This window comes from Mobula birostris, chromosome 8 (assembly GCF_030028105.1).
Source record: "Mobula birostris isolate sMobBir1 chromosome 8, sMobBir1.hap1, whole genome shotgun sequence".
NCBI classification, from domain to species: Eukaryota; Metazoa; Chordata; class Chondrichthyes; order Myliobatiformes; family Myliobatidae; genus Mobula; species Mobula birostris.
In genome coordinates, this window is record NC_092377.1 from 94,465,261 (window position 1) to 94,537,349 (window position 72,089).

Below are 72,089 nucleotides of genomic sequence, written 5' to 3' on the forward strand. Positions count from 1 at the left end.
AGCATAGGAGGAATAGATTTCCTAGGATCTGAAATATAAAGTAACAGGTCATCTGCATACAACGAAACCTTGTGTATTTTGTCTCCTCTCTTAATACCCTGAACAATATTGGAATCCCTAAGAGCAATAGCAAGGGGTTCTAAAGCCAAGTTAAATAATAAAGGGTTAAGAGAACATCCCTGCTGAGTACCTCTGTATAATCTAAAGTAAGGAGATGTTTGATTATTAGTTATAACCGCAGCCATAGGTGCGTGATAGATCAATTTGATCCAGGAAATAAATCCCGGACCAAAATTAAATCTCTCCAAAACCTCAAATAAGTAAAACCACTCTACCCTATCAAAAGCTTTCTCTGCATCAAGAGAAACAACACATTCAGATTTTTTAGATGGAGAAGATTGAATAATGTTTAATAATCTTCAAATATTAAAATGTGAATACCTATTTTTAATAAATCCAGTTTGATCACTGGAAATAACACTAGGTAGGATATTCTCAAGTCTATTAGCCAAAATCTTAGAAAGAATTTTGAAATCCACATTCAGTAAAGAGATTGGTCTATAGGAAGCGCATTCAGATAAATCTTTTTTAGGAATTAGTGAAATTGATGCTTCATAAAAAGTTTTTGAGAGATTCCCAGAGGATATAGAATCAGTAAAAATTTGACATAAATAAGGTGTAAGTATTTCAGTGAAAGTCTTATAAAATTCCACTGTATATCCAACTGGTCCTGGAGCCTTGCCTGATTGGGAAGAGGATATAGCCCTTGCTATTTCCTCTTGTTTAATAGGTGCATCTAATGTGTTCATATCTTGGGTAGAAATTTTAGGTATATTCAATTTTTGAAAAAATCTATTCATAAAAGTAATATTGTCTGAAAATTCAGATTTATAAAGGTTAGAGTAGAAATCCATAAATATCTTATTAATTTCCTAAGGATCTACCGTTTCGGTTCTATCAGGTCTTCGAATTTTCAGGATCTGTCTTCTAGCCATAGTTGCTTTTAATTGACCAGCCAATAATTTGCCTGACCTGTCCCCATGTATATAAAATTGGCTTTTAAATTTAAGAAGTTGCTACTCAATGGGAAAAGTCAAAAGCAGATCATGCTGTGTCTCCCCTTGGCAGCTTATGGAGTAAGGCGCGTTTGTCGCAGCTCCATCTTTTACAACTTTCTTTCCACTGTTAGATTTGTTTAAAGTTTGAAAACTTATTACTTTTGCTGAAGAATTTATGATTTAATTGCGATGGGTGATACTTGATCTGGAATTGAATTAAGAGGTGGCAGAACTCTTCCCGAAGCTGAACAAAGAAATCAGAGGAATTCTCTACTTTAGAAAGAATGATCTTTTTAATAGAAACTATAAATGCTAAGATCAGTTTGGTAGACACCAAAATTGATAAGCTGACGAACACTAATGCAAAGCTTGAAAAAACTATTTGTGCTGTTCAGGAATCTTTGAAGAATTTGGAAGATCAGTATCAGATGCTTAAACAGAGCACTCATAGAATTGAAAGACAGCAGGAGTCAACGAGTCAAACTCTTAAAGAACAAGAATTGAAATTATCTTCTATGGAAAAGAAAATTAATGAGGTTATTTCAGAGTTATCAAGAATTAATAAGAAAACAATCGATCTGGAAAGCGGAAGTTGCGGGATAAATTTACGCATACTGGGTTTGCCTGAAAATACGGAAACCGGTGAGCCATTAAAGTTCTTTTCGAACATGTTATATTCACTTTTTAGTGAGATTCTTGAAGCCTGTCTGCTACTGGACAGAGCTGACCGAATTTGACGTCGCAAGCCTTCAGCTGAAAAGAAACCTCGTCCTATTATAGTATGTCTGCATTATTTTACAACCAAAGAAACTATTTTTCGAGATGCAAGGAAAAGGGATAAGCTAATTTATGATGGAGGAAAAATTCCTACAGTTGAAGATTTTGCCCCAGAGAATTATGCTGAAAGAATTAAGCATCGGGAAATCATGGCTGAACTTTATAAGATTAACTGCTGTCCCTCTCTGTGTTATCTGACTCGTCTGATAATTACTCCACCTAACTCTCACTCAAAACTGATTGACTACCCGGAAGACGGTTGGAAATTTATAAAGGAGTTTAAGTCCATTTCGTAAGCAATTTGAATAGTTAATCCTTAGCTGGGAGCTGTTTGTAGCGGCTTTGATGAAAGTCCGTTCCACGTTTTATGAGTGCCCAGATATGGACTTGGTTGATTTACTCAGATCCGTTATTGCTTACTTTAATAGTTAATATGATTTTGGACTATTATAATTATTTACTTTTTCTTTGATTTGTAAGTCTTTTAACATTAGTTGTAGTTTATTAGTTGGTTGGATTTATCTTTTTTGAATACATGGTTACGTATTTTAAATGAATCTAAGATGGCCTTCGTTAGTTCGGTGTTAACTATCGCTAACATAATATGAAAATATTTGGAATTTGTTATTTATGTATCTTTTGTTATGTCTTTCTGCTGGTGGCAACGTATTACATTGTAAGCAACAGCTGCTAACTGGAGACAGGGGTCAAGGGTCATTAGGACAGCATGCCGTCTGTCTATTGGACAGTTTCCGGGTTTTTGGGAGAGGAGGTTGGGTATATTAGACTAGTTTTTTTTGACTGGGCAATCCTGTGAGGCTTTTTCTGTCAATTATCTTGTTTTTCTTTCTGATTGAGTCATGCTTTGTCCTTTTTTCGGATTTAGTTTGCACCTGTGCATTAGCTTACTTCATGAAAATTTTAAATTAAGTTTTAAATATGAATTTTAATAAAATGAATATAATATCTTGGAATTTGAATGGTATGAACCAACCTATTAAGCGCAGAAAGATCTTTAAGAAATTAAAAACACTTCATGCAGATATTATTTTTGCGCAGGAGACTCATATCCGTAGGCAGGATGAAAATCGTTTCTTTAAATTTTGGAAGGGACCCTTATTTCATTCTTTATCAGTAAATAAAATAAGAGGGGTATCTATTTTTATTGATTCTAAAATCCCTTTTGTACATTTCAACCTGGTTACTGATTTAATTGGAAGATATTTAATTGTTACTGGTCTGTTATGTGGTCAAAGGTGGCTTTGGTGTGTGTCTATGCACCTAATATAGATAGCCCTGAATTTTTTAAGAAGCTATTTTCTGTGTTGCCGAAAATGGTAAATTCAAAACAGATCTTAAAGTGGTAAATTCGAAAGTCCAAGTGATTTACACAGTCAATTAAGAGAGACTTCTCTGGAAATGGATTTCTTCAGAGACGTGACGTTACTGCTGATTCTGTCCAAAGGATTAACGACGAAGGAAATAAAATGGCTTAAAGGAATTGACCTTTTTCTGGCGAGTGAACACTGCACAAACTTCCCTGATCTTGCAGGAGTGATCTCAGATGCAGGTCACTATTTCTGAAAGATTCTATAAGGTTGATCCTGTATTAAACCACCAAACGACACCAACTTTACTCGATCCTTCGGGTTCCCGTACTTTAGTAAGGTCTTCACTCTCCATACTAGACCTACAATAGAATGTAAAACTCTACTTTAAAACAAAACTGCATCATGAGACGAATACGCTGCATAACTGAGTAACTGATGAACTAACGAAAACTAACTGCGTCACAACAGGGGTTTCCCATTATATACCTGTTGAGAACATGTCATCACGTGACCTCACACTGGCGGGGAAAATTATATCACCCCACCATCACAAGACCATTACATCAGGCTCACAAGATACTCAATTACATCATGGTCATAAGACAGTCACAAGATACCCGCGACGTATGTAACACCTTCGATTGATAGATCATCCACCAATCAGTCGCTTCCTAATAAAGCTGCGACTTGTATTAATTCTTTTTTATTAGAATACGGTCTGGTCGACATTTGGAGATTTATGTACCCTAAAGATAAGGATTTTTCTTTTTTTCACATGTATATCATAAATACTCAAGAATTGATTATTTTTTGTTGGACATGCGTTTGGTGCCCTCCGTTGCAGATTGTGCGTATGATGTCATTGCGTTGTCGGATCATGCACCTATGAAATTAACTTTGAAGTTTTCTGATAATATACTGAAGGTACCTCAGTGGAGATTTAATGTTACTTTGCTACAAGATTCAACCTTGTAAGTTTTATGAAAGAGCAAATTTCTCTATTTTTTGAATTAAATACGACTGAGGGAATGTCCAATTTAGTTATTTGGGACAGGATGAAATCTTTTCTTAGGGGACAGATAATTTCATACTCAGTTGGTTTAAGAAGGAAAACCAAGGTGGAATCTTTAGTGATTACTAATAGGATTAAAGAAATAGATAAAGTTTATTCAGTAATGCCTAGTGAAGATCTCTATAAGGAAACACAGTCCATTGTCAATCAGCCTGAACCCTTGTCCCACAGCCTCGGTGAACTGTCTCACAGTTTTTGGGCTACAGTACTGGGAATGGTCTTCTTCAGGGTGTGATTAGGCTGATCAGTCTGTGACCTTGTTCCAATCTCTGTCCATGATGTTCTGCAGAGGCGTTCGATTGGATTCCCAATCACCATTAGAATCCCCTTCTATGTCAGCAGGTTAAGCTCTCATTTGGCAGCTACTTGATTGTGAAGAGTCACTGTTCTCTTCCTCCTCCTTCACCTTCAAGTTGGAACATAAGAACATAACATAAGAAAGAGGAGCAGGAGTAGGCCATCTGGCCCGTCGAGCCTGCTGCACCATTCAATAAGATCATGGCTGGTCTGGCCATGGACTCATCTCCACCCACCTGCCTTTTCCCCATAACCCTTAATTCCCCCGCTATGCAAAAATTTATCCAGCCTTGTCTTAAATATATTTACTGAGGTAGCATCCACTGCTTCATTGGGCAGAGGATTCTACAGATTCACCACTCTCTGAGAAAAGAGGTTCCTTCTCATTTCCATTCTAAATCTACTCCCTAGACTCTATGTCCCCTAGTAGTAGTCACCTTCCAGTGGAAACAACTTCCCTGCCTCTGCCCTTTCATAATTTTATATGTTTCTATAAGATCTTCTCTCATTCTTCTGAATTCCAGCAAGTACAGTCCCATGCGACTCGATCTCTCCTCATAGTCTAACCCACTCATCTCTGGAATCGACCTGGTGAATCTTCTCTGCACTGCCTCCAAAGACAGTTTATCCTTCCTCAAGTAAGGAGACCAGAACATTTGCAGTACTCCAGGTGTGGCCTCACTAGTACCCTGTACAGTTGCAGCATAACCTCCCTGCTCTTAAATTCAATCCCTCTAGCAATGAAGGCCAACATTCCATTTGCCTTCTTGATAGCCTGCTGCATCTGCAAACCAACCTTTTGTGATTCATGCACAAGCACTCCCGTCCCTCTGCACAGCAGCATGTTGCAATTTTTTGCCATTTAAATAATAATCCGCTCTTTCATTTTTTCCTCCAAAGTGGATGAACTGGCATTTACCAATGTTGTACTGCATCTGCCAGACCCTTGCCCACTCACTTAACCTATCTATATCTCTCTGCAGAGTCTCTATATCTTCTGTACAATTTGTTTTTCCACTCAATTTAGTATCATCAGCAAACTTCGATAAACTACACTCTTCCAGACCGTTAATGTATATCGTGAACCATTGCAGGCCCAGCACCGACCCCTGCAGCACACCACTCACCACTGATTGCCAACCAAAGTAATGCCCATGTATCTCAACTCTCTGCTTTCTATTAGTTAACCAATCCTCTATCCATGCTAATACATCACTCCCAACTCTATGCATCCTTGTCATCTGGATAAATCTTTTATGCAGCACTTTATTGAATGCCTTCTGGAAATCCAAGTAAATAACATCCATCTGTTCCCCTCTATATCCTCAAAGAGTTCCAGTAAGTTTGTCAAACAGGACCTGCCTTTGCTGAATCCATGCTGTGTCTGTCTGATGGATCCATTTCTTGCCAGATGCCTCGCTATTTCTTCTTTAATGATAGCTTCAAGCATTTTCCAAACTACAGATGTTAAACTAACTGGCCTGTAGTTACCTGCCTTTTGCCTACATCCTTTTCTGAACAGTGACTTGACGTTCACCATCTTCCAATCTGCTGCGACCTGCCCAGAGTCCAGAGAATTTTGGTAAATTATTACCAAAGCCTCTTCTATAATTTCTGCCATTTCTTTCAGTACCTTGGTATGTATTCCATCAGGACCAGGGGACTTGTCTATCTTCAGGAGTGAACAAAGTTCACTCATGAATCTGCTTTGTAGTCAGCCTACATGATTACCATCACTGGAGAGTGGTGGCATTGATCACTAACTCTCCCCTGCCAGGACAGTCACTCAGGACTTCCTGAGCACTGTCACAAGTTCTGAATCAAGTCTATTATCACTGACAAAAGTTGTGAAATTTGTTGTTTTCTAGCAGCTGTACAATGCAATACAAAATTAAGTATGTCCATAAAAATAAGTAGTGCAAAAAGAGAGCCGAAGGTGAGGTAGTGTTCACGGGTTCTTGGTCTGTTCAGAACTGTGAAGGCAGAGGGGAAGAAGCTGTTGAGTGTCTGTCTTCAGGCTCCTGTGCCTCCTCCCTGGAGTTGAAGTGACCTGCAAGATAGCCATTACTGATAAAGTACAGATTCCAGCATCTGCAATCTCTTGTATCTCCAGATTACTGTGAACCTTTGGCGCAAATGTGGAGTGACAGGAAAACTTCCAGCTGCAGAGTACATTGTTCTCAGTCTGTGTGAAATTTCAAAATCTGATATATCTTTCCTTTTGTTTGTTTAGAAGAAGAGAACATAAATATCCTGATTAATAATGCCGGTGTCATGAGATGTCCTCACTGGCAAACAGAAGATGGATTTGAAATGCAGTTTGGTGTAAATCACCTTGGTAAGTCTGCACTGTTTTCCTTTTCGGCTTTGTATTGATGAACGTGTTTGGAGATTCCTTGTGAGCATGGAATCTGCATCTGTAAGATAGAATCAAATAGACATTTGTACCCTCGTGTTTAAGTTTTCCATTAGCTTTAGGATAAAATTGCTCATTTTTGAATTATTTTTTTCTTCCCTTTCTTCTTTGGGTGCATCTGCAGTGATCCCTGGCCAAGAGATCAGCTCTGCGGCTTCTCTGTGAAACGCCATCAGAAAATTAAGTTGCTTTTTAATATTTCCCCTGTCCTGGCTAAAGCCCAACAAATGCTGGAATCACACTAGTTTCCTATGGCTGGCAAGCATTCCATTTCTTTAATTGTGGAACTAAGAGGTTATGCACCTGAAAAGGTTTGTCGATTGGTCAAAATATACAAAAGTGCTTGGTCTTGAACTAACACTGTTTCCTGACTATGTTGAAATTAATTGTGAACTCAGTACAGTGGTCTGGATTCTGTGATCATTAATGAAATGAGGGCCTCATCACTGACTTCCATAAGTCATGGCTGATCCTTTTTTAATCTCCTCCTCAGCCCCATTTCCCGGCCTTCTCCCTGTAACCATGTCCAATCAAGAACCTATCAATCTCTGCATTAAATACACCCAATGACCTGGCCTCCACAGCTGCATGTGGCAACAAATTCCACAAATTCCCCACCCTCTGGCTAATGAAATTTCTCCACATCTCTGGCCACAACTTTGCCACAAAGCCATCAATTCCAGAATCCAAATTATTGACAGACAGTGTGAAAAGCAGCAGTCCCAATACCAGACATCCCACCCTGCAAAAACTCATTTCAGGGAGATATCACCACCATTTCAAGGAGGTTAGCACCCCCTCCCCGCAACACCATATCCTCCCCACCCCACCTGTCGACCTCCAAGGGTGTATGTAATACTTTGTTTAGTGATTTTGTCTAATCTGTAAACCAAGTTGGGTATATGCAGCAAATGTGACATTAAAATATGTGCTTATATTATCATGTTTATTCTATTACAACTTTAAGCAAGTCTACAGGGAGTTTAGCCTCATCACTTAGGACATGAATAGCGTAGCTCCTTAGCAGCTAGCCAGCTAGTTTAAATAACGTTAGCTATGCTGTAATGACACCTGTTAAACTCACCTCAACATGCCTTTTACATTTTAACCCACCATGGACAATAGAAAAGTCACTGTTGCAAACAGTGCAGCGAGCAACACTGTTATTATTTTTCAGGTCGACTGTAAAGCCCGCCTACAGAGAAAACTGATAGGTCTACTTAGCAGGGGTCCCCAACATTTTTTGCACCGCAGACCGGTTTAATATTGACAATACTTTTGCGGACCGGCCAACCGGTGGGGGGTGTTAATCACGACCGGAATATAGGTGGTAAGTCAATAGCATCATAACATTTTAAGTAACGTTTGGATATTAAACACACAGTGCATATTTTCCCCATATGAACATATAAAATCATTGTAATACACCAATATCGCTGAATCAGTGGGAGCCCTGGGCTTGTTTCCCTGCAGCAAGACGGTCCTATCGAGGGGTGAGGGGAGACATCGATACTTGAAGGGGGTTCCTTATGTGCAGTCTATCCCGCAATTTAGTTTTCGTTGCATTCATGCAGAAAACTCCACTTTGCAGCGATATGATGTTGGAAATGGAAGCAACGTTTTCAGTGCTTTCGTGGCTATCTCAGGATATTTAGCCTTGACTTTGATCCAGAATGCCGGCAGAGATGTTATGCCAAACAAACTTTTCAGCCCGCCGTCATTTACAAGCTCGAGGAGTTGATCTTTTTCCCGCGCTGACATGGATGACGCGTGTGTAATGATCTTGCGTGCGTGACAGGGAATGAGGAAAGGTGCAAATGACTTGTATTGTTTCATATCGCCAAATCATATTGTTTCCTCATGGCGTGGTGGTTGGGGTCCACTCTTGGCACGAAGAGAGACCAATCAGGATGCTATCTATTTCCGGGATATTGTATATAATTTCCGGGCATCAGGGAGCCACTATCGATATGCGGGAGACTCCCGGATCTTCCGGGAGAGGTGGGATGTCTACAATACTGACCCTGAGGAACACCACTGGTCATGGTAGCCAACCAGAAAAGGCCCCTTTTATTCCCATTTGCTGCCTCCTGCCTGTCAGCCATTCTGCTCTCCATGACATTATCTTTTCTGCAATGCCATAAGATTTTATCTTGTTAAGCAGCCTTATGTGTGTCACCTTATCAAATGCCTTCTTAAAATCTAAGTAAATGACAGCCACTGCCTCTCCTTTGTCTACCCTGCTTGTTACTTACTGGAAAAATTCTAACAAATGACCTGACTTGGTCCAACCAAGCAGAGTTCACTGCCAAGAAGGCCCACCAGCGCCTTTACTTCCTAAGAAAACTAAAGAAGTTTGGCCTGTCCCCTAAAACTCCCACTAATTTTTATAGATGCACTGTAGAAAGCATTCTTCTAGGGTGCATCACAACCTGGTATGGAAGTTGTCCTGTCCAAGACCGAAAGAAGCTGCAGAAGATCATGAACACGGCGCAGCACATCACACAAACCAATCTTCTGTCTGTGGACTCACTTTACACCGCACGCTATCGGAGCAATGCTGCCAGGATAATCAAGGACACAACCCACCCAGCCAACAGACTTTTTGTCCCTCTTCCCTCTGGGAGAAGGCTCAGGAGCTTGAAGACTTGTACGGCCAGATTTGGGAACAGCTTCTTTCCAACTGTGATAAGACTGCTGAACGGATCCTGACCCAGATCTGGGCCGTACCCTCCAAATATCTGGACCTGCATCTCGGTTTTTTTGCACTACCTTACTTCCCATTTTTCTATTTTCTATTTATGATTTATAATTTAAATTTTTAATATTTACTAATTTGAACTATCTTTAATATTTTTAATATTTAATATTTGTAATCCAGGGAGTGTGAAGCACAGAATCAGATATCGCTGTGATGATTGTACGTTCTAGTACCAATTGTTTGGCAACAATAAAGTATAACAGATTTGTCAGGCAGGATGTCCCTTTACGGAAACCAAGCTGACTTTGACTTATTTTATCATTAGTCTCCAAGTACCCCGCAACATTTGCTCTCATGTTTCATCTTCTTATAGCTTTTTAGTTGCCTGGTGTTGGATCTTAAAAACCTCCCGCTCACTGTTGCTACCTTATAATCCCTTTGCTTGGCTTTTATGCAGTCCTTAACTTCCCTTGACAGCCATGGCTGCCTGCCCCTGCCATTTGAGAACTACTTCTTCTGTGGGACATATCAAACCTGCACCTTGTGAACTATTCCCAGAGCTATCTCTGCTTTGCCATCACCCTTGCCAGTATCCTCCTCCAATCCACCTGGGCAAGCTCCTCTCTTGTGCCTTTGTAATACTCTTTATTCCATTAAGATACTGATACATGTGACAAACAGCTGTCTACAAAGGTATGGTCCAAGACTATGCTGTGGCAAATGTCATCCACTCTTTAAGAAGGAAGGAAGGAAGTCAAAAAAAAAAGGAAATTATGAGCCAGTTAGCCCAACCTCAGTGGTTGGGAAAGTGTGTTGGAGTCCATTATTAAGGATGAGGTTTTGGGGTACTTGGAGACTAATGATAAATTAAGTCTAAGTCAGCATGGTTTCTGTGAAAGGGAAATCTTGCCTGATAAATCTGCTGGAGTTCTTCAAGGGAGTAGCAAGCAGGAAGGACAAAGGAGAAGCAGAGGATGTAATTTATTTGGGTTTTCAGAAAGCATTTGATAAGGTGTCACACATGAGGCTGCTTAACAAGATAAAATCCTATGAATACTGGCATGGATAGAGGAATGGCTGACAGGCAGGTGGTACTGAGTGGGAATAAAGGGGATCTTCTCTGGCTGGCGGCCAGTGACTAGTGGTGTTCCTCAGGAGTCAGTATTGAGACGGCTACTTTTCACATTGTTTGTCAATGGTTTGAATAATGGAATTGATGGCTTTGTGGCAAAGTTTGCAGATGATACAAAGATAGGTGGGGGGTAGATAGTGCTAAGGAAGCAATGCGATTGCAGCAGGACTTAAGTCATATTAAAAGAATTGTCAAAAAAGTGGCAGATGGAACACAGTGTTGGCAAATGTATGATGATGGAATGGCAGAGCAGACTTGATGGGCTGAATGGCCCAATTCTGCTCCTGTGTCTCAAACAAGAGAAAATCTGCAGATGCTGGAAATCCAAGCAACGTATACAAAATGCTGGAGGAACTCAGGTTTTTGGCCCGAAACGTTGACTGCACTTTTTTCCATAGATGCTGCCTGGCCCATTGAGTTCCTCCAGCATTTTGTGTGTGCTGCTCTCATGTCTTATAGTCTTATGGCCTGGAACCAAGCTGTCCTTGTGAAACTGAAGTAGGTGCCAGTTGAAGATGACACTCTGTATCACTTTTAAGATGCTTGGGTGAATCGATTGGGTTATCCATCAGAATCAGATTTGTTATAATTGTAATTATTATTATCATTGATATATGACATGACATTTGTTTTGTGGCAGCTGTACAGTACAAAGAAATGAAATTCTACAAATTACAAAAGTAAGTAAATAACACAAATAAGCATTTGCGAGGTAGTGTTCACGGGCCATTCTGAAATCTGTTGGTAGAGGAGAAGCTGTTATGAAAACGTTGAGTGTGGGTGCTTCAGGTCCCTGTACCTCCCGTGTCAGAATGGAACTGCTCAGCTAGTGCTGTAGATGGTTTTGGAACATCCCAACTCTTCAGCTGTGATGTTACTTGGTCCCATGTTCGTACTGTCAGCTGCTCCGTGATATCAGCTGGAGAGATCCAGATCGGCTGAAGACTGACGTCAGTGGTGGGGGACTGGGTATCTCAGGAGGAAACAAAGTTGGCCCAACCTCTCAGCATTTCCAGCTGAATGTGAACAGGAATGTTGCAGCCTTGACTCCAGCATTCATATGCTAGGCTTTGCCATTCTTGATATTTGGGATGTTCTTAGCATCTTCTCTTCCCATTAACTTGCTAATTGCACCCTCCCCCCCATGATTCATAACAAAGTGTGCCAAGCTTTCATATTATCTGACTGATCAGGGATCGCTTAGTTCTGTTCATTCCATAGTATTTTGGTCATTTAGTGGGTTTTCACTATGTTGGTGCCTCATTAGGTCTGCCTGGTGCTGTTTCTGGCATCATTTCTGCTGCTTATTGAACCAGGTTTGATTCCCTTGGATTGACAATAGAGTGAGGAGCATGCTGGTCCATAAGGCTACACATTGGGGTATCACACTCTCCTGTCAAGGGAAGCTTAACAGGTTTGCTCTGTATTCTTTGGAGTTTAGAAGGGGGTGACCTTTATGAGACATACAAGGTGCTAAGCAAGCCTAACAGGTTAGATGTTGTGATGTTCTCACTAGTGGGAGCATCATGAATGAGGGGACATAGCTTCAAGCAAAGGGGCCAGTCACTTAAAGCCTTCCTGCAGTGAGCAGTGAATCTATGTAGTTCTCTACCTCAGAGAATTGTGGAGGATAATCCATTCAAAGTAGTTAAAGTAGAGGTAAATAAATGTTTGAAAAATAGGGGGATTGAGGGCTATGGGAACTAGCACAGAGAATGAATTGAGGCCTAGTGATCACACTGAATGGCAGATCAGGCTTGAGGGACCAAATGGTCTTGTGTGCTGTCCTTGTGCATTAACACTGCTGCTTACCACATGCAGTTTTGATCTGTCAGATCTCTTCCAAGTTAACCTCATTTCGAACTATTCCCATGCCTTGTAACTTGACCTAATGTCCTCAAGTATCTCCACATAAAATGCATGGTGATCAGTTCCACCAGTTCTGTCATCCATAGATTGATGAGGATGACCTCAAGTCTGTTTTTCCTTCATGATGGTTCACTTGTGACATGTCAAGACTCAGTTTGGCAGCTATGCCCTTTGGGACTTGGCCAGCTCAATTTGAGTTTGGTTTGCTCTTTGCTTGCAGTTACGTTTTAGTTTTAGCTTTTGACTGATTTAATATATGCATGGTTTCTGAGGAAGAGCCCTCCTTTGTTCTTTAAAGAACCCTGAAGGTAGTAAACTGGCCTAGCATTCTTAACTTCACCTGAAGCCTAGGTGTAATTTGAATTGATTGGCATGCCTTCTGTAAATATTCCTTACCTCCTTCTTCCAGGCACCTATTCATGAGATTGAATGTGTTGTTCTGCTGCCATTGTTTTTGTTTGAGCTTCAGCGTGTATAAACCAGATGAACATCACGTGGAAGCAGCTGAACCCAGTCCTCCCATTACCTTAACAACCTGTAACAAGGTGCTTTACAAAATGGTCATGATTACAAATGCAGTAGGTGTGCTTATCAATCTTTTCCAGTCCAGCTATCCTACTTCACAATTTGGACTAGTCGTTCAATTCTAGCTTGGATTAGATATTATAAATCAGGGACTGAACTTGGAACTTCCTGGTTCATATAACTTATGATATACCATATGGTGTGTTTAATTGCAAAATCATCAGGGAGTTTCCTTAGCACCAGCCTCTGTCCCAATATCTCATTTGCAAGCTGTGTGGAGTTCTGATGCACTCTTGCTAGCTGTGAGATGGTTGTCAACTTTCTTCGGCTGTCCATCGATTTTCGATGTTGACTGAGGCCTGGGCAAGGTTGAATGGAAGACCGGCAGTTGCCCATACTGCAAGTCTCCCCTCTCCCTCCTGTGGAGAGGTTGTCAACTCGCACACATGTGAATCCTAAAACTGAACTGGAAAAATTGCAAAGAATATTTTGTTTCTCAAAGTCATGCCCCTAGACCTGTTCTGAGGTTTTTGGTGTAATGTTTTCTAATTCATTAAGTTCTTGCACTTTGCTTCTTCTCTTAGTGCAAAAGGAGCATCTTTAACTTCAAGATGTCCCCTTACCCTAGCCAATTGAGTTTTTTTAGTTGTTCATATTTTTCCCAAAACAATTAGCTGTGAGGGTGTTGAGAAGGTACCAGCAGTTAATACGTGCTATTAGCACCAAAATCAAATGAACCATTATGGTTTTGATCATTTAAAGATCAGAATTCTTTATATAGTAAGATAACAGTGTACACAAACTGCAAAATATCCCAGATATCAGCGTTATGGGAAAGAGATTTTTCATAAAAGGCAAAGAAATGTCTCAGGAGCCAATATATCAGCTCATCTTTCAAGGGGATGAACCCTGGCAAAGTGTCGGACTCTGACGGTGTACCTGGTGGGGCATGGAAAACCTGTGCCAACCAAATGGCGTGAGTGTTCAAGGACACCTGCAATTGGAGATTCCCACCTGCTTCAAAAGGGCGACAAGTCATACCAGTGCCCAAAAGGAGCGGGGTGAGCTGCCTCAACGACAGTGGCACTCATATCTACCATGATGAAATGCTTTGAGAGGTTGGCCATAGCTAGAATCAACTCCTGCCTAAGCAAGTTCCTGGACCTACTGCAATTTGCCTAACACCACAGAGTCAGTTCAGAATCAGAATCAGAATCAGGTTTATTATCACCAGCATGTGATGTGAAATTTGTCAACTTAGCAGAGCAATACAATGCAATACATAATATAGAAGAAGGAAAAAAACAAAATAAAATAATAATAATAAATAAAGAACTAAATCAATTACAGTATACGTAGATTAAGTAGATTAAGAATTGTGCAAAAGACAGAAATACCAAATATTTAAAAAGTGAGGTAGTGTCCAAGGGTTCAATGTTCATTTAGGAATCAGATGGCAGAGGGGAAGTAGCTGTTCCTGAATTGCTGAGTGTGTGCCTTCGCTGGAGGTCCTTAATAATGGATGCTGCCTTTCTGAGACACTGCTCCCTGAAGATGTCCTTGGTACTTTGTAGGCTCGTACCCAAGATGGAGCTGACTAAATTTACAATCCTCTGCAGCTTCTTTCAGTCCTATGCAGTAGCACTCTGCCCCCCCCCCCCACCATACCAGACAGTGATGCAGCCTGTCAGAATGCTCTCCATGGTACATCTATAAAAGTTTTTGAGTTTGTATGTTGACATACCAAATCTCATCAAACTCCTAATAAAGTATAGCCGTTGTCTTGCCTTCTTTATTACTGCATCGATATGTTGGGATCAGGTTAGATCCTCAGAGATCTTGACACCCAGGAACTTGAAGTTGCTCACTCTCCACGCTTCTGATCCCTCTGTGAGGATTGGTATGTGTTCCTTCGTCTCACCCTTCTGGAAGTCCACAATCAGCTGTTTCGTTTTACTGATGTTGAGTGCCAGGTTGTTGCTGCGACACCACTCCACTAGTTGGCATATCTCACTCCTGTACACCCTCTCGTCACCACCTGAGATTCTACCAACAACGATTGCATTGTTGGCAAATTGATAGATGGTATTTGAGCTACGCCTAGCCACACAGTCATGAGTATAGAGAGAGTAGAGCAGTGGGCTAAGCACACACCCCTGAGGTGCACCAGTGTTGATTGTCAGCGAGGAGGAGATGTTATCACCAATCCACACAGATTGTGGTCTTCCGGTTAGGAAGTTGAGGATCCAATTGCAGAGGGAGGTACAGAGGCCTAGGTTCTGCAACTTCTCAATCAGGATTGTAGGAATGATGGAACTAAATGCTGATCTATAGTCGATGAACAGCATCCTGACATAGCTGTTTGTGTTGTTCAGGTGGTCTAAAGCTGTGTGGAGAGCTATTGAGATTGCATCTGCCATTGACCTATTGTGACGATAGGCAAATTGCAATGGGTCCAGGTCCTTGCTGATGCAGGAGTTCAGTCTAGTCACAACCAACCTCTCAAAGCATTTCATCACTGTCGATGTGAGTGCTACCGGGCGATAGTCATTAAGGCAGCTCACACTACTCTTCATTAGGCACTGGTATAATTATTGCCTTTTTGAAACAAGTGTGAAATTCTGCCCCTTAGCAGTGAGAGGTTGAAAATGTTGAATACTCCTGCCAGTTGGTTGGCACAGGTTTTCAGAGCCTTACCAGGTACTCCATCGGGACCTTCTGCCTTGCGAGGGTTCACTCTCCTGACAGCCTAACATCGGCCTCTGAGACAGAGATCACAGGGTCACTGGATGCAGCAGGGATCTTCACAGCTGTCGTTGTGTTCTCCCTTTCAAAGCAGGCATAGAAGGCCTTGAGTTCATCTGGTAGTGAAAATATCGCTGCCATTCATGTTATTGGGTTTCGCTTTATAGGAAGTAATGTCTTGCAAACCCTGCCTCATTCAAAATTGTCTCTTCGCCCTTGAAGTAGCCCTCTGCAAATCATACCTGGCCTTCTGGTACAGGCCTGTGTTGCCAGACTTGAATGCTACAGATCTAGCCTTCAGCAGACGACGTACCTCTTGGTTCATCCACGGCTTTTGGTTTGGGAATGTAGGGTAAGTCTTTGTGGGCACACACTCATCCACACAGGTTTTTCATGAAGTCGATAACAACAGCAGCATACTCATCCAGGTTTGAAGATGAAACCGTGAATACAGTCCAGTCCACTGATTCAAAGCAGTCCTGTAGGTGCTCCTGTGCTTCCCTTGTCCATACCTTCTTGGTCCTCACTATTGGTGCTGCAGTCTTCAGTCTCTGCCTGTACTCAGGGAGTAGAAGTACAGCCAGGTGATCTGACTTCCCAAAGTGAGGCAGCAGCCGATACAATCTCACTGGCTCTCCATTCAGCTTTGAGTCACCTGGACAAAGCAATGCCTACATCAGGCTGCTGTTATGATTATAGCTCACGATCATATCCTCAGTTCTAATCAACAAGCTCAAAAGCCTAGGCCTCTGTACCTCCCTCTGCAACTGGGTCTTTGACTTTCTCATCTGGAGAACATAGTCAGTGCAGATTGAAAATAACATCTCCTCCTCGCTGACAGTCAACCCTGGTGCATCTCAAATATGCATGCTTAGCCCACTGCTGCACCCTCCCTACACCTGGGGTTCCCAACCTTTTTTTATGTCATGGGCCAGTACCATTAATCAAGGGGTCCTTAGATCATAGATTGGAATCTCCTGCTCTATACCCACAACTGTGTGGCTAGGCACAGCTCAGAAGCCATCTATAAATCTGCCAATGCCACAAATATTGTTGGCAGAATTTCAGATGGTGACAAGGAGGGAGATAATCAGCAGGTTAATGTATTAGTGAACCACCCCAGGGTCACATGAGTGCCAACAGTCCTATTGGTTTTAAGGAATGGAATTGACATTCTGTAACACATTGACTGTGAATGTAACAATGAAAAGGTATTGCCTGGTTTATTCTTGTAATTTATACTGTGAATAAAGTTTATTTTGATAAAAAGATTCTACTTTTCCCTGTGGATCACATTGTGACCCAGGATTTCTTCTCCGTAACACACAACACATCAGAAAGAAAACCAGCGGAAGTTCAGCCTGTGGCTGATCACGCCCCGCTCCCTTATTTACATACCACAATGCTTTGCGCAATTGAAAAAAATATATATAATTCCTTTCGTGGTTCGCATTAAGGCTTTGTAAATCAACTTTCTGCTGCTTGGAGAAGTTTTGTTAAATCGTTGTTTCTCTTCCAGTGTGATTTTGGTTACAATTGTAGCTGGTCGTATTTACTTTAGAAGGGTAGGGGATGTGTGAGGAGAGAATGGAGAGGGTTGAATATCAGTATACTCTGGTTTCTCTTCAGATCGTATAAATCTTTCGCCTTTTACTAAAGATTTCCGTGGAGAGGAACACTCAGAGTCTCAGACAATTTTTTGTTGCCTTGCTTTGGTAGGGCTGCTCTAACGTGAAAAATAGATTTTGTCTGTTGTTCTGCTTTCTTCATTGAGTGTTTCAGGAAGAGGCTGGACTTTTCCTTCAACCCTGCCTGAGCTGTTGCTTTTCTCCAACTCTGGCTGCTGGGCATGAGTCTCAACATCCTCCATGAATCCCTTCCATCCTCCTCCACACCTTCTCTGCAAACTCACAGTGAGCAAAGAGCTGAGTCACTGACTCTGCCTCGCTGCAGTCCTCCCGTGGGTAGTGGGGTGTGGAGACGACGTTCCGGGCATACAGGAGGGATCTGACTGGAAGGGCCTCTCTCACCGCCAGCCAGGTGAGGTCTTGGTGCCTGTTGGTGAGTTCTGGTGATGAGGTAATTTGCCAGATGAACTGGACGGTCTGCTCAGGGAACCACCCCACTGTGTCCATCACACCCTTCTCCTGCAGGCCATGACGTGCTGACCACTGCCTGATGGCCCTGTGATCGAAGGCGTTGACCTGGAAGAACTTTTCTACGAAGGACATGTATGGCGGCAACGACCAGCTGATGGGAGTGTTGTGCAGGAGTGGGGCCAGACCCATCCTTTGCAGTCAGGGTGACAGGTAGAACCAGGGCACATAGTGGTACTTGGTGCCCACGTATCTGGGATCCACGCACAGCCTGATGCAGCCACACACGAAGCTGGCCATCAGGGTGAGGTTCTTGCCCCCATTGTCCAGGGACTTGTGCATGACAAGGAGTGAGATAGATCAGCAGGTCGAATGGTGTTGCAAGAACAAACCTGCACTCAACAACAGTAAGATTGGGAAGGTGATTGTGGACTTCAGGAAGAGGAAGTAGAGGGAACACACCAGTCCTCATCGAGGAATCAGCAGTGGAGAGTGTGAGCAGTTTCAAGTTCCTGGATGTCAACATCTCTGAAGAGCTGTCCTGGGCTCAACATTTTAATGTAATTACGAAGAAGGTACAGCAACAGCTATTTTTCATTTGGAGTCTGAGGAGGTTTGGTAGGTCATCAAAGACTAGCAAATTTCTACAGATGTACTGTGGAGAGTATTCTAACTGTTTGTATCTTGTGTAGAACACCCTGAAGGTTAACTTGCAGGTTGAGTCGGTGGTGAGAAAGGCAAATGCAATGTTAGCATTCATTTCAAGGGGGCTTGAATACAAGTGCGGAGATATGAGGCTGAGGCTTTGTAAGGCATTGATGAGGCCTCACCTTGAGTATTGTGAACAGTTTTGGGCTCCTCATCTAAGAAAAGAGTCCAGAGACAGTTCACAAGGTTGATTCCGGGAATGAAAGGGTTATCATAGGAGGAATGTTTGATGGCTCTGGGTCTATACTCGCTGGAATTTAGAAGGATGACGGGGCATCTCATTGAAATCTTTTGAATGTTGAAAGGCCTAGACAAAGTAGATGTGAAAGGCATGTTTCCCATGGTGGGGGAGTCTAGGACATGAGGGCATAGCCTCAGGATAGAAGGGCGTCCATTTAAAACAGAGATGCAGAGAAATTTCTTTAGTCAGAGGGTGGTGAATTTGTGGAATTTGTTACCACAGGCTGTGGAGGCCAGGTCATTGGGTGTATTTAGGCAGAGATTGATAGGTTCTTGACTGGATGCGGCATCAAAGGTTACGGTGAGAAGGCTGGGAAATAGGGTTGAGGAGGGGAAGAAAGGATAGGCCATGATTGAATGGTGGAGCAGACTCGATGGGCCAAATGGCCCAATTCTGCTCCAATGTCTATGGTCCTGTCACTGTCTGGTATGGAGGAGCCACTGCACAGGATCGGAAAAAGCTGGAAAAACTCAGCCAGCTCCACCGTGAGCACTAACCTCCCCAGAATCCAGGACATCTTCAAAATCCAATGCCTCAAAAAGAACCTCCATCACTCAGGACAGGCCATCTCCATCAAGGAGGAGGTACGGGAGTCTGACAGCACACACTCAACGTTTCAGGAACGGATTCTTTCCTTCCACCATCAGATTTCTGAATGGACAATGAACCTGTGAGCACCATCTCACTTTTTTTTTGCTCTCTCTTTGCAGTACTTACTTATGTAATTTAATTTTTAAATATATCCTCTTATTTTCATTTATAGGTTTTGTTTTTTATTAATATGTATTGGAAAGTACTGCTGCTGCAAAGTAACAAATTTCACAACATATGCCAGTGATATGAAACCTGATTCTGATTCTGAAATGTGTAGTGAAGTCTGTAAGTAGACTAATTATCTTCATTTATTAAATCATTGTTCATAACATTTAATCATGATGGATTTCCTTTATTACACAGGTCATTTTCTCTTGACAAACCTACTGCTTGACGAGTTGAAGAAATCTGGAAAGAGTCGCATTATAAATGTGTCTTCACTGGCTCATGTTGCAGGGGAAATTGATTTCGAAGATCTCAACTGGGAGAAGAGAAAGTATAACACAAAGGCAGCATACTGTCAAAGTAAACTTGCAAATGTTCTGTTTACAAATGAGTTGGCTAAGCGCCTTGATGGTAAGTTGGGTCTAACTGCTATTTGTTAACCCCTGAAATATGTGAGGTCCCACCATGTAATACAAATATAATGGCTTATCCAATCAGTTCTTTCTAAGCAACAGATCTTACCGAAGCAAGCGTTATTATAGATAGATGAATTGGCAGTATAAATACATTTTTCCATACTCCATGAATACTACTTCTTTGGCTGTCCATCGATTTCAATGTTGACTGTATCCACGCCTTGCACAGTAATAAGACAGACGGTGTTATGCCCCCACCATACAGTCTCTCTGGGCTTCCAAATCTGAGGCTGAGTGGTACACAGGAGTGTAACAGACTTAGCGGATAAGGAAGCTGCCCCGCAGTGACAACTAACTAGCCCAGTGATGCCGTCCGTTGAACAGCACTCTGGTTACCCCGCATGTCACCAAGCTGGCTGTACCATTGACCCTTTTGGGTTCATCTACCACAGACACCATCAGACGCCCTGCTGCCGGCGTCCTTGTTGGGTGTAGCCTTTGCCTGGAGAGGCATGACCTACGAAGTGGCAAAGGCATGCTTATCTCCTGGACTTAGCTAGCCATGATCCTACTACTAGATCAAGTCTAGTAGTGTACCGATGGAACATCACCTTCACAGCTAGGTTAGGCCTGCCAGAGAACGAATCTCCGCTGTACTTTGCTGATGTTCAGCCGGTGTCACTCCTACGCCAGGGTGAAGCGCCAAGGTAGGATTTTGTGGGAGCCCATGAATATGTAAAAGTAGTAAACGTGCAAATGTATGTGTCTATGAGAGAAAGAGCTAAGTTCAAACTGAGAGCACTGGTCAGTAAATTGTCAAGTTTTCACCTGTTGGCAGAGAGATTTTAAATATGTATTGAGAATGTGACCATCACTACTGTTCTATAAGAGGTTAAATTAGATCATTCTTTACCTATCGGGGAAGGCTGCTGTGTCTCCTTCCTGTTGGTGGTAATGTGAAGGGGTCACATCCTGGACGGTGAAAACCCTTGACGCTGGATGCCACCTCTTGAGGTGCCATTCCTTGAGGATGTTCTCGATGGCAGGGAGGATTGTGTCTGTGATGGAGCTGCCTCTGTCGCCTCTGGCAATCCTGTGCATTGAAGCCTTCACACCGGGTGTGCTACAACCAGTCAAATGCCCTCCACCATACATCTGTAGAAATCTGCAAAACTCCTCAGACTCCGAACAAAGTTGTGCCACTGGCATGCCTTTTCCATGATTGCATCAATGTGTTGGGCCCCGGAACTTGAAGTTGCTCGTGCTTTCCACTGCTGACCCCTCAGTGAGGACAGGTGTGTGTCCTTCCAGCTTCCCCTTCTTGAAGTCCACAACCAATTCTTTGGTTTTGCTGATGGTGAGTGGAAAATTATTGTCATGACAGCACTCAACCAGCCACTGTATCTCATCCTACATGCTTCTTTGTTGCCATCTGAGATTCTGCCAACCTGTGATAGATTCTGTTTTAGTTCAAAAACATCATCCCTATTCAACTGAATAATGAAGATATACACTGAGTAGCCACTGTGTTAAGTACACCTGTACACCTGCTCGTTGATACATATGATGGACACTGTAATACCATCAAGGACGGTTTGCTGCTTCCCTAACAACAAACCAGAGGTCACCAGTGATCTAAAGTCTCTTCTCAACCACAAAAAGAGATCAGGAGATGGAGGAATTGAAACATGCAGAGAGGGAGCCAAAGAAGAAGATGAACGTGGCTAAGGAGGAATACAGTGGAAATCTGGAGAACAAGCTTGGGCAGAGTTGCACACAGGAGGTGTGGAGAGGCATGAAGAACATCACTGGCTTCAATCAGCCTAGCTGTAGAGCCTTGGAATGCAGCCATGAATGGGTGAATGAGTTAAACCAATTCAATAGGTTTGACAACTACCCTCCTGTTCACACATCCCTCAGCACACCAGTCCAGGTGTCAAGGTACCCAATGCTCCCTCAGCACCAACGACTCCCCTCCTACCCCCTCCAGTTCAACACCTTGGCTGAACAGACGAGCACTTTCAGTAATCGACTAAGACAACTGTGTGGCTCCAAAGAGTGCTAGATGAGATCATTCTTACCCTTGGCCATTAGGCTCTATAATGAGTCAACCTTCAGCCGGGGAAGTGATCTTGTAATCTTTGACTTGTAAATCTTGTACATCTTATTTTTAAGGTACTGTAATTTATTTTTATTCTTTCTACTTCTCTTCTAATATTTGTCTATCTGTGCACTTGTAATGCTACTGTGACACAGTACTTTCCTTTGGGATCAATAAAGTGTCTATCTAATCAGCCAGTCATGTGGCAGCGGCTCAGTGCAGACATGGTCAAGGTTCAAACCAAACATCAGAATAGGGAAGAAATGTGATCGAAGTGACTTTGATTATGGAATGATTGTTGGTGCCAGATGGGGTGGCTTGAGTATCTCAGAAACTGCTGATCGCCTGAGAATGGTGCAAAAAAACAAAAAACAAGAAACATACAGTGATCCGTTCTGTGGACAGAAATGCCTTGTGGTGATGAGAGAAGTCAGGGGAGAAAGGCTTGACTGGTTCAAGCAGACGGGAAGGTAAATAACCATGAAATACAACAGTGGTGTGCATAAGAACATCTCTGAATGCACAACATATCAAACCTTGAAGTGGATGGGCTACAGCAGTAGACGACCCTGAACATACACTCAGTAACTACTGAGTGTACACAGAGCCATGCGCTGTGTTTTTGTTTTGAATGTATATGTGTTTTTATGAATACTGTTTATGGAATTAAAAAGAAAAATTATTTATCAACCTCCCTTCCAGAGGAAATCCTCTCTTTACTTATGCTCCCAAAGCCAATGATATCAAAATCATGATTGCTGCTCAGGACAAGTCATTGATTCATATCCACTTTATTGATTTGCTTCTAAATTCATATTCAGGGTGTAATGAAACTCCTTGCTGGCATGAAGCTCACAGAGTGAACAGTATTCATGGTAATAATTACATAGCGAGCACGGTGAGCACAAACAATGGAATCGTGCAGATGAGGTACAGAGCAAAAGAAATCTACTTTATGCTGCAAATACTCTCCATCCCCACCTCCGCCTTTCGTCTGTCATCCTGAATATAGGACTTCTGGAAACTCATTATGAAAGTATCTTGGGTCACTGAACCACTCTTCACTATGTCAAATTAATGTTGAAATTACTGTGTCATAGAGCACTACAGCACAGAAACAGGCCCTTCAGCCCATTTAGTCTGTGCCATACTGTTATGCTGCCTAGTCCCATTGACCCACTCCTGGACCATACTCCATACCCCTCCCATCCATATACTTATCCACACTTAAATGTTGAAATCAAACCAGCATCCGCCACTTCCTCTGGCATCGTCTTCAATATTCATACCAGCCCCTGAGTGAAGAACTTCCCCCTTCAGATTCTTCTTAGTTATTTTACCTTTCACCCTTAACCCTTAATCTATGAGCTCCAGTTCTAGTTTCACACAACCTGAGGGAAAAAAAGCCTGCTTGCATTTACCCCATCTATACCCCTCATAATTATGTATACCTCTATCGAATCTCCCCTCATTCTCCTATATTTCAAGGAATAGAGTCCAAACCTATCCAACATTTCCTTATTATTCAGGTCTTTAAAGTTCCAGCAATATCCTTGTCAATTATCTCCATACTATTTCAATCTTATTGATACCTTTCCAGTAGGTAGATGACCAGAACTGCACATAATATTCCAGATTTGATCTCGTCAGTGTCTTATACAACTGCAACATAATACCACTATTCCTATACACAATACTTTGATTTATAAAGGCCAATATGCCAAAAGCTCTCTTTATGATTTATCTGTGACACCACTTTCAAGGGTTTCTGGATCTGTACTCCTAGATATCCCTGTTCTACTGCACTCCTCAGTGCCCTACCATTCACTTTGTAAGTCCTACCATGGGTTGCCCTCCCAAAATACAACACCTCACACTTGTCTACATTAAATCCAGTCTGCTATTTTTGCAGTCCATTTTTCCAATTGGTCCAGATCCCACTGCAAGCTTTAAAAGCCTTCCTCGCTGGCCACTATACCCCCAATCTTGGTGTCATCCACAGATTTGCTGATCCAGTTTACCATATTTTCATCGAGATCATTGATATAGATAAAAAGCAACAGCAGACCTTCACGGATCCCTGCGGTACACCACTAGTCACAAGTCTCCAGTTGGAGGGGTAACCATGACCACTCTCTGGCTTCTCCTGCAAAGCCGAAGTTCAGTCTAGTTTACTGTCTCATCCCGAATGCCAAGTGACTGAACCTTCTTGTCCAGCCTCCCCTCTGGGACTTTGTCAAAGGCCTTGCTGAAGTCCATGTGCACAACATCTGCTGCTTTTCATTCATCAACTTTCATGGTAACCTCCTCGAAAAATACTGTAAGATTGAATAGACATGAACTACCATGCACAAAGCCATGCTGACTATCCCTAATAGCTCAGTGTTGATCCAAATACTTATATGTTCAGTCCCTTAGAATTGCTTCCAGTAACACCCACTACTGACATCAGGCTCACTGGCTATAATTTGCTGACTTACCCTTAGATCCTTTCTTAAACAGTGAAGCAACATTGGCTTTCCTTCAGTGCTGTGGCTAAGGACATTTTAAATACCTCTGCCAGGGGCCCTGCAGTTTCTGAACTAGCCTCTCACAAGGTTCAAGGGGGCACTTTGTCAGGCCCTGGAGCCTTATCCACCCTAATTTGCCTCAAGACAGCAAGCACCTCCCCTTTTATAATCAGTATATGATCTGTGACCTCACCACTATTTTGCCTCAGTTTTATAGCATCTGTGTCTGTCTGCCGAGTCACTACAGTTACAAAGACTCCATTTGAGATATTCCCCATTTCTTTCGGCTCCACACTGATGACCACCTTGACCCTCAAGCAGACCAATGTTTTCCCCATTCTATTCTTTTGCTCTTAATATATCTGTAGAAGGCAACCTCATGCCCCTTTTAGCTCTCCTGATTTCCCTCAAGTGTTCTTTTGCATTTCTTGTACTACTCAAGTACCTCAAGAATCTCAGGTGGTGGCAAGCAGGTGTACGGGTGTGAGATATGCCAACTAGTAGAATGGTGCTGCAGCAACAACCTGGCACTCAATGTCAGTAAGATGAAAGAGCTGATTGTGGACTTCAGGAAGGGTAAGATGAAGGAGCACATACCAATCCTCATAGAGGGATCAGAAGTGGAGAGAGTGAGCAGCTTCAAGTTCCTGGGCTTCAAGATCTCTGAGGATCTAACCTGGTCCCAACATATTGATGTAGTCATAAAGAAGGCTATACTTTATTAGGAGTTTCAAGAGATTTGGCATGTTAACAAATACACTCAAAAACTTCTATAGATGTACCATGGAGAGCATTCTGACAGGCTGCATCACTGTCTGGTATGGAGGGGCTACTGCACAGTATCTAAAGAAGCTGCAGAAGGTTGTAAATCTAGTCAGCTCCATCTTGGGCACTAGCCTACAAAATACCCAGGACACCTTTAGGGAGCGGTGTCTCAGAAGGGCAGCATCTATTATTAAGGACCTCCAGCACCCAGGGCATGCCCTTTTCTCACTGTTACCATCAGGTAGGAAATACAGAAGCCTGAAGACACACACTCAGCGATTCAGGAACAGCTTCTTCCCCTCTGCCATCTGATTCCTAAGTAGACATTGAAGCTTTAGACACTACCTCACTTTTTTTAATATACAGTATTTCTGTTTTGCATATTTTAAAAAATCTATTCAATATATGTAATTGATTTACTTGTTTATTTATTGTTTTATTTATTATTTTTTCTCTCTGCTAGATTATGTATTGCATAAAGCTGCTGCTGCTAAGTTAACAAATTTCGTGTCACATGCTGGTGATAAAAAATCTGATTCTGATATGCCAATCCACACTTGCCAGATCCTTTCTGATGCCATCAAGATTGTCCTTTTAGCAATTTAATATCTCAACCTGTGGACCAGTCCTATCCTTCTCAATAATAATCTTGAAATTGGTGGAACTATGATTACAAGACCCACACTCCTCATTTCAGGAATGTCTTACCCTCTGCCATCAGATTCTAGATGGCCCATGATCCAATGGACACTACCTCACTAATTTGCACTCATGCAGTGCTTATTTTTTTAAATATAATTTTTATTGTAATTATAGTATTTTCATATGCGTTGCATTGTACTGCTGCTGCAAAACAACATTATTTCCTAACGTGTGTCAGTGATGATAAACCTGATCCTGATTCTAATTCTGAAGATAGCCACCTGCCCATCCTATCAGGCACCTCCTACCTCATTCAACAGATCTCTACATTGGTCTAATCAGCCACAAAGTTAGTAGAAGCAAGTCATCCTGTGGTACTGCCTAAGAAGCACGTGTGACTCATATGAGCCTTAACACAACCATAATGTCTTCTGAACAGCTCACCATGAAGATTTCCCAGCTATTCGCTGAATTATTTCAAGAGCCTTTGAAGATGATGTCTTTTTTGATGCTCTAATTTCATGGAAAATCTCTTCTTCTTTACTTCAAGGAACTGGGGTAACTGCCAATGCGGTGCACCCAGGTGTAACTGATACAGAGCTCGGCAGACACACAGGAATGCACAAATCCAGCTTTTCTAGCACGGCACTCGGTAAGTGGAGTCAACAGCTCTTCTCTCACCTTGTAAACAGCAAGCGTCTCTCCTAATAAACAGGGTTGTTTTTGAACAATGCTTGGCTTACCACAACATTACTTTCGTAAGTGAGATATTCCACTGCCTCAAATGAATATTTTCTCATTAGTTTTATTGGTGCAGTAACCACAAAAGAGCTCGGGGTTGGGGGGGGTGGGGGAAGAACCACAGTGTAGGGTTCTTCCGCTACAGGACAGGGAGGGCCTGGGTTGGGTGTGAAAGCTCCTCAACTACTGTAGTAGTATACCACCTCAGAGGGCCACACGAGCGACAGCAGTTCTATCGATGTGTAGGCGTGTAATAGAGCAGTACTGAAAGAATTGACGATGAGTGAAAAGGCATCGTCGCGTAGTAGTGGCAGGCAGGGGAGAGACCGCATCAAGAGGATACACAGCTGGCAGGAGACACTCAACCACATGAGCAGAGAACAGTGCAGTGCAAGAATGGGCCATTTGGACACCGTGTTTGTGCTCATCATGATGATAAATGAAACTAATCCCAGCTGCCTGCTCATGTTCTGCATCCCTCCATTTCTTTCATTTTTATGTGTCTGACTGAATGCCTCTTCAGCATCACTATGTTTTATTAAAAGAACTTGCTCTATACATCTCGCTTAAATTTTCCCCTGTCACCTTAAGACTATGCCCTCAGTATTTAAGACATCCAGCCTGGGAAAGAGACTCCGACTGTCTGCCCTATCTTTGCCTCTCATAATTTTATAAATGTCTTATCAGGTCTCCCTTCAGCATCCAACACTCCAGAGAAAAGAGTCCAAGATAATCCAACCTCTCCTTACAGCTAATAGTCTCAAATCCTGTCGAATCTCCTCTGCACCCTCTACAAAGCCTCCACATCCTTCGGGCATGGTGTGTAGAACGCCATGTAACTGCATGTAAAGAGAACTGAAGCCTGTAGAACTGAGGCAGTTTTGCAAATACATTTAACTCAGTTAATCTGAGAAAATATAAACTACTTGGAACTCATCTTTCTCCCTTGTGTCAATGCGGTTGAATTGAAAAGAAGGGAGGTGCTGAATCTCCAACAGGTCACATTGGTCAGATTTTCCCAATTGAACTGCTGATAGATTGGAGGAAGTTGCCACTCTGTTGCTGTTATAGTCTTGGATCATAATTTGGAAGTCATCAGTGCTGCAGTCAGAGGAGATTTGGGGCTTCTACATTTGTTTCCTGACAAGTGGTGAGAGAAATGGTGGCAGTTCCATGTGGAGCTACTAACATTTCTCCAGAAGGTCTAGCATTTTGTTTCTTTCTGCTTCTATAAGCTCAGTGAATGTTTTCTTTTATCTGCTGCCAGTATATTATACAGGGGAATGTTTGACCACTCACACTGGGGCTGAAATTGTGAAGCTTTACCTGTAGGTGTAGACAAACAATATTTTTGTTGCACTTTATCCTGACCATCTGTGTGACTGAGAACTCTGTGATCTATGGGCTGTTCCCAGGGACATGCATGGAGACAAACATCAAGTGATGCAGACAGACCATCAACTTGGTGAAAGGTAATCTTTAATCTGGCTGAGACTTGTTGGTCTGCCAGCATGTCGCGATATCTCTGTGGGAACGCTGCCGACTGGCACATTCCAGGCTGCAGGAATTCGTGCTGAGAGACGCATTGGAGCTCGGTGCAGCCACTGCGAGGGCTCGGTGAGGAAGGACCACAGTGTAGGGTTCCTCTGCTCCTGGACAGGGAGGATCCAGGTTGTGTGAGGAAACCCCTCAATTACTGCAATCATGAACTACCCCAGGGTTCACATGAGTGGCAGCAGAGCTATTGATGTGAAGGAATACAGTATAATAGAACTGAACTGCAAGTATTGACTATTAATATAAAGACTATTAATATGAAGGCAATATGTGGTTAATTCCTGTAAATATTTTATTCTGAATAAAGTTTGATTTTTAAAAATGTTATCTTTCAGGGCCTTTATTTTCCCTTCTTGTGAAATCCCCCAAGCTGGGAGCACAAGCTTCTGTGTATCTAAGTGTGGCAGAAGAATTGGAAGGAATATCTGGAAAATACTTTGATGTCATGAGGCAGAAGGATCCTTCCCCACAGGCACTGGATGCGGAGACAGCCCGACGACTGTGGGAAACCAGTGCTAGATTAGTGGGGCTAGAAGACAATAAAGACACAACAGCTCAGTAATTCCAACCTGAATATGAATACCGCAGAGCACTCAACAACCCTCGATAGCTACGCAAAAGATGAGTATGTGATCACGTACTGAAAGGCAATATACACTCCCTAGCCACTTTACTAGGAACAGTAGTGCACCTCATAAAGTGGCCACAAGAGTGGAACCTGGTGTAGTCTTCTGCCATCTCCAATGGGATCCCACCACCAAGCACATCTCTCCTCCCACCCCCCCCCACTTTCCACTTTCCGCAGGGATCGCTCCCCACTGATCTCTCTCCTAGCACTTACTCTTGCAAGTGGAACAAGTGCTACACCTGCCCCTACACCTCCTCCCTCACTACCATTCGGGGCCCCAAACAGTCCCTCCAGGTGAAGCGACACTTCATCTGTGAGTCTGTTGGGGTCATATACTGTATCCAGTGCTCCCGGTGTTTCCTTCTGTATATTGGAGAGACCCAACGTAAATTGGGAGGCCGCTTTGCTGAGCACCTGTGCACCACATGCTGGAAAAAGCGATGAGGCCACACTCAGGTTGGAGGAGCAACACCTTGTATTCTATCGGGTAGCCTCCAACCTGATGGCATGAACGTTGATTTCTCAAACTTCTGGTAACATGCCCCACCCCATTCCCATTCCCTCTGTTACTGTACCTCCTTACCTGCCTGTCACCTCCCTCTGGTGCTCCTCCCTTTTCTCTTCCTTCCATGGCCTTCTACCCTCTCCTATCAGATTCTCCCTTCTGCAGCCCTTTATCTTTCACTAATTGACTTCCCCGCTCTTTACTTCACCCCTCCCCCCTCCCAGTTTCACCTCTCACCTACTACCTTGTACTTCTCCCTCCCCTCCCCCCCCCACCTTCTTACTCTGACTTTTCATCTCCTTTTCCCAGTCCTGATGAAGGGTCTCAGCCTGAAACGTCGACTGTTTACTCTTTTCCACGGATGTTCTCTGACCTGCTCTTTCTTCTCCAGTATTTTGTGTGTGTTATCTTGATTTCCAGTATCTGCAGATTTTCTGTTGTTTGTGGTCTTTGCTGCTGTAGCTCATCCACTTCAAGGTTCAATGTGTTGTGTTATACACACCACTGTTGTAAGGCATGTTTATTTCAGTTATTGTCCTCTTCCTGTCATCTTGAACCAGTTTGGCCATTCTCCCCTGACCTCTCTGGATGTTTTTTTTTGTTTTTTGCACCATTCTCTATAATCTAGAGACAGTTGTACATGAAAATCCCAGGAGATCAGCAGTTTCTGAGATACTCTACCCACCCTGTCTGACACCAACAATCACTCCATGATCAAAGTTACTTAGATCACATTTCCTCTCCATTCTGATGTTTGGCCTGACAGCAAGTGAATCTCTTGACCATGTCTGGATGCTTTAATACATTGAATTGCTGCACATGATCATCTGATTAGGTATTTACATTAACAAGGAGGTGTACTGGTGTACCTAATAAAGTGGCCACTGAGTGTATGCCACACATCATATGCTAGTGAATTTTTAATTATGATTGTGATTACAATTCATTCCTGTATAAATTTCACAATGTTTCACTGTGGATCACTTAGTTCACCTTGTCTCCATTTCCCATCCATCCGTTCATTTATCCAACCGTGCACTGCAATTTTCCACTGAGTTATACAATTCCTTTTAAGGATTACAGCACAGAAATCAGTCCTTTTGCCCAACTCATGCATGCACACTAAGATATCCACCTAGGCTATCCCATTGGCCTGCATGTATCCCTTTAAGTTAGAATGAAATAGTAATGAAACATTATTCCAAAGCATTCTTCTGAACAACCAAACCTATCAGTGTAGCTATAACCACAGTTCCTTCAACTTCCTTATGGAAAGGATGTAACTGTAGGAAAGGTCATTCCTCGTTGCCTTAGTAGCTTTCAGTAGAAGACTGAGGGCAAGTCAAATGCCCTCCATCTTTCACAGAAGATTATATCTGAAGAAGGTTAGTAGAAATGAGATGTTCTGCAAACTGGTTGTAAGTTACTGAACTTTTTTCCAACCATTGAAATGAGCTGCTGTCATTTTAAGCACTAGAACTTGCATAGTTAATAATTTTACCAACAGGTGTTTCTCTGTTTCATCTTTGTATGTTTTTATATTAAAAGTTAAAGTGCCCACGTATTATGTTTGTGAAACTAAGAATGAATGATCTTATGTATTCTGGGATGAGATTAATTAAACCGTTACAAATGAACCATAAAGTAATTGTCATACTGCAAAAGAATACTTTCTTACTGGTGCTACATGTCTGTTAGAGAGGTTTAAATTCTTCAGGCACAGTATAAAAACAAGTTCTTCAAGCTATTAAGAGACAATTTTGCAAAAAAAAAACTGTTCCAGCTATCAATTTACATTTTGTTTCCACTCAACATTATGTAAGATATCTGACAATTTCATTTTGAACCTGGTAGGCAGCCGTCGATCCCAGGGGATCATGGGTTTGTGCCTCTGGTGGACTGTGTCCTCTCCAGGGCGCAAGCGTGGGTGGGAAGGTTTGAAGAACTGGATGTTGCCCGTGTAGTGGGTTCCCCCTCTCCACGTCACTGATGTAGTCCAAGGGAATGCAAGCGCCAATACAGCTTGGTACCAGTGTCGTCGCAGAGGCTGTCAGAGTGAAGTTGTAAACAATATCAAACTGCTCCGGATTTCTTCCTCGGGGTTTACTCTCAAAGCCTTTCCCATGGGTGGGTATGGCCACAAGGCAGCGGAGATCTAAAATCAGAGTTTTCCTTCTCTGTTGAACCATTGACTGCAAAATCAGCCAAGAATAATCTTTTGATGACCATAAGACATAGAGCAGAATTGGGGCTTTCAGCCCATCAAGTCTGCTCTGCCATTTTGTCATGGCTGATTTATTTCCATCTGAAAACTGTTCTCCTGCCTTCTCCCCGTAAACTTTCAATCCCTGACTAATCAAGAACCTATCCTGGATTCCACAGATTCACCACTCTCTGGCTGAAGAGGGGTGCCCTTTACTCCGAAGCTGTGCCCTCTGGTCCTAGACTTCCTCACCAAAGGAAACATCCTCTCCATATCCACTCTGTTGAGGCCTTTCAACATTCGATAGGTTTCAATAAGATCCCTCATCATTCTTCTAAATTCCAGTGAGAAAACACCCAGAGCCATCAATCTCCCCTCATGTAATAAGCCTTTCAATCCTGGAATCATTTTTGTAAACCTGCTTTGAACCCTCTCAAATGTCAGCATAATCTTTGTTAGATAAGGGGCCTCAAAACTACGCACGATACTCCAAGTGAGGCCTCTCCAGTGCTTTATAAAGCCTCAAAATTAAGATTTAAGATTTATTTCTTACATCCATCTCACAACATGAGGGAGTAAAAATCTTTATGTTGCGTCTCTGTCGCAATGTACAAGCAATAAGAAGGGAAATGTGGGAGGATATTAGCCAAACTAAAATTGTATATATAATTGTTTTGTGTACATGTACAGTCATATACACAATCAGATCAAGGTACAGTCAGATACAATGTAGTCAGATATGCGATCAAATTAATGTTATTGATGAATCTGATGGCCTGGTGAAAGAAGCTGTCCCAGAGCCTGTTGGTCCTGGCTTTAATGCTGCGGCACTGTTTGCCAGGCGGAGACAGCCGAAACAGTTTATGGTTAGGGTGACTGGAGTCCCAGATGATCCTCCGGGCCCCTTTTACACACCTGCTGCTGTAAATGTAAATCTTCTAGTCCTTTTGAAATGAATATCAATATTGCCTTTGCTTTCCGCACCACCAGCTCAACCTGCAAATTAACCTTTAGAGAATCCTGTACAAAGACTATCAAGCAGCTTGGATTTTTAAATTTTCACCCCTTTAGAAATCCTTGTACCAAACTGCATGACCATATACTTCCCAACACTGTCTTCCATTTGCCACTCCTCTGTCCAACCTTCTAACATGTCCAAGTCCCTTCTGCAGCTGCCCTGCTTCTTCAACACTATTTGCCCCTCCACCTGTCCTTGTATCAACTGCAGACTTAGCCAGAAAGCCATCAATTCCTTCATTCAAATCATTGCCACACTACGTAAAAAGAAGTGGTCCCAACACCGACCCCTGTGGAACACCATTAGTCACCAGCAGCTGGTCAGAAAAGGCTCCCTTTATTCCCAGTCTTTGCCTCCTGCCAATCAGCCAATGCTCTATCCATGCTAGTATCTTTCCTGTAATACCACAGGCTCTTATTATTGTTAAGCTGCCCCAAACTGTACAGCACTTTGTCCCCTATTACCATGAGCTGAACAGTTGTAATGATTCCATTTCCACAGACAACTGTATCCTTCAAGTGCACATTCAGGGGACTACTCCCATCCACATGGACTTGCTGTTACACCACAGAGGCATTGTGTCTTGAACCATATTGACACATGGCACGATTCAAAAGCAAAATACGGCAGATCTGAAAGAAAAACAGGAAGTCTGGCATTTTTTTCCAATGTAGATGCAAACTGAGTCTCCCTGTTAAAGATTCCACTGAACAATTTTACAAGCAGCAAAGAATTTAAACTTCTGTGTGAGATTATGGTCGTTGCGACCAACTTCTGTGCCTAAGTGCATGACTGGCATTGAGCTGCAATTCTGCAACTGTCCAACAGATGGGGTGAGATACTTTATTGTCGCCAAACAATTGATACTAGAGCGTACAATCATCACAGTGATATTTGATTCGACGCTTCCCGCTCCCTGGATTACAAATCGATAGTAAATATTAAAAATTTAAATTATAAATCATAAATAGAAAATAGAAAAACGGAAAGTAAGGTAATGCAAAGAAGACCGAGAGGCAGGTCCAGATATTTGGAAGGTACGGCCCAGATCCGGGTCAGGATCCGTTCAGCAGTCTTATCACGGTTGGAAAGAAGCTGTTCCCAAATCTGGCTGTACGAGTCTTCAAGCTCCTGAGCCTTCTCCCAGAGGGAAGAAGGACGAAAAGTGTGTTGGCTGGGTGGGTCGTGTCCTTGGTTATCCTGGCAGCACCACTCCAACAGCGTGCGGTGTAAAGTGAGTCCAAGGACAGAAGATTGGTTTGTGTGGTGTGCTGGGCTGTGTTCACGTTCTTCTGCAGCTTCTTTTGGTGTTGGACAGGACAACTTCCATACCAGGTTGTGATGCACCCTAGAAGAACACTTTCTACAGTGCATCTATAAAAATTAGTGAGGGTTTTAGGGGACAGGCCAAATTTCTTTAGTTTTCTCAGGAAGTAAAGGCACTGGTGGGTCTTCTTGGCAGTGGACTCTGTTTGGTTGGACCAAGTCAGGTCATTTGTGATATTGACCCCGAGGAACTTAAAGCTTTTGACCTGTTCCACTTGCGCACCACTGATGTAAATTGGGTCATGTGGTCCGCTACTCCTTCTGAAGTCAACGACCGATTACTGTTACCACCAAATCAGGTCATGGCTAAAGTTCAAGGTAAATTTAGTATCAAAATACATATACATTGTTACGTACCCCGTAACTGGGTTGCCAAACCAGCAGAAATGGACCACTTAGTTGGAGTCTGGATTACTGGAACTAAGAAAGTTTTATTAAAGAAATAAGTAACACAGTACTCTAATCATAAGGATATGAATGCAACAGATTAGCAATGATAAAACACAAATGTACACAGAACTAGGGTAATAGGAATCAAACAAGCTCTATCGCAGTCTAGGGGTAAAATGATCAGTCTCAAGTGACGCAGAGTTCAGTTCAGTTTAGGACAGTTCACAGTAATTGCTGTTGTGCCATTGGAGAGAGAGAGAGGGATTATGTAAATTCTGATTCAAACAGACCTTTGTTCTTCGCAGTTACCTTTCGGGCGAACCCTTTTAATGTCTTCTGTGGTCACCGACTGTGATCCCTCCGTTCCGGATACGACCATTCTTCCGCAGTGAACCCGGCACCCAGGCAAGGGCGGACACACACACCAGGTTCCCGCCGATCATACCTTTTCACCCTGTGCGTCTATGGTCGGTCCCGCGACCAGACCTCCAAAACTCCCACCAACTTGTGGGGGCACACCGCTCTCCCAGGGTCTTGTTATCTCGTGATCTCGTGGTGTCTGTCTTGCCTTAGCGAACCTGTTCCTTTTATCCCCCTGCTGGGGTATCGCCTGTCCATCAAACTTCAAACAGTTCAGGTTCAAAGCAACAGGTCTGTCAATACTCGGAACTGTGTCTCTTTTCGTTAATCTCGCTCCTCTCTCATTAACATTTTGAACGCTTTTGTCTCTCTTATCTCTCTCATCAGCATCAATCTTCTGATAACTTGGTTTGTTGTCACAACATATAGTTCTGCCAGCAGTGGCTGTATCATCAGCAAATACTAGCCATTCTGGTTGAGAAAGCACACAAATTTACATCCCAGCTGGTCCATTACCCCTCCTCTTCTCAGGACTCCAAACACATTCTGGCCAACCATTGCCTAATGGATCTCTGCTCAATGGGGCCCCTACTGAGGACTTTCTCCACCTGGAATGAGAGGACAGGATTGCAGTCCACCATAGCAGAATGCCCTGCGTATGACCAGAACATTGAGATAGAGCATCAAAGTGAAAGTCGAGTTCATTGTCTCTGACCGTATGACAGTACATGTATAAACACAGGTGCAATGAAACACTTGCTGCAACATCACAGACTCATGGCATCAGATGAGCAGTGTTCACAAGAAAAACATCAATCATACACAGTTTTTTTTACAAGAAAGCACAACTAGAACAAAATAAAACTCAGATTGAGAGCAAAGTGCTCATAGTGTTGCTAAACCGAAGGATTTAACCAGCTGGGTCGATAACTGAATATCTGAAGGAAAGTAGTTGTTCTTGAACCTGGTGGAGGGGGACTTAGACTAAGAGGGAGCATGACTAAAGTATATAAAATTGTGGGAGATAGAGATAGGGTGATGTTGGTATTAGCATTAACTTCTGCAAAGGTAAATGTAAAGTCTTCACTTAGAACAGGAGTTCCCAACCCGGGGTGCATGGACTCCCTCAATTAATGGTAAGCCTCCATAGCATAAGAAAGGTAGGGAGCCCCTGACTTAGAACAATACACATCTCCTGCCTCCACACAATGGCAATGTCTTCAGTTTCTCATTGGACCAGTTCTTCCCCTGTGGAGCTCTCAGTATTTGTTGTAAGCCACCCTCTCTTTGGTTCAGCCTACTCTGTATGCTCCTCTACCTCCCTGGATTTTGATTCGGGAATTGCTTCTTTTATTGATTTATACCCGTTCTCGCTGCTCCTTAAATCACTCGCACACCTTCAAGAAACTCGTATCCTTTGGTGGATAAAACCAGTCCTAAACCTGAGTTTTTGCCGTTGTTTACAGATTCATGATGTTGCTTCAAAACGCCCTCCCATCTACCATTTCCATTTGCCAGATTAGTCCACTACTACGCCCTCTCACGAAGGCAAACGAGACTGCAGGTGCTGGAATCTGGACAAAGTACAAAATGCTGGAAGAATGCATTCAAGATACGTTTATTTATCACATGTACATGCAAGCATACAGTGAAATGTGCCGTTTGCATTCACAAGCAACAACTAAGGCTGTGCTGGGGGCAGCCTGCAAATGTCGCCACACATGCCAACGACAACATATCAAACCCACAATGCTCGGCAGAACAACACGGAACATAACAAGCAACAAAACAGCAGCAAAACAAGCCCCAACCCTCCCTCCCTCCCGCCCTCACACATACGTCATGACAGGCTATCTTCCAGCAGACTCGGGCTCGCAGATATTGGGCTTCGGCTTCCCTGGTGATCTCAGCGACATATTTAGACTCGGGCCTCCGACCAGCTTCCGGACTTCTGACTCGATCCTTATCCTCGATCCCCAAGGGCCCACTGATCACCGAGCACGAGGCCTCAAACTCTGCACTCGTCGAAGACGGCGTCCTGAAACCTGAACAGATTGAGAACGGATTGCCCAAGTATTGCTGTACAAGGGAGCGGTGGGATAGAGGGTGATGGAACTGGAGAGAACAGGGGAACTCCCTCTGCATCCCAGGGTGAGGGAAGTGGATTTTTGGTCTGTAGGAGAATGAAGGGTTATATCCAGCAGGAAGGAAGGAGGAGCTGAAGTCAGGTCAGAGTAGCCATGAGTTTACTGAAGGAGGTCAGGCACGAGGGGCCAAATGGCCTCAGCTTGCTCCTTATTTTATGGTCTGAGTGTTGCCACCATTTCCCATCTTGGTCCGCCCAGAACGTTAGTCTACCAACACACGGAGATGTCCCGAGAGGAATGCTGCCAACTGGCATATTCCAGGCTCCATGCTGAGGGACACACGGAAACCTGGTGCAGCCACTGCAAGGGCTCGGTGGGGAAGGACCACAGTGTAGGGTTCATTCACTACAGGACGGAGAGGGGCCGGGTCGAGTGAGGAAGCCCCACAATTAATGTATTAGTGAACCACCCCAGGGTCACATGAGTGCCAACAGTCCTATTGGTTTTAAGGAATGGAATTGACATTCCGTAACACATTGACTGTGAATGTAACAATGAAAAGGTATTGCACGGTTTAGTCTTGTAATTTAAATTGTGAATAAAGTTTATTTTGATTAAAAGTTTCTGATGTACAGTATCTGCTTTTCCCTGTGTATCACAGTCTTATCCAGGTTTTGTTCTCCGTAACACACAACACGCCAGAAAGAAAACAAGCGAAAATTAAGCCTGCGGCTGATCACGCCCCGCCCCCTTATTTACATACCACAATGCTTTGCGCAAAGAAAAAGAACATAATTCCTTTTGTAATTCGCATTAAGACGAAATCTACTTTCTGCTGCTTGGCGAAGTTCTGTTAAATCGTTGTTTCTGTTCCAGTGTGATTTTGGTTACAATTGTAGCTGGTCGTATTTACTTTAGAAGGGTAGGGGATGTGTGAGGAGAGAATGGAGAGGGTTCAATGTCAGTATACTCTGGTTTCTCTTCAGATCGTATAAATCTTTCGCCTTTTACTAAAGATTTCCGTGGAGAGGAACACTCAGAGTCTCAGACAATTTTTTGTTGCCCTGCTTTGGTAGGGCTGCTCTAATGTAAAAAATAGGTTTTGTCCGGTGTCCTTTTTTTGTTTTGATAGTCGTCTCTTCTCTCACCTTTACCTAATCGGTTGCTTTTCTCCAACTTCAGTATTTTGTTACTGGTTTTTCCTGACCATGTTGAGGGAAACAACCGCTGCTGGGATGGAAGACCATCAACTCAGTAGAAACTACCTCCATTAATCAAGGGGTCCTTAGACCAAGGAGTTCTATTCTATCAACACACATCAAAGTTGCTGGTGAACACAGCAGTTCGGGCAGCATCTCTAGGAAGAGGTACAGTCGACGTTTCAGACCGAGACCCTTCATCAGGACTAACTGAAGGAAGAGTGAGTAAGGAATTTGAAAGTTGGAGGGGGAGTGGGAGATCCAAAATGATAGGAGAAGACAGGAGGGGAGGGATGGAGCCAAGAGCTGGACAGGTGATTGGCAAAGGGGATATGAGAGGATCATGGGACAGGAGGTCCGGGAAGAAAGACAAAGGGGGGGGGGGACCCAGAGGATGGGCAAGGGGTGTATTCAGAGGGAGAAAAAGGAGAGTGAGAGAAAGAATGTGTGCATAAAAATAAATAACGGATGGGGTACGAGGGGGAGGTGGCCACTGGGAGATCCTGCTTTCTCTGGCGGACAGAGCATAGGTGTTCAGCAAAGCGGTCTCCCAGTCTGCGTTGGGTACGCACATTCTTCTCTCACTCTCCTTTTTCTCCCTCTAACTATACCCCTTGCCCATCCTCTGGGTCCCCCCTCCTTTGTCTTTCTCCCCGGACCTCCTGTCCCATGATCCTCTCATATCCCCTTTGCCAATCACCTGACCAGCTCTTGGCTCCATCCCTCCCCCTCCTGTCTTCTCCTATCATTTTGGATCTCCTCCTCCCCCTCCCACTTTCAAATCTCTTACTAGATCTTCCTCCAGTTAGTCCTGACGAAGGGTCTCGGCCTGAAACGTCGACTGTACCTCGTCCTAGAGACGCTGCGTTCACCAGCAACTTTGATGTGTGTTGCTTGAATTTCCAGCATTTGCAGAATTCCTGTTGTTTGAGTTCTGTTCTATACCCACAACTGTGTGGCAAGGCACAGCTCTAAAGCTGGGACAGTACTAAGATTCATCCCCAGCAGCTGCATTACCGAGGACTCCGTGATCTACGGGCTGTTCCCGGGGACGCACACAGAGACCAACATCCGGAGCTGCTGGCAGATCATCAATTCGGTGAAAGACGCTCTTTGGTCGGCCCGAAACTTGATGGTCTGCCAGCTGACGGAGATGTCCGTGACTGAATGCTGCCGACTGGCACACTCTCGTCTGCAGGAGTACGTTCTGAGGGATGCACTCAAACTTGGTGCAGCCACCGCGAAGGCCCGGTGGGGAAGGAACACAGTTTAACGTTCATCACCCGTAGGAGGGGGAGAGGTTGGGTGGGGAGGAGACCTACCCTCATCAGCGGTGTGGACAGATAATCAACATGGTGCCCAAGGAGTGGGTGCAATTGTTAATTTGGGAAAGTATTAGAGCCATTGCCTGCCTTTATTGTTGAAAATTTTGATTGTTATTAAGTCTTAACTCTTGACCAAGGGTTGAGAGTAAACGCATGATTTACTTTAAACATCTTTCATTTATAAATGAACAGAGTCAACGCAAAATTTTATTGTTAATAACTGTATTGAATAAGGACTCACAGTCAACGAATGGTTTTCTTTTCCTGTATGTAATTATTTTTATTTTGTAATATTTCTGAGAATTTTTGGAAAAAAAAGCTCTAAAGCCATCTATAAATCTGCCGATGCCAGAACTATGGTTGACAGAATTTCAGTCGGTGACAAGGATTTTTTTTTCGAGAAATACTTTATTCAGAAATATTACTAAAGAAAGTTATTTACAAAAAAAATTCGTTGACTCTGAGCCCTTATTCAATAAATAAAGTTCTTTACAATAAATCATTCGTTGACTCTCAAACTTTAGTCAAGAATAAAAACTTATTTACAGTAAAAATAATCACAATAGAAACCAGGCGTTGACTCTCATTCCTTTACCGAAGTTCCTTTACGGTCTATACCTTTCCACATTTCCAGCCACTCCTGTGGCACCATGTTGATTTATCTATCCACACCGCTGATCAGGGGTATCCTCCTCCCACTCCCGCGGGTGACGAACCTTAAACTGTGGTCCTTCCCCACCGGGCCTTCGCGGTGGCCGCACCAAGTTTGAGCGCATCCCTCAGCACGTATTCCTGCTGGCGAGAATGTGCCAGCCGGCAGCATTCAGTCACGGACATCTCCATGTGCTGGTAGACCACCAAGTTTCGGGCTGACCAAAGAGCGTCCTTCACCGAGTTGATGATCTGCCAGCAGCACCGGATGTTGGTCTCCGTGTGCGTCCCCGGGAACAGCCCATAGATCAGAGAGTCCTCTGTTACGCAGCTGCTGGGGATGAAACGTGACACTAGCCTGTCCAACCTCCTCCACACCCTCTTTGCGAACTGACAGTGTGCAAAGAGGTGGGTCACAGACTCCTCCTCACTGCAGTCCTCCCGTGGGCAGTGGGGTGTGGAGACGACGTTCCGGATGTACAGGAGGGATCTGACTGGGAGGGCCCCTCTCACCGCCAGCCAGGCGAGGTCCTGGTGCCTGTTGGTGAGGTCTGGCGATGAGGCATTTTGCCAGATGAACTGGACGGTCTGCTCAGGGAACCACCCCACTGTGTCCATCACGTCCTTCTCCTGCAGTGCCTGCAGGACACTACGTGCCGACCACTGCCTGATGGCCCTGTGGTCAAAGGCGTTCTCCTGGAAGAACTTTTCTACGTAGGACAGGTATGCCGGCAACGACCAGCTGACTGGGGCGTTGTGCGGGAGTGGGGTCAGACTTATCCTTTGTAGCCAGGTAGAACCTGGGCACATAGTGGTACTTGGTGCCCACATGTCTGGGTTCTACACACACGAAGCTGGCCATCAGGGTGAGGGCGACATTGGGGACGTTTTTGCCCCCGTTGTCCAGGTACTTGTGTATGATGGTCTGTCTGACCCGCTCCATCCTCGATCCCCAGACGAATCTGAAGACGGCTCGGGTGATTTCCGAGCTGTAGAAGCGGGGGACGGGCCGCACCTGCGCCAAGTACAGCAGCCCTGAGAGCACCTCACACCTGATGACCAGGTTCAATAGGGAGTGCCCTCCCCACAGTCCCAGTTTCTGTTTCACCTTGCCAGTCCGCTCCTGCCAGTTCTTCCTGCACGCCTCGGCCCCTCCGAACCAGATCCCCAACACCTTCACGTGGTCAGACCTGATGGTGAAGGGGACGCTGGATCGGTCGGGCCAGTTGCCGAAAAGCATGGCTTCGCTCTTCGTGCGGTTGACCCTGGCCTCCGACGCTAGCTCGAACTGTTCGCAGATGTCCACAAGTCTGCGAACTGACCTCGGATCAGAGTAGAAGACGGTGACATTGTCCATGTACAGGGAGGTTTTTACTTGGGTCCCTCCACTGCCTGGCAGCGTCACCCCTCTTATGCCCCCATCCCTCCTGATGGCTTCCGCAAAGGGTTCAATGCAGCAAACAAACAAGACAGGGGAGAGGGGACAGCCCTGCCTGACCCCAGACCTGATGGGGAAGCTTTCTGTTTCCCACCCGTTGACCTGCACTGCACTACGGATGTCTGCGTAGAGCAGTCTGATTCAATTCCGGATTCCCTCCCCAAATCCCATTTTGGAGTGCACGTCCGCCATGTACGTGTGCGATATCCTGTCGAAGGCTTTTTCCTGGTCCAAGCTGACCAGGCAGGCGTCTACCGCCCCCCCTCCCACGTCCTGCAAGTAGGCGATGGTGTCCCTCAGCAGCGCCAGGCTGTCCGAGATCTTCCTGCCCGGTACAGCACAGGTGTGGTCCGGGTGGATCACCTGTCCCAGAGCAGACTTGACCCTGTTGGTAATAGCCTTGGACAGGATCTTGTAATCCATATTCAGGAGAGAGATGGGCCTCCAATTCCTAATGTCCTCCCTTTCCCCCTTCCGCTTGTAGATGAGGGTGATGATGCCCTTCCTCATGGACTCTGACATGCTGCCAGTCAGAAGCATAGCGTTGTACCCCTCCAGCAGGTCAGGGCCCATCCAGTTCCACAGAGCCGAATACAGCTCGACCGGTGGGCTGTCGCCTCCGGGAGTCCTATTCGACCCAAAGGAAGGGACGAAGCATGTCAGCTTGCCCATCGTCAGTGGCTGATCCAGACTCACCCGCTTGCCGTCGAAGACCAGCGTGTTGGACGACAGGAAGTTGTCGGAGGCTGTGGTGTCTCTGTCCTTTCTGTCGTACAAACCGGCATAGAAAGTTCTTCAGATTCTCGATATATCTGTCTGCGAGGACGCTCCTGCAGCTCGGAAATCTCTCGGACAGTCATTGAATGGTTTCTTGTATATAATTTTATTTTTGAATAAAATATATTTTGTTTAAAAAAGTGAACCACCCCAGGAGGTCACGTGAGTGGCAACCGTCCTATTGGATTTAAGGAATGGAATGGAACACTCCGTACCTCATTGACTGTGAATGTAACATTGAAAAGGTATTCCACGGTTTATTCTTGTAATTTATATTGTGAGTAAAGATTATTTTGATAAAAAGATTCTGATGTTCAGCAACACACATAAGATCAGCTGCTTCACCACCATTCAGGCTACATCCTAGCTGGTCCATTACCTTTCCTCTTCTCAGGACTCCAAATACATTCTGGCCAACCATTGCCTAATGGATCTCTGCTCAATGGGGCCCCTTCTCAGGACTTTCTCCACCTGGAACAAGAGGACAGGGCTGCAGTCCACCATAGCAGAACGCCCTGTGTATGACCAGATCATTGAGATAGAGCATCAAAGTGAAAGTTGAGTTCATTGTCTCACACACACAAGTACATGTCATGGTCCAGTCCATGAAATCCACATTCCGGTTCACGGTCCGGTCCATGGACCCAGTCTCCGGGTCTTCCGGCTGTCCCTTGTTTCAGTTCGGCTTAACCATAGGCACCTGATGTTCGTCTTGGGGCTGGGAATATAAGTGGCCCTGGGGTCGAGTGTGGGTGCTGGTTTGTCTTGTCAGTATCCCCTTGGAGCAACCTGCTGGTGGAAGGCTAGAGCAGCCATTCGTGATCTCTAGGCCTGGTTGCAGGACCACAGCTTCATGGAGCTGTGTTGTCTCTAGTCGGAGCAGTCATTGTGGTATGGATTTGGCTGTTTCCGGCACCAGCTGAGTGGCTGTCTGCCACTCCGAGCTGGATATGGATTCGGCTGTTTCTGTAGCCAGCCAAGGTTGCTGGCCACCCCGAGACTTCGAGACACCCCCGATTGAGCTCCCTTCCTGTCCTTGCCTCCGTGGGGTAAGTCAGGCTGTCCTTGCCATTACCCTGCGGTTGGATCTGTCCTTTCCCATCCTCACCTCCGTTGGGAAGTCAGGCCATCTTTCCCGTTACCCTGCAGTTGGATCTGTCCCTTCCTGTCCTCACTTCTGTTGGGTAGGCCAGACCGTCTTTGCTGTTACCCTGAGGCTGGACTGTTCCATTCCCCTCTCCATCTGAATCCCTGACAGTTTCCTCGGCGGTTTACCTCAGCAGTCATCCTGGCCCTGCATCCTAGTAAGTTACCCAGCCTCAAAGAACCCAAGTCTCGCCTAGTCCTGTAGCCAAGCCTCGAATAACCCAAGCCATGTCCAGTCCTGTAGGCACTTCATGTCTTCGCCTAGTTCAGGAGTCCGAGCTCTAGTCAAGACTCAGGTTCTGGGTCCTTGCCCAGTCTCTGGCTCAGAGTCCATACCCAAGCCTCGAAGAACACAAGCCTTGTCTAGTCCTGTAGCCACGTCATGTCCTCACCCAGTTCCAGGGTCTGAGCCCGAGTCAAGACACAGGTTCTAGGTCCTTGCCCAGTCTCTAGCTCAGAGTCCAAGAACCTAAGCCTCGTCTAGTCCTGTAGCCACATCATGTCCTTGCCTCGTTCTGGGACCTTGTCCAGTCTCTGGCTCGGAGTCCAAACCCAGGCTCCTAGTTCCCAGTTCCTTGTCCTGGTCCCACTTTCCCAGTCAAAGTCCTAGCCCAAGTCTGTGTTCCTGTCCCAGCTCCTAGTCTATGGCCAGTCCCGTCCCTAACTCTAGTCCAGTCCAGTTCCCAGTACTTAAGTGTCCGTGTCTTGCATTTGGGTCCACTCCCAGTGCCCACCGTATGACAGTACATGTATAAACACAGGTGCAATGAAACACTTGCTGCAACATCACAGACTCATGGCATCAGGTGAGCAGTGTTCACAAGAAAAACATCAATCATACACAGTTTTTTTTACAAGAAAGCACAACTAGAACAAAATAAAACTCAGATTGAGAGCAAAGTGCTCATAGTGTTGCTAAACTGAAGTGATTAGGGTTTTAACCAGTTGGGTTGATAACTGAATATTTGAAGGAAAGTAGTTGTTCTTGAACCTGGTGGAGGGGGACTTAGACTAAGAGGGAGCATGACTAAAGTATATAAAATTGTGGATAATTTGCTGTGCGATAGAAATATAGCAAAATCGGTAACAGATACTGATCTAAATGTACTGTACTTAAATGCACGCAGCATTAGAAACAAAGTGGATAACCCTGGTGTACAGCTACAGGTTAAAAGATATGACATTGTGGCCATCACCGAGTCATGGCTAAATGATGGATGTGATGGGGAGCTGAATGTCCAAGGATACACAGTGTATAGGAAAGATAGGAAGGTAGTTAAAGGGGGTGGCGTGGCCCTGGTGGTAAGCGACAATATCAAATCACTAGAAAGAAGGGACATAGGATCAGAAGAGGTAGAATCCTTATGGGTCGAGTTAAGAAATGGCAAGGGTAAAAAGACACTAATACCAGTTATATTCAGGCCTCCAAACAGCAGCCGGGATGTGGACTGGACATAGAAAAAGCATGTCAGAAGGAAACTGTCAAGATAATTATGGGGGATTTTAATATGAAAGTGGATTGGGAAAGTCAGGAAGGTACTGGATCTCAGGAGAGGGAGTTTGTAGAATGCCTACAGGATGGCTTTTTGGAGCAGCTTGTCCATAAGCCCACCAGGAGATCGGCTGTTTTGGATTGGGTTTTTGTGAAGGGTGCGTGGGGTCCTTCACAATACTGTTAGCTTTGCGGGTGCCGCGTGTGGTGTAAATGTCTGTAATAGCAGGAAGAGAGACCCCGATGATCTTCTCAGCTGACCTCACTATCCTCTGCAGGGTCTTGAGATCTGAGACAGTGTGTATTCCAAAAAAGAAGAAATTTTCCAATGGAAAAAGGATGCAACCGTGGTTGACAAGAGAAGTCAAAGCCAAAGTTAAAGCAAAGGAGAGGGCATACAAGGAAGCAAAAATTAGTGAGAAGACAGAGGATTGGGAAGTTTTTAAAAGCTTACAAAAGGAAACTAAGAGGGTTATTAAGAGGGAAAAGATTAACTATGAAAGGAAGCTAGCAAATAATATCAAAGAGGATACTAAAAGGCTACCAGTAGGATACCAGTAGGCTAGACAAGGGAGATGCAGTGGATGTTGTATATTTGGATTTTCAGAAGGCCTTTGACAAGGTGCCACACATGAGGCTACTTAACAAGATAAGAGCCCATGGAATTACGGGAAAGTTACATACGTGGATAGAGCGTTGGCTGATTGGCAGGAAACAGAGAGTGGGAATAAAGGGATCCTATTCTGGTTGGCTGCCGGTTACCAGTGGTGTTCCACAGGGATCAGTGTTGGGGCCGCTTCTTTTTACATTGTACATCAACGATCTGGATTATGAAATAGATGGCTTTGTGGCTAAGTTTGCTGATGATACGAAGATAGGTGGAGGGGCCAGTAGTGCTGAGGAAACGGAGAGTCTGCAGAGAGACTTGGATAGATTGGAAAAAATAAACGGGCAGACTATTATTTAAATGGGGAAAGAATTCAAAGTTCTGAGATGCAACGGGACTTGGGAGTCCTCGTACAGGATTCCCTTAAAATTAACCTCCAGGTTGAGTCAGTAGTGAAGAAGGCAAATGCAATGTTGGCATTCATTTCTAGAGGAATAGAGTATAGGAGCAGGGATGTAATGTTGAGGCTCTATAAGGCGCTGGTGAGACCTCACTTGGAGTACTGTGGGCAGTTTTGGTCTCCTTATTTAAGAAAGGATGTGCTGACGTTGGAGAGGGTACAGAGAAGATTCACGAGAATGATTCCAGGAATGAGAGGGTTAACATACGAGGAACGTTTGTCCGCTCTTAGACTGTATTCCTTGGAGTTTAGAAGAATGAGGGGAAACCTCATAGAAACATTTCGAATGTTAAAAGGCATAGACAGAGTGGATGTGGCAAAGTTGTTTCCCATGATGGGGGAGTCTAGTACGAGAGGGCATGGCTTAAGGATTGAAGGGCGCCCTTTCAGAACAGAAATGCGAAGAAATTTTTTTAGTCAGAGGGTGGTGAATCTATGGAATTTGTTGCCACGGGCAGCAGTGGAGGCCAAGTCATTGGGTGTATTTAAGGCAGAGATTGATAGGTATCTGAGTAGCCAGGGCATCAAAGGTTATGGTGAGAAGGCGGGGCAGCGGGACTAAATAGGATAAAATGGATCAGCTCCTGATAAAATCGTGGAGCAGACTCGATGGGCCAAATGTCCTGCTTCTGCTCTTTTGTCTTATGGTCTTATGGTCTAAAAGCTTTTTCAAGAATATAAAGAGTAAAAGACAGGTCAGAGTAGATATAGGACTGATAGAAAATGACACTAGAGAAATTGTAATGGGAGATAAGGAGATGGCGGAGGAACGGAACGAGTATTTTGCATCAGTCTTCACTGAGGAAGACATCAGCAGTATACCGGACACTCAAGGGTGGCAGGGAAGAAAAGTGTGCGCAGTCACAATTACCACAGAGAAAGTACTTAGGAAGCTGAATAGTCTAAAGGTAGGTAAATCTCCTGGACCTGATGGAATGCACCCATGTGTTCTGAAGGAAGTAGCTGTGGAGATTGCGGAGGCATTAACGATGATCTTTCAAAAGTCGATAGATTCTGGCATGGTTCCGGAGGACTGGAAGATTGCAAATGTCACTCCGCTATTTAAGAATGGGGCAAGGAAGCAAAAAGGAAATTATAGACCTGTTAACTTGACGTCGGTGGTTGGGAAGTTGTTGGAGTCGATTGTCAAGGATGAGGTTACAGAGTACCTGGAGGCATATGACAAGATAGGCAGAACTCAGCATGGATTCCTTAAAGGAAAATCCTGCCTGACAAACCTATTACAACTTTTTGAGGAAATTACAAGTAGGCTAGACAAGGGAGATGCAGTAGATGTTGTATATTTGGATTTTCAGAAGGCCTTTGACAAGGTACCACACATGAGGCTACTTAAGAGCCTATGGAATTACGGGAAAGTTACATACGTGGATAGAGCGTTGGCTGATTGGTAGGAAACAGAGAGTGGGAATAAAGGGATCCTATTCTGGTTGGCTGCCGGTTACCAGTGGTGTTCCACAGGGATCAGTGTTGGGGCCGCTTCTTTTTACATTGTACATCAACGATCTGGATTATGGAATAGATGGCTTTGTGGCTAAGTTTGCTGATGATACGAAGATAGGTGGAGGGGCCGGTAGTACTGAGGAACCATAGAGTCTGCAGAGAGACTTGGATAGATTGGAAGAATAGGCAAAGAAGTGGCAAATGAAATACAATGTTGGAAAGTGTATGGTTATGCACTTTGGCAGAAGAAATAAATGGGCAGACTATTATTTAAATGGGGAAAGAATTCAAAGTTCTGAGATGCAACGGGACTTGGGAGTCCTCGTACAGGATACCCTTAAGGTTAACCTCCAGGTTGAGTCAGTAGTGAAGAAGGCGAATGCAATGTTGGCATTCATTTCTAGAGGAATAGAGTATAGGAGCAGGGATGTGATGTTGAGGCTCTATAAGGCGCTGGTGAGACCTCACTTGGAGTACTGTGGGCAGTTTTGGTCTCTTTATTTAAGAAAGGATGTGCTGACGTTGGAGAGGGTACAGAGAAGATTCACTAGAATGATTCCGGGAATGAGAGGGTTAACATATGAGGAACGTTTGTCCGCTCTTGGACTGTATTCCTTGGAGTTTAGAAGAATGAGGGGAGACCTCATAGAAACATTTCCAATGTTGAAAGGCATGGACAGAGTGGATGTGGCAAAGTTGTTTCCCATGATGGGGGAGTCTAGTACGGGAGGGCATGACTTAAGGATTGAAGGGCACCCTTTCAGAACAGAAATGCGAAGAAATTTTTTTTAGTCAGAGGGTGGTGAATCTATGGAATTTGTTGCCACGGGCAGCAGTGGAGGCCAAGTCATTGGGTGTATTTAAGGCAGAGATTGATAGGTACCTGAGTAGCCAGGGCATCAAGGGTTATGGTGAGAAGGTGGGGGAGTGGGAATCATGGGAGAATGGATCAGCTCATGATGGAATGGCGGAACAGACTCGATGGGCCGAATGGCCAACTTCTGTTCCTTGGTCTTATGGGCTTAATTCCCGAACCAGGCAGTGATGCAGCTGCTCAGGATGCTCTCGATACATCCTCTGTAGAATGTGGTGAAGATGGGGGGGTGGGAGATGGGCTTTTCTCAGCCTTCGCAGAAAGTAGAGATGCTACTGGGCTTTCTTGGCTATGGAGCTAGTGTTGAGGGACCAGGTGAGATTCTCCGCCAGGTGAACACCAAGAAATTTGTTGCTTTTAATGGTCTCAACGGAGGAGCCGTCAATGTTCAGCGGAGAGTGGTTACACCGTGTCTCCTGAAGTCAACAACCACCTCTTTTGTTCACATTCAGAGACAGATTGTTGGCTCTGCAGCAGTCTGTTAGCTGCTGCACCTCCTCTCTGTATGCTGACTCATCGTTCTTGCTGATGACACCCACTATGGTCGTGTCATCGGCGAACTTGATGATGTGGTTCGAGCTGTGTGTTGCAGCACAGTCGTGGGTCAGCAGAGTGAACAGCAGTGGACTGAGAACACAGCCCTGGGGGGCCCCCGTGCTCAGTGTGATGGTGTTGGAGATGCTGCTTCCAATCCGGACTGACTAAGGTCTCCCAGTCGGGAAGTCTAGGATCCATTTGCAGAGGGAGGTGTTCAGGCCCAGTAGGCTCAGCTTTCCAATCAGTTTCTGAGGAATGATTGTGTTGAATGCTGAAATGAAGTCTATGAACAGCATTTGAACGTATGTGTCTTTCTTGTCCAGGAAGTGGGAGATGGCAATAGTGTCGTCTGTCGAATGGTTGGGATGGTACGTGAACTGCAGGGGGTCCAGTGAGGGGGGCAGCAGGGTCTTGATGTGCCTCATGACGAGCCTCTCGAAACATTTGTTACGTAACCGGCAACAATGAATATTAATCGAAACAGGTTTTATATAAACAACCGAACATTTATTAAACACGTATAAACGACAAGGAGAAAAAACAAAGGAAAACTTTGACCGGAGGTTAAACAGGTACGCAGCCGTTCATCAACTCCACTCAGCTCTGGCTCTTAAAGAGTTAAATGCGGAACCAGTTCTTAAAGTGATACAGTCAGATACAGTTCTTAAAGCGATAACTTCAAAAGTCCAACAGTTTCACACATTCAATTGGGAGAGACTTCTCTGGAGAACGATTTCTTCACCGACGCACCTTTACTGCTGGTTCCGTCCACAGGATTCCCGATGCCGAAAATACACAGTTTAAATCGACTGACCTTAAATTGTTTAGAGAGAGAGAGAGCCTTTGTGCATGAACTCATTGCGCTATTGCAAGAGTTATCTCAATGCAACTTCTCTTCAACAAAGACTCAATAAGGTGGATGCTTTATTAAACTGCCAAATGATGCCGACTCCTCTCAATCCTTCACTTCGACGAATTCTTCACTCTCCCTTCAAAACTGTCGGAATTGAGTAAATTGGCACTTCCAGCCACAAATTCCCAGTCCAAGTAATATGGAATCTTTCAACAGAACGTACAACCGTTTTAAAAATGAAACTGCGTCACAAAAACAAACGCAACAGAAACAGAGGCACAACACGTTCTACCCAGAAATCTACAAACTCAAAAACCCCACTGCGTCACCTGAGTCGACTCTTATATAGTCACGGGGGCACATGTCATCACGTGACCTCACAGCGGGAAAATCACATCTGGTGACCTCCAAAAGACCATTACAGCATTCTCACAAAAAAAACAGATTTCCTTGAGCATGTAACACATTTCATGATGATGGATGTGAGTGCAACAGGACGGTAGTCGTTGAGGCTGGACACTGAAGACTTCTTCAGCACAGGGACAATGGTGGTGACCTTGAAGCATGTTGGAACGACTGTGCTGCTCAGGGAGATGTTGAAGGTGTCAGTGAGAACATCTGCCAGCTGGTCTGCACATCCTCTGAGCACTCTGCCAGGAATATTGTCTGGTCCAGCAGCCTTCTGTGGGTTGACCCTGCATAGAGTTTTCCTCACATCGGCCATGGTAAGACACAGCACCCGGTCATTGGGAGGAGGAGTGGTCTTCCTCGCCACCACGTCATTTTCTGCCTCGAAACAAGCATAGAAGTTGTCCAACACATCTGGGAGGGAGGCATCACCAGCACAGGCAGGTGATGTTGCCCTGTAGTTGGTGATGTCCTGAAAGCCCTTCCACATGTGCCGCGTGTTGCCGCTGTCCTGGAAGAGGCTGTGGATTCGCCGGGTGTGTGCACGCTTTGCCTCTCTGATGGCCCGGGACAGTTTGGCCCTTGCTGTTGTTAGGGCTGCCTTAGTGCCTGCTCTGAAGGCGGAGTCACGGGTCCTCAGCAGGAGGACCCATGGTCATCCGTGGCTTCTGGTTTCTTTTAACCAAAAAAATCTGGTTAGCGCGTGTAGTGACGGCCTTGGCCACAGTGACGTCATCAGTGCCCTTGCTGACGTAGCTAGTCACTGACGCCGTGCACTCCTCTAAGTCGCTTGCAGCCTCCCTGAACATGTGCTCAAAGCAGTCTCGAGGAGCAGAGACAGCTCCAGCTGGCCAGGTTGTCACCTGCTGCTGAACTGGTCTGGAGCGCCTGTCGAGCGGTGTGTATGCTGGGGTTAGCATAGCCGAGATGTGGTCTGAGTAACCGAGGTGCGGGCGGGGCTCCGCCCGGTACGCGTCGGGAATGTTTGTGTAAACAAGGTCCAACGCGGAGAGGTTGGGTGGGGAGGAGACCTACCCTCATCAGCGGTGTGGACAGATAAGCAACATGGTGCCCAAGGAGTGGGTGGAATTGTTAATTTGGGAAAGTATTAGAGCCATTGCCTGCCTTTATTGTTGAAAATTTTGGTTGTTAATAAGTCTTAACTCTTGACGAAGGGTTGAGAGTAAACGCATGATTTACTGTAAACATCTTTCATTTGTAAATGAACAGAGAGTCAACGCAAAATTTTTATTGTTAATAACTGTATTGAATAAGGACTCACAGTCAACGAATGGTTTTCTTTTCTTGTATGTAATTATTTTTATTTTGTAATATTTCTGAATAAAGTATTTTTGGAAAAAAAAGTTCGCCCCTCGCGTTACAAAGCCCACATACTGATGGAATTTGGGGAGCACTGACTTGATGTTCGCGTGGTTAAAATTTCCGGCGACAATAAACAGTCCATCAGGGTGTGCCTTCTGCAGTTCGCTCATCTATCTATCTCTATATTATTATACTACTGAAACTCTCATGCTCTGTCTGTCTGTGTCCCCCAATTAGCGCAAACGGTGCACTACAGCGGCACTTTTTTGGCTAAATCGAATTAAAATGTGCTAACTTACAGAATGCAAGCAAAGTTCAGGGTTATATATTCGTATAAAATTGCTCATTCGCCAAAAATCTTCACCCGAGACCTGATCGACCATCATGGAAATCGGGAAGCGACAGCCCGACGCATGCGCACGGCCAGCCTCAACAGCGACACCTACCGGAGCAGAAGGGCAGGGCAGCTCTATTTGGATGGGTCACGTTCTGCTAATCACCATCAGCATGTGCAGGATTGGGACAGATCTAACTGCCACCCATCAATGAGAGATAATTATTTTTTTTTAAAAATACTTTATTCAGAAATATTACAAAATAAAAATAATTACATACAGAAAAAGAAAACCATTCGTTGACTGTGAGTCCTTATTCAATACAGTTACTAACAATAAAATTTTGCGTTGACTCTGTTCATTTACAAATGAAAGATGTTTACAGTAAATCATGCGTTTCCTCTCAACTCTGGGTCAAGTGTTAAGACTTATTAACAATCAAAATTTTCAACAATAAAGGCAGGCAATGGCTCTAATACTTTCCCAAATTGACAATTGCACCCACTCCTTGGGCACCATGTTGATTATCTGTCCACACCGCTGATGAGGGTCGGTCTCCTCCCCACCCAACCTCTCCCCCTCCTACGGGTGATGAACGTTAAACTGTGGTCCTTCCCCACCGGGCCTTCGAGGTGGCTGCACCAAGTTTGAGTGCATCCCTCAGAACGTACTCCTGCAGACGAGAGTGTGCCAGTCGGCAGCATTCAGTCACGGACATCTCCGTCAGCTGGCAGACCATCAAGTTTCGGGCCGACCAAAGAGCATCTTTCACCGAGTTGATGATCTGCCAGCAGCACCGGATGTTGGTCTCCGTGTGCGTCCCCGGGAACAGCCCGTAGATCACGGAGTCTTCGGTAACGCAGCTGCTGGGCATGAATCTTAGTACTGTCCCTTCCATTCTCTTCCACACCTTCTTTGCGAACCCACAGTGTGCAAAGAGGTGAGCCACTGACTCCACCCCATTACAGTCCTCCCGTGGGCAGTGGGGTGTGGAGGAACCGTTCCGGGCGTACAGGAGGGATCTGACTGGGAGGGCCCCTCTCACCGCCAGCCAGGCGAGGTCTTTGTGCCTGTTGGTGAGATCTGGCGATGAGGCATTTTGCCAGATGAACTGGACGGTCTGCTCAGGGAACCACGCCACTGTGTCCATCACGTCCTTCTCCTGCAGTGCCTGCAGGACACTACGTGCCGACCACTGCCTGATGGCCCTGTGGTCAAATGCGTTGGTCTTGAAGAATTTTTCTACGAAGGACAGGTAAGGGGGCAACGACCAGCTGACGGGGGCATTGCGCGGGAGTGGGGCCAGACCCATCCTTCGTAGCCAGGGCGACAGGTAGAACCTGGGCACATAGTGGTACTTTGTGCCCACATACCTGGGCTCTACACACAACCTGATGCAGCCACATACGAAGCTGGCCATCAGGGTGAGGGCGACATTGGGGACGTTCTTGCCCCCGTTGTCCAGGGACTTGTGCATGGCGGTCCGTCTCACCCGCTCCATCTTGGATCCCCAGACGAATCTGAAGACAGCCCGGGTGATTTCCGAGCTGTAGGAGCGGGGGACGGGCCAGACCTGCGCCAAGTACAGCAGCCCTGAGAGCACCTCACACCTGATGACTAGGTTCTTGCCCGTTATCGACAGGGAGCGCGCTCCCCACAGTCCCAGTTTCTGTTTCACCTTGGCAGTCCGCTCTCGCCAGTTCTTGTTGCACGCCTCGGCCCCTCCGAACCAGATCCCCAACACCTTCATGTGGTCAGACCTGATGGTGAAGGGGACGCTGGATCGGTCTGGCCAGTTGCCGAAGAGCATGGCTTCGCTCTTCGTGCAGTTGAGCCTGGCCCCCGTCGCTAGCTCGAACTGTTCGCAGATGCTGATCAGCCTGCGAACTGACCTCGGATCAGAGCAGAAGACGGTGACGTCGTCCATGTACAGGGAGGTTTTCACTTGGGTCCCTCCACTGCCTGGCAGCGTCACCCCTCTTATGCCCTCATCCCTCCTGATGGCCTCGGCAAAGGGTTCTATGCAGCAGACAAACAAGACAGGGGAGAGGGGACAGCCCTGCCTGACTCCAGACCTGATGGGGGAGTTTTCTGTTTCCCACCCGTTGACCTGGACTGCACTACGGATGTCTGCGTAGAGCAGTCTGATCCAATTCCGGATTCCCTCCCCAAATCCCATTTTGGAGAGCACGTCCGCCATGTACGTGTGCGATATCCTGTCGAAGGCTTTCTCCTGGTCCAAGCTGACCAGGCAGGCGTCCACCCCCCTGTCCTGCACATAGGCGATGGTGTCCCTCAGCAGCGCGAGGCTGTCTGAGATCTTCCTGCCCGGTACAGCACAGGTTTGGTCCGGGTGGATCACCTGTCCCAGAGCAGACCTGACCCTGTTGGCGATAGCCTTGGACAGGATCTTGTAGTCCACATTCAGGAGAGAGACGGGTCTCCAATTCCTAATGTCCTCCCTTTCCCCCTTCTGCTTGTAGATGAGGGTGATGATGCCCTTCCTCATGGACTCAGACATGCTACCCGCCAGAAGCATAGCGTTGTACACTTCCAGCAGGTCTGGGCCCATCCAGTTCCACAGAGCCGAGTACAACTCAGCCGGTAAGCCGTCGCTTCCGGGAGTCTTCCCCGACCCAAAGGAACGGATGGAGCCTGTCAGCTCGTCCAGGGTCAGTGGCTGATCCAGACTCTCCCGCTTACCGTCGTCTAAGACCTGCGTGATAGACGACAGGAAGTTGCGGGAGGCTGTGGATTCTGTGGCCTTTTCGTCGTACAGACCGGCATAGAAGGACTTGCAGATCCTCAATGAGAGATAATTAAATCTTATTGTAATCACGTACTTGGAGACACCCATAAAACCCTTTGCTGCAGTCAAAGGACAGCGGTGACTATATCACGCAACACACATCAAAGTTGCTGGTGAACGCAACAGGCCAGGCAGCATCTCTAGGAAGAGGTATAGTGGACGTTTCGGGCCGAGACCCTTCGTCAGGACTACATTCAGTCGTGTTCACCAGCAACTTTGATGTCTGTTGCTTGAATTTCCAGCTTCTGCAGAATTCCTCGTGTTAGGGTGACTATATCATGGCCATTTAGGAAAGCACCAATCACATCATCGAGAATAATCAGCATCCTTTGGTGTTAGTGCTTCGTATCTTCTATCCAGCATTAGGGTAAAAAGAAAATGGTCAGCCTAATTATGCTGTGTGGAAAGGGAAGGGGGACATTATGGTCAAGAGATGATGCCAAACGTTGTCAGGAAGTGGCAAGGAGAGGGAGAGAACAAGAATCAGATGAGGCCAGGGCCGCATGTCTCCAGGATCAAAGAGTCAGGACAAAAAAAGATGAGAGAAGAAGAGACAGAGGAGGAGAGGCATGCACGTCTCCAGGATCAGAGACAAACAACTAACAGCAGAAGAGATGAAGAGATGGTGGATGAAATGGCTACACATCTCCAGAATGACACCGAGAGGCACAAAGTTGGCAGATAAACCAGAAATGATGCCATCAAAAGTGTCCTTCGTTAAATGAGGAGCAGCTATATTTGCTTTGCTATGTGGCATTCTTTAATAAACTGAGGTTTTTTACTTCAGTTTCCAAAGTAAAGTCATACGAATAGCATTCAGGAAAATTTAATGTACATTCTGGTCACATCAGACTGCACAACCTTTCTGTAACGCCCAGGTCTGTCAGCTCATGTTTATCTAGGGGACACCTGTCCACCCGCCAAACCGTGCCTCACAGTTGCGTAATGCTACTTGGTACAAACTCACACATCAAATATCAGACAGCACACAATGTACTATTTACAGATTACACTTTATAAATCGTACTGCAACTATGTAATTAATATACAATATAAAAGGGAAAGTAAAAGGCGCCAAACTTATCAGAGTTCAACCACTTCGTGCACAACCGTTGCAGCTCAATTAACGGGTTCCTCTTTCCACCATGCAATCCCCTCCGACTCCCTCGACTCGCCGCTCGGGACCAACCCTGGTGGTCGACCAGAGCGCGTCCAGCACGTCCTTCCTCTTCGGGTCTCCTCCTGAAAACCCTGCCAAACCACACGGTTCCCAGCCATATGAGACAGAGTATCACCCACAAAAAGAATAACATGGACACTCATTGGTTCGTTCTTTCCCTCATCAATATTATAACCCAAACAAACAGGGAGAGAGAGAACGCCTTACATCACAGTTATTATTACAGAAAAGCCATTTTTATTATAACATAACAAAGAAGCCACTTTATTAGCCTTAGCAGTAATGTAAAAGAAGAAACCCCTTACACTTCTCTCAAAGGGTGCCCCAACAGGTCACCCCGTTGTCTAGTGGCCTGATACAGTTCACAGAGCGCCTCCTTAGCATTAACGCTGGGGGCAATGTACACACCGACTATAAGGACAGTGGTGAATTCCCATGAGCAGTTTAGGGCCCATATCTAAGAGAAAGCGGCCAGAGCATGAGTGGGCCAGTGAAGGAGTGGAGCTTTGAGGCTTTGACTCTAGAGATTCTGGCAGTTGGTCTGTGCAATCAAATCAATCAAGATTTGAATAGATCAGCAGAAAGCTGTTGATTAGACAATCAAGATTTGAATAGCTCAGACTCAGCAGAAAGCAGCTGATTGGGCAGTCGAGGTCAGGTGACCAAACATTTTGAAAAGCTCAAACAGATAAATAGAGCGATAGCTCAAGCAAAGCAGCCAGTGAGTGAGTGGGCCAGTGAAGGAGTGGAGCTTTGACTCGAGAGGCTTCGACGAGAAGAGGTGGAGGACAAGCTAGCTTGCAGTTAGTTTTTACAATGTCTCCTGAGACGGTGATGTGCCTCTCATGTGAGATGTGGCAGTCGTGGGGGAACTCTCCTCTCCCGCAGAGTCACATCTGCCAGAAGTGCATACGGCTAGGCGATCTGGAAGACCGTGTAAGGAATCTGGAGCAGCAGCTGGATGACCTTTGACTCATAAGGGAGAATGAGGCAGTCATAGATGAGAGCTACAGGGAGGTAGTCACATCTAGGCTGTCGGAAGCAGGTCGTTGGGTGACAGTCAGAGGGGGGAAAGCGAAGGTGAGCAGACAGGTAGTGCAGAGCACCCCTGTAGCCATTCTCCTGAATAATAAGTTTACCGTCCTGGATACTGTTGGCGGGGACGACCGACCAGATGTGAGCCACGGTGGCAGGGCCTCCGGCACTGAGTCTGACCCTGTGGTGCAGAAGGGTGAGACGAAGAAGAGGAGAGCTGTCGTCATTGGAGACTCTATAGTCAGGGGAGCAGACAGGAGATTTTGTGGACGTGAGAAGGACACCTGCATGGTTTGTTGCCTCCCGGGCGCCAGGGTCCGGGATGTCTCTGACCGGGTGCACGACATCCTGGTACGAGAGGGAAAGCAACCAGCAGTCATGATACATGTTGGGACCAACGACATAGGCAGGAAGAGGGATGAGGTCCTGAAGTGTGAGTTTCAGGAACTAGGCAGAAGGCTGAAGAACAGGACCTCAAGGGTGGCGTTCTCAGGATTGCTGCCAGTGCTACGTGACAGTGATGGTAAGAATTGGAGGAGATGGCAGTTGAATGCGTGGCTGAGGAGCTGGTGCAGGGAGCTGGGTTTTAGATTTTTAGATCATTGGGATCTCTTCTGGGGAAGGTGGGACCTGTACAGATTGGATGGGTTGCATCTGAACTCGAGGGGGAGCAATATCCTTGCAGGTAGGTTTGTTAGCATGGTTCGGGAGGGTTTAAACTAATTTGCAAGGGGGATGGGACCCAGAGCGATAGAGCAGTGAAAGAAGTGCATGGAGTAAAGCCAGATCTAACATACAGGGAGGCTTTGAGGAAAGAGAAGCAGAATAAACGGTGTAAAGACAGTAAGGTAGAAGAGCTGAAATGTGTGTACCTCAATGCAAGAAGCATCAGGAGCAAAGGTGATGAACTGAGAGTTTGGATACATACATGGAATTATGATGTAGTGGCCATTACGGAGACTTGGCTGGCACCAGGGCAGGAACGGATTCTCAATATTCCTGGATTTCAGTGCTTTAAAAGGGATAGAGAGGGTGGAAAAAGGGGAGGAGGGGTGGCATTACTGGTCAGGGATACTATTACAGCTACAGAAAGGGTGGGTAATGTAGCAGGATCCTCTTTTGAGTCAATATGGGTGGAAGTCAGGAACAGGAAGGGAGCAGTTACTCTATTGGGAGTATTCTATAGGCCCCCTGGTAGCAGCAGAGATACAGAAGAGCAGATTGGGAGGCAGATTTTGGAAAGGTGCAAAAATAACAGGGTTGTTATCATGGGTCACTTTAACCTCCCCAATATTGATTGGCACCTGATTAGTTCCAGGGGTTTAGATGGGGCAGAGTTTGTTAAGTGTGTCCAGGACGGATCCCTGTCACAGTATGTGGACAGGCCGACCAGGGGGAATGCCACACTAGATCTAGTACTAGGTAATGAACCAGGTCAGGTCACAGATCTCTCAGTGGGTGAGCATCTATAGGAAGAGGTACAGTTGACGTTTCGGGCCGAGACCCTTCATCAGGTCCTGGGTTCTGGTTCCGTGTCAACCCATCTCATTGCCCACTGGGAAGTCAAGTTCTTTATTATGCATGCAAACATTTCATTTAAAAGTGTGTAAAAATATTTATGACAATGACTTGCTTTATTTTACAATTTTTCGTGATATATACCAAAATCATTTTTTAAATTATACCACGTAGATGATGTGCTCTCAGATTCAGCTTCGGATTTATTTATCATACTTACATCAAAACATACAGTGAAATGCATTGTTTGTGTTAACAACCAGTACATCCAAAGATTTGCTGTGGTCAGCTATAAGTGTCATCACACATTTCAGCGCCAGCATAGCTTGCCCACAAGGTTCCACAGAACAACCACAAGCAGCAGCAAAACAAAACAAAGCAAACTAAAACAAAACAATAATAGCAAAACAAATCCCTTTCGCATCCCTCCCATCCACCCACTTCCATACCAAGACAGCTAGCCCTTCAACCCTAGGAGAGGCCACCTCCAGGTCTCCATTTCGTCTCCCTAGTATTCTAACTTCAGACTTCATCCCAGGAGGACGCCAATTACGGGTTTGACCTTTGGACCTCAATTCCAGACTTGCACAGACCTCCGACCCCTGTGACCTGGGCCCTCATGACTCCTTAAGGCCTGTACCTTCAGTCTTCAACACCAGTGGGTTTGACTATTTTCAGACTCGTACAGATTTCCAACCCTGGTTACCTGGAGAGGTCATGGGCCCTTGTGACTCACACCCATACCCAGGACTGGCTGCCCACACGGATTTCCCACCTGGGACTGGTGTCCAACCTGGAGATCTCCGGTCTCCTCAGTGCTTGCAACACGACTTCTGGGATCACTAGCGTTCAACTGTGGAGCGCTTCGACCTGGACTTGAGTTGCTGCCCAGGCATTCCCCACATCCCTGTCCCTAAACCCTAACCTGACATCTAATTCCTCGCTTTGTCCCTAAAACCTTCCCTACAAACCTAAACAACAGCCGAGTTTGTGCCAGGATGTTGATAGACGTTGCAGTCTGAACGGTCTTCTTTTACTCTCATATAGTGTGTGAAAATGGGGTCCTGGGGAGGTCCTGTTCACATAGCCTTTCCCACTGGCCTCTTGAGTGCATTCTGCAATTCGTGCATGCAATATTGGCAACGTTCTGCTGTAAACAGGTCCTTAACTTGGCACTGATTTGGTGTGCACCACAGAACTTCTTTTTCCACAAAACTGATCTTCTAGCAGCAACTCGTGTCTGCCCCAGTGTACAATGTGTACGCTCAGACACTGAGATAGACACCTTAGCTTTGGGGCAAAGAGACATTTCAGGAGAAGTCTCTCCCTGCTGCAGCTTCGTAGTCAGCTTATGGTGGCATGAGGTCCTAAGCATGTTGGAAGGATCAAGTAAAGCACTCTCCTCTTCGATTTCTGTTCTCTATCCAAGTGCCGACAGGGCAGTTCTGGCAGCAGGATGTTTTATTGAATGACATTAACTAAGAGCGCAGTGAAGATCCAGTTGAATCCATTCTCTTCTTTTTATCTTTAACCTAACCTCATTCTGTGATAAGCATTGCCTGACAACTTTGAGGTCAAAGGAGCACTTCTTCAGGAACCTCTCCATCCAGAAAAGGTGATGGATGAGGGACAATGTGGTTTAGAATCCCAGAATGTCTCCTATCTTCTCAGCCCATGAGATTATATCCAACCTTCTCAGCGCAGGGAATAGGTAGATCATAGTAACACTTTCTGTTTATGTACCTGGGCTGAACAGACTGTGTTAGGCAGCCAGACACAGAGGTAACCATCAGGATCAGCAAGGGATGTTCTCCACCTGTTTCTCTGGGACGTTTTTCATCCTGCCTGTCAGAACATGTTCTAGTTTGGATCTCCAGGTAAAATAAACAGTTGCTCAGCTGATTGTGATAGTGGTGTTGTGGAGTTGCAACACTGGCATCCAGCCAGCTACTTCTGTCTATATCACCTGCAAGGTAGTGGGAAGTATCCTAAGTAGTGGTAATCGGCAACATTTATTCCATAAGACCATAAGATATAGAAGCAGAATTAGGCCATTTGGTCCATCAAATCTGCTCTGCCATTTCATCATGGCTGATCCAATTTTCCTCTCAGCCCCAATCTTCTGACTTCTCCCCATTTCCCGTCATGCTCTGACCAATCAAGAATCTATCAACTTATTCCTTAAATATACATAAAGACTTGGCCTCCACAGCTGCCTGTGGCAAAGAGTTCCATAGATTCACCACTCTCTGGCTAAAGAAATTCCTCCTCATCTTCATTTGAAAAGGACACCCCTTTATTCCCAGGCTGTGTTCTCTACACTTAAACTCTCCCACCTCGGAAACATCCTCTCCATATCCACTCTATCAAGGCCTTTCACCATTTCGGAGGTTTCAATGTGGTCACCTCTCATTCACTGGAATTCTAGTGAATACAAGCTCAGATCCATCAAACGCTCATGTGAAAAGATATTCAATCCTAGAATCATTTTCGTGAACTTCCTTTGAACCCTCTACAGTTTCAACACATCCTTTCCAAGATAATGGGCCCAAAACTGCTCACAATAATCCAAATGAGGCCTCACTAGTGCTTTATAAAGTCTGAGCATTACATCCTTGCTTTTATATTCTAGTCCTCTTGAAAGAAATGCTAACATTGCATTTGCCTTCCTTACCACAGACTCAAACCCGCAAATTAACCTTTAGGGAATCCTGCATGTGGGCTCCCAAGTACCTTTGCACCTCAGTTTTTTTGTATTTTCTCTCCATTTAGAAAATTTTAAAAGTTGCAACAAAGCTATCAATTCCATCATTCAAATCATTGACATATAATGTAAAAAGAATCGGTCCCACCACAGACCCCTGTGGAACACCACTAAGTTACCGGCAGCCAACCAGAAAAGGCTCTCTTTATTCCCACTCTTTGTCACTGCTTTATCCATGCTAGAATCTAATACTCTAATAACCTGCTCAGTAATGTCCGGTTTGGGATTCACCAGGCCATGTGGCTCCAGACATCATTACAATTGTGGTCATAGCTAGATAGATACTTTATTGATCCCAAAGTTAATCACAGTGTCACCATAAAATTAAGTTACCTCAAACAGTCTAACAGGAGGGGTCATCACTTACCCGGTGATAGGTTGACTCATTATAGAGCCTAATGGTCGAGGGTAAGAATAACCTCATAAAGTGCTCTTTAGAGCAGCACATTTGTCTTAGTCTATTACTAAAAGTGCTCCTCTGTTCGGCCAAGGTGGCATGCAGAGAATAAGAAACATGTTCAGAATTGCCAGGATTCTTCGTTGGGTCTTTTGTTCTACCACAGCCTCCAGTGTGCAGTTTATCTCCTATAATCCTGTTATAATCCTATAACTGGCCTTTCTTATCAGTTTATTGAGCCTGTTGGCATCACCCATGTTGATGCCTTTGTCCCAGCACATCACCACATAGAAGGTTTTACTGGTGACAGTAGACTGGTAGAGCATGTGAGGGAGAGGCCTACATTCTCCAAAGGACCTCAGTCTCCTCAGGAAGTAGAGGAGACCCTGGCCCTTCTTGTACACAGCTCTGTGTTGGTGCCCTACTCAAGTCTGTCATCCAGGTACACCCCCAGGTCCTCACCACATCCATGTCCTCAGCATCAATAGTAACGGAGCAGTGTGTAGGCTTAGTCTTCCTCAAGTCAATCTCCTTTGTTTTGCTGATGTTAAGCTGCAGGTGGTTCAGCTTGCACCATTTGGCAAAGTGCTCCACAAGGGTCATAAAAACATAGAAAATCTACAGCACAATACAGACCCTTTGGCCCACAAAGCTGTGCCGAACATGTCCTTACCTTAGAAATTACGTAGGGTTACCCATAGCCCTCTATTTTTCTGAGCTCCATGTGCCTGTCCAGGAGTCTCTTAAAAGACCCTATTGTACCACTGTCGCCGGCAGCCCATTCCACGCACTCATCGCTCTCTGTAAATAAACTTACCCCTGACATCTCCTCTGTACCTACTTCCAAGCACCTTAAAACTGTGCCCTCTCGTGCTAACCATTCCAGCCCTGGGAGAAAGCCTCTGACTATCCACACGATCAATGCCTCTCATCATCTTTTACACATCTATCAGGTTACTTCTCATCCTCCGTCGCTCCAAGGAGAAAAGGACTAGTTCACTCGACCTATTCTCATAAGGCATGCTCCCCAATCCAGGCAACATCCTTGTAAATCTCCTCTGCACCCTTTCTATGGTTTCTACATCCTTCCTATAGTGAGGCGACCAGAACTCAGCACAGTACTCCAAGTGGGGTCTGACCAGGGTCTTATATAGCTGCAACATTACCTCTCGGCTCCTAAACTCAATCCCACGATTAATGAAGGCCAGTGCACCGTATGCTTTCTTAACCACAAAGTCAACCTGTGCAGCAGTTTTGAGTGTCCTATAGACTCAGACCCCATGATCCCTCTGATCCTCCACAGTCTAGAGTCTTACCATTAATACTATATTATGCCATCATATTGGACCTATCAAAATGAACCATCTCACACTTATCTGGGTTGAACTCCATCTGCTACTTCTCAGCCCAGTTTTGCATCCTATCGATGTCCTGCTGTGACCTCTGACAGCCCTCCACACTATCCATAACACCCCCAACCTTACTGTCATCAGCAAATTTACTAACCCATCCTTCCACTTCTTCATCCAGGTCATTTATAAAACTCATGAAGAGCAGGGGTCCTAGAACAGATCCCTGAGGCTCACTGGTGACTGACCTCCATGCAGAATATGACCTGTCTACAACCACTCTTTGCCTTCTGTGGGCAAGCCAGTTCTGGATCAACAAAGCAATGTCCCCTTGGATCCCATGCCTCTCGACTTTCTCCTGGGGTACCTTATCAAACATCTTGCTGAAATCCATATACACTACATCTACTGCTCTACCTTCATCAATGTGTTTAGTCACATCCTCAAAAAATTCAATCAGTCTCGTAAGGCACAACCTGCCTTTGACAAAGCCATGCTGACCATTCCTAATCATGTTATGCCTCTCCAAATGTTCATAAATCCTACCTCTCAGGATCTTCTCCATCAACTTACCAACCACTGAAGTAAGACTCACTGGCCTATAATTTCCTGGGCTATCTCTACTCCCTTTCTTGAATAAGGGAACAACATCTGCAACCCTCCAATCCTCCGGAACTACTTCTGTCCCTATTGATGATGCAAAGACCATCGCCAGAGGCTCAGCAATCTCCTCTGTCGCCTCCCACAGTAGCCTGGGGCATATCTCATCCAGTCCTGGTGACTTATCCAATTTGATGCTTTCCAAAAGCTGCAGCACATCTTCTTTCTTAATATCTACATGCTCAAGCTTTTCAGTCTGCTGTAAGTCATCCCTACAATCGCCAAGTTCCTTTTCCGTAGTGAATACTGAAGCAAAGTACTCATTAAGTACGTCTGCTATCTCCTCCGGTTGCATACACACTTTTCCACTAACACACTTGATTGGTCCTATTCTCTCATGTTTTCTCCTGTATTCATCCTCCTGTCCTCCCTTTATACACCCAACTATTGCTGAGTTATCAGAGAATTTCTGCAGATGACGTGATTCAGTGTTGTATCTAAAGTCCATGTGCGAAAGAAAGAGTTCAATTACACGGTGAGATGAAAATGACTGCCTTTGATAACAAGGCAGCATGTGACTGTGTGGATCGAGGGGCCCTGGTAAAATTTGTCCAACACAACAATGATTCAATGATACTTGGACAGAGAGGTGATTACGATCATTGGTCATTCGTTCCAGCTCCTGGAGATCCTGCAGCACCTCCTCAGGGCAGTGTCCTATCACCTTCTGCCATGAGGTCAGAAGTTCATTAATGGATTTCACAGTGCCTAATTCTATTTTGCAATTCCCCAGAAGATGAAGACATCCATGTTGTTATGCACAAGATCTGGGCAATGTTAGGGAGATGGGTGGCGAGTAACCTTCAGGCTACTTCCTTCAAGTGAGAGCCTAACACCCATTAGATATTCAGTGACATTACCATCACTGATCCAGGCCATCAACATGCAAATAATCATTACTGGCCAGAAACTTGTGTAGGCCAGCCACATGCACTCAGTGGCCACTTTGTCCTGTACCTAATAAAGTGGTCACTAAGTGTATGTTCATTGTCTTATCCCACTGTAGCCCATCAACTTCAAGATTTGACGTGTTGTATACTCAGGTATGCTCTTCTGCATGCCATTGTTGTGCTGCTGCTGAGGCCTCCGTCGGTCAGAGCTAACCATGGATATTGTGTCCTAGCTGTCTAGATACGCAAGCCTGGGCAGAACGATATGGAAAGCAAGTTGTTGCCCATGTAGCAAGCTCCCCCTCTCCATACATCTGATGAACCCAAAGGAATCGTAGAGACCGCTGCAGTTGGGTACCAGCAGCGTCACAGGGTTGCCAGTCAGCGTTGAGCTCAATGTAGGACTGCCTTAAGGACTCCAGCTCTGGATGTTTCTCTCAGGGTTTACTCCTGAAGCCTTTCCCATGAGTGGGTATAACCACAAGGCAGTGGCGGTTTGAAATCAGAGTCTTCCTTCTAGATGAGCTGCCAACCACGGCTGATGAGCCCCATCGGCCCGAAGCGACTGGTTTTAAGGTGCCAGTAACCTGCCTTTGCCCCTTCTCCTGTCAGTAGAAACAGTTCTGCCGGGCTTAGTAACTAAGCCATGCATGAAGGCCAGGAGCTGGACTTGATTGTCAGAGGCTATTTGAAGCACATGCCATTGGGAGCATTTAATAGGTAGTGGGAGCGTATCTCCATTACCATCCTGGGCCATAAAAACCACTGTTGTAACTCATGGTTATTTGATTTACTCTCACCTTCCTGTCAGCTTGAATCAGTCTGGCCATTCTCCTCTGACCTCTCTCATTAACAAGGCATTCTCACCAACAGAATAGCCACTCACTGGATGTTTTTTTGTCACACTATTCTCTAAACTCCAGAGGCTGTTGTGCGTGAAAATCCCAGGAGATCAGCAGTTTCTGTGATGCTCAAACACCTTGTTTGGTACCAACAATCATTCTACGGTCAAAGTCACTGAGATCACATCTCTTCCCCATTCTGATGTTTGCTCTGAACAACAATTGAAACTCTTGACTGTGTCGGCATGCTTTTATGCATAGAGTTGCTGCCACAGGATTGGCTGATTTGATATTTGTGTTGATGAGCAGGTGTAAAGGTGTACCTAATAAAGTGGCCACTGTGTGTTTGTACTATGCTTACAACAGCAGTGACTGCCACTGTGACACCTCAAAGCCATCCCACCATCTACAAGGTGCATATCAGGAATACCATTCATTCGCAGGATAAGTGAAACTACGAAGCCAAAGAAGCATAATACTGCACAGAACAAAGTCACCATCTTGCTCATGTTATGTCCAGCATCCTAAATATTCATAGTCCATCATATGGTGACTACGGTGGGTGCCAGCTACAAAATGAACTGCATTTACTTCATAATTGCATTTACCAGCCAGCGTTGTCCTAACCCATGACTTCTACCACTTGGAGAAACAAGGGCAGCAGCCATCATGGAAACACTGCCACCTACAGGTTCTCTTCATTATCACGGCACCTGAATCTTGTAGTTCCCTGCCCGAGATCCCTGTGGGAGTCTTCACCAGAAGGACTGCAGCAATTCAAGACGGTGCCTCATAGGCAGTAGGGGATGGCAGCAACTGATGGCTTTGCCAATTACTCCTGCATTTCAAAGTAATTTATTTTTATTCAAAAAATAAACTTTATTCATCATAAAAATATATACAAAGAAAGTCCTGTTGAAGGGTTCCGGCCTGAAACGTCGACTGTACTCTTTTCCGAGATGCTGCCTGGCCTGCTGAGTTCCTCTAGCATTTTGTGTGTGTGTTGCATTCGTAGTAGTTACATGCAATAGTGCAAACAATGTTTTAAATTAAAAAAACACAAGTACCATCTTCTCACAATATACAAGGTGATTGGCTACAGTTTACCATCACTGCAGAACTTTTGTGTCCAGGACAAAGAAGCGAGCAGGCAGAATTGTTGCAGGCACTATCCACCCAGCAAACTGCCTTTTCTGAAAGCTCCCTTCCTGCTGAAAGTGCTATTAAAACAAAAACTTCACACCATCTTAAAAGGATTTTTCCCCAATCAGTTTATCTGATCAATCAATCTAGTTAGTAGTTAGTCCCCCAAACCTCCCCCCACCCCACCCCATTTAGTGGAGTTCAGGATTTGCAAATCCAGTCCATTGTCCTTTCCTTCTTTTTTTTATGAATCTTTTTATTGATTGTTACGTACCCCGTAACTGGGTTGCCAAACCAGCAGAAATGGACCACTAGTTGGAGTCTGGATTACTAGGAACTAATAAAGTTTTATTAAGAAAATAAGTAACACAGTACTCTAATCATAAGGATATAAATGCAACAGGTTAGCAATGATAATACACACATGTACACAGAACTAGGATAATAGGAATCAAACCAAGCTCTATCGCAGTCTAGGGGTAAAATGATCAGTCTTAAGTGACGCAGAGTTCAGTTCAGCTTAGTACAGTTCGCAGTAATCGCTGTTGTGCCGTTGGAGGGGGGGGAATGCAAATTTGATTCAGGCAGACCTTTGATGTCTTCGCAGTTGGTTTTCGGGCGGACCCTTTTATGTCTTCTATCCTGCTGTGGTCACTGACTGTGACCCCTCCGTTCCGGATACGACCGTTCTTCCGCGGTGAACCCGGCACCCAGGCAAGGGCGGACACACACACCAGGTTCCCACCGATTGTACCTTTACACCCTGTGAGTCTATGGTTGGTTCCCACGAACCGGACCTCCAAACTCCCACCAACTTGTGGGGGCACACCGCTGTTCCAGGGTCTCATTATCTTGTGATCTCATGGTGTGTCCCGTGCCTTAGCGAACCTGTTCTTTTTATCCCCCTGCTGGGGTATCGCCTGTCCATCAAACTTCAAACAGTTCAGGTTCAAAGCAACCGGTCTGTCAATATTCTGAATTGTGTTTCTTTTCCGTTAATCTCTCTCTCCTCTCTCATTAACATTTTGAACGTTTCTCCATTGTCTCCCTTATCTTTCTCATTAGCATCAATCGTCTGATAACTTGGTTTGGTGTCACATGATTTAAAAGGAACATAAATACAAACAAGAGGAGAATTATCTCAAATATATGTATCAATAACCATACAAACAGAGATTAAAGTAGACATTATCAAAATCATACATAGTGTTAAGCTAGTGTATAATAAAAAAGAAAACAACAATTCTCCTCTTATCAGTTCGTAAAGAGGAAAGAAAAAAACTTTGAATTTTAAATGAGGAAAAAACAAAACCCTCTACACTATACTAAAAAAATTGGGGGACTGGGCAGTCTATTTTGAAGATATGACCAGAAAAGAAAAGGAAAGACTTTCTGATCAAATCTAAAACTTCAAAAAAAATTGGAAGAGTAATAAATCAAATCAAATGAAAATATTGAATAAAAGGTTGCCAGATTTGCTCAAATTTAAAGGATGTATCAAATGTCTGACTTCTTATTTTCTCTAAACTTAAACAGGACATAATGGAGGAAAGCCAATAAAAGACAGTAGGTGGATTAGAATCCTTCCACTTCAGTAAAATGGGTCTCCTAGCCAATAAAGTTGAAAAGGCTATCATATGTTGAGCAGAAACAGGAATATTTCCTGGTTTTAAAAACGCAAACACAAGGAATTCTGCAGATGCTGGAAATTCAAGCAACACACATCAATGTTGCTGGTGAACGCAGCAGGCCAGGCAGCATCTCTAGGAAGAGGTACAGTTGACGTTTCGGGCCGAGACCCTTCATCAGGACTAACTGGAAGAAGAGCCAGTAAGAAATTTCAAATCTCTTACTAGCTCTTCTTTCAGTTAGTCCTGACAAAAGGTCTCAGCCCGAAATGTCAACTGTACCTCTTCCTAGAGATATTTCCTGATTTCGATGGGGTAATCCCAAATATTGCCGTAAGTAAATTAGGTTGTAGGTCCAGATCCAAGGCTTTTGATAATGTTTTAAAAACATCTCTCCAAAAATTGTCTAGCTTTGTACAAGACCAAAACATATGAGTTAAAGTGGCCTCCTCACTATTACATCTGTCACAAATAGGATTGATGTTGGAAAAAATAGGTGCTAGTTTATCCTTTGACATATGGGCCCAATGCACTACCTTGAACTGTATCAAATAGATGAGTTATTAACCAAATGAAGAATTTTACTCCATTGATTATCTGAAAATGACTCTTGAACTTCCAATTCCCAGGCACGTTTAATTTTATCATTAGATATCATTTGTAAATTCAATATCCGTTTATAAATTATAGCTATCAACCCTTTTTGAAGTGGTTTAAGCTGGAAAAGAACATCTGTCATGTTAGGTGGATAAGCATAAGGGTAATTTGGCAGCAAACCACGTAAAAAAATTCCTAATTTGTAAATATCTAAAGAAATATACATTAGGTAAACCATATTTATCCACTAACTGAGAAAAAGACATTAAACAGTCCCGTAAAAATAAATCTGAAAAAGTTGTTATTCCCTTGGTTTTCCAAATTAAAAAGGTCTTATCCAAAATTGATGGTTTAAAAAAATAATTAAAATGGATATTACTGGAAAGAACAAAATTATTTACCTCAGAAAATCTACGAAACTGAAACCAAATTCTTAAAGTATGTTTAATAATAGGATTAAAGTCTTGTCTACTAATCTTAGAAAACGAAAAGGGAAGAGGAGCTCCCAGTAAAGAGGCCAAAGAGAACCCCTTCACTGAGTTTTCCTCCAAATCCAACCATGAAGGACATTCATGTATGTCTGAGTAATGAATCCAAAAAGTAATATATTGCATAGTAATTGCCCAATAATACATTCTAAAATTTGGCAAAGCCATACCACCATCCTTTTTAATTTCTGTAATAAAGGTTTACTCAATCTAGGATTTTTATTATTCCAAATATAAGATTATAGAATCTATTCTATCAAAAAACGTTTTAGGAGCAAAGGTAGGAACTGCCTTAAATGTACACAGTATAAGAATTTTGGTAGAACTATCATTTTAATAACATTAATTCGACCTATTGATAACGTCATAGGTGGCCATTTAGAAAGCATTTGTTGGGTATAGTCAATTAATGGAAGAAAATTATATTTATATAGGTCCTTAAAATTTTTAGTAATTTTAATACCAAGATAAGTAATTTTTAGCAATACTAAAAGGTACTTGATGATATTGATCCGAGTAATTATTAATGGGAAATAACTCACTTTTATATAAATTTAATTTATATCGAGAAAAACTACTAAATTCAGAAAATATAGATAGCATAGGAGGAATAGATTTCCTAGGATCTGAAATATAAAGTAACAGGTCATCTGCATACAACGAAACCTTGTGTATTTTGTCTCCTCTCTTAATACCCTGAACAATATTGGAATCCCTAAGAGCAATAGCAAGGGGTTCTAAAGCCAAGTTAAATAATAAAGGGTTAAGAGAACATCCCTGCTGAGTACCTCTGTATAATCTAAAGTAAGGAGATGTCTGATTATTAGTTATAACCGCAGCCATAGGTGCGTGATAGATCAATTTGATCCAGGAAATAAATCCCGGACCAAAATTAAATCTCTCCAAAACCTCAAATAAGTAAGACCACTCTACCCTATCAAAAGCTTTCTCTGCATCAAGAGAAACAACACATTCAGATTTTTTAGATGGAGAAGATTGAATAATGTTTAATAATCTTCAAATATTAAAATGTGAATACCTATTTTTAATAAATCCAGTTTGATCACTGGAAATAACACTAGGTAGGATATTCTCAAGTCTATTAGCCAAAATCTTAGAAAGAATTTTGAAATCCACATTCAGTAAAGAGATTGGTCTATAGGAAGCGCATTCAGATAAATCTTTTTTAGGAAATAGTGAAATTGATGCTTCATAAAAAGTTTTTGAGAGATTCCCAGAGGATATAGAATCAGTAAAAATTTGACATAAATAAGGTGTAAGTATTTCAGTGAAAGTCTTATAAAATTCCACTGTATATCCAACTGGTCCTGGAGCCTTGCCTGATTGGGAAGAGGATATAGCCCTTGCTATTTCCTCTTGTTTAATAGGTGCATCTAATGTGTTCATATCTTGGGTAGAAATTTTAGGTATATTCAATTTTTGAAAAAATCTATTCATAAAAGTAATATTGTCTGAAAATTCAGATTTATAAAGGTTAGAGTAGAAATCCATAAATATCTTATTAATTTCCTAAGGATCTACCGTTTCGGTTCTATCAGGTCTTCGAATTTTCAGGATCTGTCTTCTAGCCATAGTTGCTTTTAATTGACCAGCCAATAATTTGCCTGACCTGTCCCCATGTATATAAAATTGGCTTTTAAATTTAAGAAGTTGCTACTCAATGGGAAAAGTCAAAAGCAGATCATGCTGTGTCTCCCCTTGGCAGCTTATGGAGTAAGGCGCGTTTGTCGCAGCTCCATCTTTTACAACTTTCTTTCCACTGTTAGATTTGTTTAAAGTTTGAAAACTTATTACTTTTGCTGAAGAATTTATGATTTAATTGCGATGGGTGATACTTGATCTGGAATTGAATTAAGAGGTGGCAGAACTCTTCCCGAAGCTGAACAAAGAAATCAGAGGAATTCTCTACTTTAGAAAGAATGATCTTTTTAATAGAAACTATAAATGCTAAGATCAGTTTGGTAGACACCAAAATTGATAAGCTGACGAACACTAATGCAAAGCTTGAAAAAACTATTTGTGCTGTTCAGGAATCTTTGAAGAATTTGGAAGATCAGTATCAGATGCTTAAACAGAGCACTCATAGAATTGAAAGACAGCAGGAGTCAACGAGTCAAACTCTTAAAGAACAAGAATTGAAATTATCTTCTATGGAAAAGAAAATTAATGAGGTTATTTCAGAGTTATCAAGAATTAATAAGAAAACAATCGATCTGGAAAGCGGAAGTTGCGGGATAAATTTACGCATACTGGGTTTGCCTGAAAATACGGAAACCGGTGAGCCATTAAAGTTCTTTTCGAACATGTTATATTCACTTTTTAGTGAGATTCTTGAAGCCTGTCTGCTACTGGACAGAGCTGACCGAATTTGACGTCGCAAGCCTTCAGCTGAAAAGAAACCTCGTCCTATTATAGTATGTCTGCATTATTTTACAACCAAAGAAACTATTTTTCGAGATGCAAGGAAAAGGGATAAGCTAATTTATGATGGAGGAAAAATTCCTACAGTTGAAGATTTTGCCCCAGAGAATTATGCTGAAAGAATTAAGCATCGGGAAATCATGGCTGAACTTTATAAGATTAACTGCTGTCCCTCTCTGTGTTATCTGACTCGTCTGATAATTACTCCACCTAACTCTCACTCAAAACTGATTGACTACCCGGAAGACGGTTGGAAATTTATAAAGGAGTTTAAGTCCATTTCGTAAGCAATTTGAATAGTTAATCCTTAGCTGGGAGCTGTTTGTAGCGGCTTTGATGAAAGTCCGTTCCACGTTTTATGAGTGCCCAGATATGGACTTGGTTGATTTACTCAGATCCGTTATTGCTTACTTTAATAGTTAATATGATTTTGGACTATTATAATTATTTACTTTTTCTTTGATTTGTAAGTCTTTTAACATTAG

At 44.3% G+C, this 72,089-nt stretch overlaps 1 protein-coding gene and 2 non-coding genes across 3 annotated transcripts; all 3 read left to right on the forward strand.

Annotated features, from left to right (window-relative positions):
* Positions 1-1,690: 1,690 nt before the first annotated feature.
* LOC140201500 (retinol dehydrogenase 13-like) lies at positions 1,691-32,854 on the forward strand. The gene is made up of 5 exons (XM_072265694.1): positions 1,691-1,700; positions 6,769-6,873; positions 19,926-20,138; positions 26,712-26,813; positions 28,795-32,854. Exons 2-5 carry the CDS (start codon positions 6,810-6,812, stop codon positions 29,019-29,021), a joined length of 606 nt encoding a protein of 201 aa, XP_072121795.1. The 5' UTR covers positions 1,691-1,700; positions 6,769-6,809; the 3' UTR covers positions 29,022-32,854.
* Positions 17,533-17,646, forward strand: LOC140202385 (U5 spliceosomal RNA). The gene has a single exon (XR_011887100.1). It is a non-coding gene; the product is annotated as a U5 spliceosomal RNA (small nuclear RNA).
* A 5,088-nt stretch (positions 32,855-37,942) lies between the features above and the next one.
* LOC140202381 (U5 spliceosomal RNA) lies at positions 37,943-38,056 on the forward strand. Its single transcript, XR_011887096.1, has one exon. It is a non-coding gene; the product is annotated as a U5 spliceosomal RNA (small nuclear RNA).
* The last annotated feature ends 34,033 nt before the right edge of the window (positions 38,057-72,089 follow it).

Excerpts from the sequence above, each read along its gene's own strand:
- LOC140201500 (XM_072265694.1), top strand. The coding sequence starts at position 6,810 with ATGAGATGTCCTCACTGGCAAACAGAAGATGGATTTGAAATGCAGTTT. Across the intron at positions 20,139-26,711 it reads GTTGGCTAAGCGCCTTGATG|GAACTGGGGTAACTGCCAAT; the intron begins GTAAGTTGGGTC and ends CTTTACTTCAAG. Across the intron at positions 26,814-28,794 it reads CTTTTCTAGCACGGCACTCG|GGCCTTTATTTTCCCTTCTT; the intron begins GTAAGTGGAGTC and ends GTTATCTTTCAG.